The following is a 72,089-nucleotide window of genomic DNA, read 5'->3' on the forward strand; positions in this document are numbered from 1 at the left end:
GATGTGGTGATGGGCTGATGATTATCAGACACATTTTAAAATTGGAGTAGAGGTCACTGACACAGAGGAACTGTCTGGATATCTTTATTTATTTAAATACTTACCTTGTTTGCTGTGAGTTATATATCTTGTTTGCAGTGCTTACTTTATTTTGAGTGGTACTTACCTGATTTGCAGTGCTTTGCTTTATTTTGAGTAGAGTTTTATACCCAGCTGGCCTGGATGATTAATTACTTGCTTTGAGTTGTGTGCAGTGATTTCTTTTTTCAAACACCAGACATTCCTTTGCAATCAGTGGAGCGAACTGAATGACCGCAGGTGTGAGCCTTAGCCCCGCCCCCTGCGGCGCTCTTATAAAATCCTCCTCCTTCCATAGCTCCATTTGACAAAAGGCTCCGGCTAATGAGGAAGGCATTATGCTGGAGACCGCAAATGTTGTAGCTTTTACATGCCTGATGAGGCCAAACAGGCCGAAACGCGTCGCATGTTCACAAAAATAATTAAGAATTGGTTGATGTGTCTGACACCACTCTCGGCGTTGTCCGATTGGGGTCCCCTGGGGGGGTGTGCTCTGGGTGTGGGGTCACTCTGGCAGACTGTAGACGGACAGTGCATATATTCCCTTTTCCCTCCCCCAACCCTAACCCTAACCCCCCAACACCTAACTAGCCAGTGCCTCCAGTCTGCCGTTGGGGTGGCATCCTGCCCTTTGTGCGCCCCCCCCTTGGGGCTCTGTTGGGCATTGCTGGGATGTGGTGATGGGCTGATGATTATCAGACACATTTTAAAATTGGAGTAGAGGTCACTGACACAGAGGAACTGTCTGGATATCTTTATTTATTTAAATACTTACCTTGTTTGCTGTGAGTTATATATCTTGTTTGCAGTGCTTACTTTATTTTGAGTGGTACTTACCTGATTTGCAGTGCTTTGCTTTATTTTGAGTAGAGTTTTATACCCAGCTGGCCTGGATGATTAATTACTTGCTTTGAGTTGTGTGCAGTGATTTCTTTTTTCAAACACCAGACATTCCTTTGCAATCAGTGGAGCGAACTGAATGACCGCAGGTGTGAGCCTTAGCCCCGCCCCCTGCGGCGCTCTTATAAAATCCTCCTCCTTCCATAGCTCCATTTGACAAAAGGCTCCGGCTAATGAGGAAGGCATTATGCTGGAGACCGCAAATGTTGTAGCTTTTACATGCCTGATGAGGCCAAACAGGCCGAAACGCGTCGCATGTTCACAAAAATAATTAAGAATTGGTTGATGTGTCTGACACCACTCTCGGCGTTGTCCGATTGGGGTCCCCTGGGGGGGTGTGCTCTGGGTGTGGGGTCACTCTGGCAGACTGTAGACGGACAGTGCATATATTCCCTTTTCCCTCCCCCAACCCTAACCCTAACCCCCCAACACCTAACTAGCCAGTGCCTCCAGTCTGCCGTTGGGGTGGCATCCTGCCCTTTGTGCGCCCCCCCCTTGGGGCTCTGTTGGGCATTGCTGGGATGTGGTGATGGGCTGATGATTATCAGACACATTTTAAAATTGGAGTAGAGGTCACTGACACAGAGGAACTGTCTGGATATCTTTATTTATTTAAATACTTACCTTGTTTGCTGTGAGTTATATATCTTGTTTGCAGTGCTTACTTTATTTTGAGTGGTACTTACCTGATTTGCAGTGCTTTGCTTTATTTTGAGTAGAGTTTTATACCCAGCTGGCCTGGATGATTAATTACTTGCTTTGAGTTGTGTGCAGTGATTTCTTTTTTCAAACACCAGACATTCCTTTGCAATCAGTGGAGCGAACTGAATGACCGCAGGTGTGAGCCTTAGCCCCGCCCCCTGCGGCGCTCTTATAAAATCCTCCTCCTTCCATAGCTCCATTTGACAAAAGGCTCCGGCTAATGAGGAAGGCATTATGCTGGAGACCGCAAATGTTGTAGCTTTTACATGCCTGATGAGGCCAAACAGGCCGAAACGCGTCGCATGTTCACAAAAATAATTAAGAATTGGTTGATGTGTCTGACACCACTCTCGGCGTTGTCCGATTGGGGTCCCCTGGGGGGGTGTGCTCTGGGTGTGGGGTCACTCTGGCAGACTGTAGACGGACAGTGCATATATTCCCTTTTCCCTCCCCCAACCCTAACCCTAACCCCCCAACACCTAACTAGCCAGTGCCTCCAGTCTGCCGTTGGGGTGGCATCCTGCCCTTTGTGCGCCCCCCCCTTGGGGCTCTGTTGGGCATTGCTGGGATGTGGTGATGGGCTGATGATTATCAGACACATTTTAAAATTGGAGTAGAGGTCACTGACACAGAGGAACTGTCTGGATATCTTTATTTATTTAAATACTTACCTTGTTTGCTGTGAGTTATATATCTTGTTTGCAGTGCTTACTTTATTTTGAGTGGTACTTACCTGATTTGCAGTGCTTTGCTTTATTTTGAGTAGAGTTTTATACCCAGCTGGCCTGGATGATTAATTACTTGCTTTGAGTTGTGTGCAGTGATTTCTTTTTTCAAACACCAGACATTCCTTTGCAATCAGTGGAGCGAACTGAATGACCGCAGGTGTGAGCCTTAGCCCCGCCCCCTGCGGCGCTCTTATAAAATCCTCCTCCTTCCATAGCTCCATTTGACAAAAGGCTCCGGCTAATGAGGAAGGCATTATGCTGGAGACCGCAAATGTTGTAGCTTTTACATGCCTGATGAGGCCAAACAGGCCGAAACGCGTCGCATGTTCACAAAAATAATTAAGAATTGGTTGATGTGTCTGACACCACTCTCGGCGTTGTCCGATTGGGGTCCCCTGGGGGGGTGTGCTCTGGGTGTGGGGTCACTCTGGCAGACTGTAGACGGACAGTGCATATATTCCCTTTTCCCTCCCCCAACCCTAACCCTAACCCCCCAACACCTAACTAGCCAGTGCCTCCAGTCTGCCGTTGGGGTGGCATCCTGCCCTTTGTGCGCCCCCCCCTTGGGGCTCTGTTGGGCATTGCTGGGATGTGGTGATGGGCTGATGATTATCAGACACATTTTAAAATTGGAGTAGAGGTCACTGACACAGAGGAACTGTCTGGATATCTTTATTTATTTAAATACTTACCTTGTTTGCTGTGAGTTATATATCTTGTTTGCAGTGCTTACTTTATTTTGAGTGGTACTTACCTGATTTGCAGTGCTTTGCTTTATTTTGAGTAGAGTTTTATACCCAGCTGGCCTGGATGATTAATTACTTGCTTTGAGTTGTGTGCAGTGATTTCTTTTTTCAAACACCAGACATTCCTTTGCAATCAGTGGAGCGAACTGAATGACCGCAGGTGTGAGCCTTAGCCCCGCCCCCTGCGGCGCTCTTATAAAATCCTCCTCCTTCCATAGCTCCATTTGACAAAAGGCTCCGGCTAATGAGGAAGGCATTATGCTGGAGACCGCAAATGTTGTAGCTTTTACATGCCTGATGAGGCCAAACAGGCCGAAACGCGTCGCATGTTCACAAAAATAATTAAGAATTGGTTGATGTGTCTGACACCACTCTCGGCGTTGTCCGATTGGGGTCCCCTGGGGGGGTGTGCTCTGGGTGTGGGGTCACTCTGGCAGACTGTAGACGGACAGTGCATATATTCCCTTTTCCCTCCCCCAACCCTAACCCTAACCCCCCAACACCTAACTAGCCAGTGCCTCCAGTCTGCCGTTGGGGTGGCATCCTGCCCTTTGTGCGCCCCCCCCTTGGGGCTCTGTTGGGCATTGCTGGGATGTGGTGATGGGCTGATGATTATCAGACACATTTTAAAATTGGAGTAGAGGTCACTGACACAGAGGAACTGTCTGGATATCTTTATTTATTTAAATACTTACCTTGTTTGCTGTGAGTTATATATCTTGTTTGCAGTGCTTACTTTATTTTGAGTGGTACTTACCTGATTTGCAGTGCTTTGCTTTATTTTGAGTAGAGTTTTATACCCAGCTGGCCTGGATGATTAATTACTTGCTTTGAGTTGTGTGCAGTGATTTCTTTTTTCAAACACCAGACATTCCTTTGCAATCAGTGGAGCGAACTGAATGACCGCAGGTGTGAGCCTTAGCCCCGCCCCCTGCGGCGCTCTTATAAAATCCTCCTCCTTCCATAGCTCCATTTGACAAAAGGCTCCGGCTAATGAGGAAGGCATTATGCTGGAGACCGCAAATGTTGTAGCTTTTACATGCCTGATGAGGCCAAACAGGCCGAAACGCGTCGCATGTTCACAAAAATAATTAAGAATTGGTTGATGTGTCTGACACCACTCTCGGCGTTGTCCGATTGGGGTCCCCTGGGGGGGTGTGCTCTGGGTGTGGGGTCACTCTGGCAGACTGTAGACGGACAGTGCATATATTCCCTTTTCCCTCCCCCAACCCTAACCCTAACCCCCCAACACCTAACTAGCCAGTGCCTCCAGTCTGCCGTTGGGGTGGCATCCTGCCCTTTGTGCGCCCCCCCCTTGGGGCTCTGTTGGGCATTGCTGGGATGTGGTGATGGGCTGATGATTATCAGACACATTTTAAAATTGGAGTAGAGGTCACTGACACAGAGGAACTGTCTGGATATCTTTATTTATTTAAATACTTACCTTGTTTGCTGTGAGTTATATATCTTGTTTGCAGTGCTTACTTTATTTTGAGTGGTACTTACCTGATTTGCAGTGCTTTGCTTTATTTTGAGTAGAGTTTTATACCCAGCTGGCCTGGATGATTAATTACTTGCTTTGAGTTGTGTGCAGTGATTTCTTTTTTCAAACACCAGACATTCCTTTGCAATCAGTGGAGCGAACTGAATGACCGCAGGTGTGAGCCTTAGCCCCGCCCCCTGCGGCGCTCTTATAAAATCCTCCTCCTTCCATAGCTCCATTTGACAAAAGGCTCCGGCTAATGAGGAAGGCATTATGCTGGAGACCGCAAATGTTGTAGCTTTTACATGCCTGATGAGGCCAAACAGGCCGAAACGCGTCGCATGTTCACAAAAATAATTAAGAATTGGTTGATGTGTCTGACACCACTCTCGGCGTTGTCCGATTGGGGTCCCCTGGGGGGGTGTGCTCTGGGTGTGGGGTCACTCTGGCAGACTGTAGACGGACAGTGCATATATTCCCTTTTCCCTCCCCCAACCCTAACCCTAACCCCCCAACACCTAACTAGCCAGTGCCTCCAGTCTGCCGTTGGGGTGGCATCCTGCCCTTTGTGCGCCCCCCCCTTGGGGCTCTGTTGGGCATTGCTGGGATGTGGTGATGGGCTGATGATTATCAGACACATTTTAAAATTGGAGTAGAGGTCACTGACACAGAGGAACTGTCTGGATATCTTTATTTATTTAAATACTTACCTTGTTTGCTGTGAGTTATATATCTTGTTTGCAGTGCTTACTTTATTTTGAGTGGTACTTACCTGATTTGCAGTGCTTTGCTTTATTTTGAGTAGAGTTTTATACCCAGCTGGCCTGGATGATTAATTACTTGCTTTGAGTTGTGTGCAGTGATTTCTTTTTTCAAACACCAGACATTCCTTTGCAATCAGTGGAGCGAACTGAATGACCGCAGGTGTGAGCCTTAGCCCCGCCCCCTGCGGCGCTCTTATAAAATCCTCCTCCTTCCATAGCTCCATTTGACAAAAGGCTCCGGCTAATGAGGAAGGCATTATGCTGGAGACCGCAAATGTTGTAGCTTTTACATGCCTGATGAGGCCAAACAGGCCGAAACGCGTCGCATGTTCACAAAAATAATTAAGAATTGGTTGATGTGTCTGACACCACTCTCGGCGTTGTCCGATTGGGGTCCCCTGGGGGGGTGTGCTCTGGGTGTGGGGTCACTCTGGCAGACTGTAGACGGACAGTGCATATATTCCCTTTTCCCTCCCCCAACCCTAACCCTAACCCCCCAACACCTAACTAGCCAGTGCCTCCAGTCTGCCGTTGGGGTGGCATCCTGCCCTTTGTGCGCCCCCCCCTTGGGGCTCTGTTGGGCATTGCTGGGATGTGGTGATGGGCTGATGATTATCAGACACATTTTAAAATTGGAGTAGAGGTCACTGACACAGAGGAACTGTCTGGATATCTTTATTTATTTAAATACTTACCTTGTTTGCTGTGAGTTATATATCTTGTTTGCAGTGCTTACTTTATTTTGAGTGGTACTTACCTGATTTGCAGTGCTTTGCTTTATTTTGAGTAGAGTTTTATACCCAGCTGGCCTGGATGATTAATTACTTGCTTTGAGTTGTGTGCAGTGATTTCTTTTTTCAAACACCAGACATTCCTTTGCAATCAGTGGAGCGAACTGAATGACCGCAGGTGTGAGCCTTAGCCCCGCCCCCTGCGGCGCTCTTATAAAATCCTCCTCCTTCCATAGCTCCATTTGACAAAAGGCTCCGGCTAATGAGGAAGGCATTATGCTGGAGACCGCAAATGTTGTAGCTTTTACATGCCTGATGAGGCCAAACAGGCCGAAACGCGTCGCATGTTCACAAAAATAATTAAGAATTGGTTGATGTGTCTGACACCACTCTCGGCGTTGTCCGATTGGGGTCCCCTGGGGGGGTGTGCTCTGGGTGTGGGGTCACTCTGGCAGACTGTAGACGGACAGTGCATATATTCCCTTTTCCCTCCCCCAACCCTAACCCTAACCCCCCAACACCTAACTAGCCAGTGCCTCCAGTCTGCCGTTGGGGTGGCATCCTGCCCTTTGTGCGCCCCCCCCTTGGGGCTCTGTTGGGCATTGCTGGGATGTGGTGATGGGCTGATGATTATCAGACACATTTTAAAATTGGAGTAGAGGTCACTGACACAGAGGAACTGTCTGGATATCTTTATTTATTTAAATACTTACCTTGTTTGCTGTGAGTTATATATCTTGTTTGCAGTGCTTACTTTATTTTGAGTGGTACTTACCTGATTTGCAGTGCTTTGCTTTATTTTGAGTAGAGTTTTATACCCAGCTGGCCTGGATGATTAATTACTTGCTTTGAGTTGTGTGCAGTGATTTCTTTTTTCAAACACCAGACATTCCTTTGCAATCAGTGGAGCGAACTGAATGACCGCAGGTGTGAGCCTTAGCCCCGCCCCCTGCGGCGCTCTTATAAAATCCTCCTCCTTCCATAGCTCCATTTGACAAAAGGCTCCGGCTAATGAGGAAGGCATTATGCTGGAGACCGCAAATGTTGTAGCTTTTACATGCCTGATGAGGCCAAACAGGCCGAAACGCGTCGCATGTTCACAAAAATAATTAAGAATTGGTTGATGTGTCTGACACCACTCTCGGCGTTGTCCGATTGGGGTCCCCTGGGGGGGTGTGCTCTGGGTGTGGGGTCACTCTGGCAGACTGTAGACGGACAGTGCATATATTCCCTTTTCCCTCCCCCAACCCTAACCCTAACCCCCCAACACCTAACTAGCCAGTGCCTCCAGTCTGCCGTTGGGGTGGCATCCTGCCCTTTGTGCGCCCCCCCCTTGGGGCTCTGTTGGGCATTGCTGGGATGTGGTGATGGGCTGATGATTATCAGACACATTTTAAAATTGGAGTAGAGGTCACTGACACAGAGGAACTGTCTGGATATCTTTATTTATTTAAATACTTACCTTGTTTGCTGTGAGTTATATATCTTGTTTGCAGTGCTTACTTTATTTTGAGTGGTACTTACCTGATTTGCAGTGCTTTGCTTTATTTTGAGTAGAGTTTTATACCCAGCTGGCCTGGATGATTAATTACTTGCTTTGAGTTGTGTGCAGTGATTTCTTTTTTCAAACACCAGACATTCCTTTGCAATCAGTGGAGCGAACTGAATGACCGCAGGTGTGAGCCTTAGCCCCGCCCCCTGCGGCGCTCTTATAAAATCCTCCTCCTTCCATAGCTCCATTTGACAAAAGGCTCCGGCTAATGAGGAAGGCATTATGCTGGAGACCGCAAATGTTGTAGCTTTTACATGCCTGATGAGGCCAAACAGGCCGAAACGCGTCGCATGTTCACAAAAATAATTAAGAATTGGTTGATGTGTCTGACACCACTCTCGGCGTTGTCCGATTGGGGTCCCCTGGGGGGGTGTGCTCTGGGTGTGGGGTCACTCTGGCAGACTGTAGACGGACAGTGCATATATTCCCTTTTCCCTCCCCCAACCCTAACCCTAACCCCCCAACACCTAACTAGCCAGTGCCTCCAGTCTGCCGTTGGGGTGGCATCCTGCCCTTTGTGCGCCCCCCCCTTGGGGCTCTGTTGGGCATTGCTGGGATGTGGTGATGGGCTGATGATTATCAGACACATTTTAAAATTGGAGTAGAGGTCACTGACACAGAGGAACTGTCTGGATATCTTTATTTATTTAAATACTTACCTTGTTTGCTGTGAGTTATATATCTTGTTTGCAGTGCTTACTTTATTTTGAGTGGTACTTACCTGATTTGCAGTGCTTTGCTTTATTTTGAGTAGAGTTTTATACCCAGCTGGCCTGGATGATTAATTACTTGCTTTGAGTTGTGTGCAGTGATTTCTTTTTTCAAACACCAGACATTCCTTTGCAATCAGTGGAGCGAACTGAATGACCGCAGGTGTGAGCCTTAGCCCCGCCCCCTGCGGCGCTCTTATAAAATCCTCCTCCTTCCATAGCTCCATTTGACAAAAGGCTCCGGCTAATGAGGAAGGCATTATGCTGGAGACCGCAAATGTTGTAGCTTTTACATGCCTGATGAGGCCAAACAGGCCGAAACGCGTCGCATGTTCACAAAAATAATTAAGAATTGGTTGATGTGTCTGACACCACTCTCGGCGTTGTCCGATTGGGGTCCCCTGGGGGGGTGTGCTCTGGGTGTGGGGTCACTCTGGCAGACTGTAGACGGACAGTGCATATATTCCCTTTTCCCTCCCCCAACCCTAACCCTAACCCCCCAACACCTAACTAGCCAGTGCCTCCAGTCTGCCGTTGGGGTGGCATCCTGCCCTTTGTGCGCCCCCCCCTTGGGGCTCTGTTGGGCATTGCTGGGATGTGGTGATGGGCTGATGATTATCAGACACATTTTAAAATTGGAGTAGAGGTCACTGACACAGAGGAACTGTCTGGATATCTTTATTTATTTAAATACTTACCTTGTTTGCTGTGAGTTATATATCTTGTTTGCAGTGCTTACTTTATTTTGAGTGGTACTTACCTGATTTGCAGTGCTTTGCTTTATTTTGAGTAGAGTTTTATACCCAGCTGGCCTGGATGATTAATTACTTGCTTTGAGTTGTGTGCAGTGATTTCTTTTTTCAAACACCAGACATTCCTTTGCAATCAGTGGAGCGAACTGAATGACCGCAGGTGTGAGCCTTAGCCCCGCCCCCTGCGGCGCTCTTATAAAATCCTCCTCCTTCCATAGCTCCATTTGACAAAAGGCTCCGGCTAATGAGGAAGGCATTATGCTGGAGACCGCAAATGTTGTAGCTTTTACATGCCTGATGAGGCCAAACAGGCCGAAACGCGTCGCATGTTCACAAAAATAATTAAGAATTGGTTGATGTGTCTGACACCACTCTCGGCGTTGTCCGATTGGGGTCCCCTGGGGGGGTGTGCTCTGGGTGTGGGGTCACTCTGGCAGACTGTAGACGGACAGTGCATATATTCCCTTTTCCCTCCCCCAACCCTAACCCTAACCCCCCAACACCTAACTAGCCAGTGCCTCCAGTCTGCCGTTGGGGTGGCATCCTGCCCTTTGTGCGCCCCCCCCTTGGGGCTCTGTTGGGCATTGCTGGGATGTGGTGATGGGCTGATGATTATCAGACACATTTTAAAATTGGAGTAGAGGTCACTGACACAGAGGAACTGTCTGGATATCTTTATTTATTTAAATACTTACCTTGTTTGCTGTGAGTTATATATCTTGTTTGCAGTGCTTACTTTATTTTGAGTGGTACTTACCTGATTTGCAGTGCTTTGCTTTATTTTGAGTAGAGTTTTATACCCAGCTGGCCTGGATGATTAATTACTTGCTTTGAGTTGTGTGCAGTGATTTCTTTTTTCAAACACCAGACATTCCTTTGCAATCAGTGGAGCGAACTGAATGACCGCAGGTGTGAGCCTTAGCCCCGCCCCCTGCGGCGCTCTTATAAAATCCTCCTCCTTCCATAGCTCCATTTGACAAAAGGCTCCGGCTAATGAGGAAGGCATTATGCTGGAGACCGCAAATGTTGTAGCTTTTACATGCCTGATGAGGCCAAACAGGCCGAAACGCGTCGCATGTTCACAAAAATAATTAAGAATTGGTTGATGTGTCTGACACCACTCTCGGCGTTGTCCGATTGGGGTCCCCTGGGGGGGTGTGCTCTGGGTGTGGGGTCACTCTGGCAGACTGTAGACGGACAGTGCATATATTCCCTTTTCCCTCCCCCAACCCTAACCCTAACCCCCCAACACCTAACTAGCCAGTGCCTCCAGTCTGCCGTTGGGGTGGCATCCTGCCCTTTGTGCGCCCCCCCCTTGGGGCTCTGTTGGGCATTGCTGGGATGTGGTGATGGGCTGATGATTATCAGACACATTTTAAAATTGGAGTAGAGGTCACTGACACAGAGGAACTGTCTGGATATCTTTATTTATTTAAATACTTACCTTGTTTGCTGTGAGTTATATATCTTGTTTGCAGTGCTTACTTTATTTTGAGTGGTACTTACCTGATTTGCAGTGCTTTGCTTTATTTTGAGTAGAGTTTTATACCCAGCTGGCCTGGATGATTAATTACTTGCTTTGAGTTGTGTGCAGTGATTTCTTTTTTCAAACACCAGACATTCCTTTGCAATCAGTGGAGCGAACTGAATGACCGCAGGTGTGAGCCTTAGCCCCGCCCCCTGCGGCGCTCTTATAAAATCCTCCTCCTTCCATAGCTCCATTTGACAAAAGGCTCCGGCTAATGAGGAAGGCATTATGCTGGAGACCGCAAATGTTGTAGCTTTTACATGCCTGATGAGGCCAAACAGGCCGAAACGCGTCGCATGTTCACAAAAATAATTAAGAATTGGTTGATGTGTCTGACACCACTCTCGGCGTTGTCCGATTGGGGTCCCCTGGGGGGGTGTGCTCTGGGTGTGGGGTCACTCTGGCAGACTGTAGACGGACAGTGCATATATTCCCTTTTCCCTCCCCCAACCCTAACCCTAACCCCCCAACACCTAACTAGCCAGTGCCTCCAGTCTGCCGTTGGGGTGGCATCCTGCCCTTTGTGCGCCCCCCCCTTGGGGCTCTGTTGGGCATTGCTGGGATGTGGTGATGGGCTGATGATTATCAGACACATTTTAAAATTGGAGTAGAGGTCACTGACACAGAGGAACTGTCTGGATATCTTTATTTATTTAAATACTTACCTTGTTTGCTGTGAGTTATATATCTTGTTTGCAGTGCTTACTTTATTTTGAGTGGTACTTACCTGATTTGCAGTGCTTTGCTTTATTTTGAGTAGAGTTTTATACCCAGCTGGCCTGGATGATTAATTACTTGCTTTGAGTTGTGTGCAGTGATTTCTTTTTTCAAACACCAGACATTCCTTTGCAATCAGTGGAGCGAACTGAATGACCGCAGGTGTGAGCCTTAGCCCCGCCCCCTGCGGCGCTCTTATAAAATCCTCCTCCTTCCATAGCTCCATTTGACAAAAGGCTCCGGCTAATGAGGAAGGCATTATGCTGGAGACCGCAAATGTTGTAGCTTTTACATGCCTGATGAGGCCAAACAGGCCGAAACGCGTCGCATGTTCACAAAAATAATTAAGAATTGGTTGATGTGTCTGACACCACTCTCGGCGTTGTCCGATTGGGGTCCCCTGGGGGGGTGTGCTCTGGGTGTGGGGTCACTCTGGCAGACTGTAGACGGACAGTGCATATATTCCCTTTTCCCTCCCCCAACCCTAACCCTAACCCCCCAACACCTAACTAGCCAGTGCCTCCAGTCTGCCGTTGGGGTGGCATCCTGCCCTTTGTGCGCCCCCCCCTTGGGGCTCTGTTGGGCATTGCTGGGATGTGGTGATGGGCTGATGATTATCAGACACATTTTAAAATTGGAGTAGAGGTCACTGACACAGAGGAACTGTCTGGATATCTTTATTTATTTAAATACTTACCTTGTTTGCTGTGAGTTATATATCTTGTTTGCAGTGCTTACTTTATTTTGAGTGGTACTTACCTGATTTGCAGTGCTTTGCTTTATTTTGAGTAGAGTTTTATACCCAGCTGGCCTGGATGATTAATTACTTGCTTTGAGTTGTGTGCAGTGATTTCTTTTTTCAAACACCAGACATTCCTTTGCAATCAGTGGAGCGAACTGAATGACCGCAGGTGTGAGCCTTAGCCCCGCCCCCTGCGGCGCTCTTATAAAATCCTCCTCCTTCCATAGCTCCATTTGACAAAAGGCTCCGGCTAATGAGGAAGGCATTATGCTGGAGACCGCAAATGTTGTAGCTTTTACATGCCTGATGAGGCCAAACAGGCCGAAACGCGTCGCATGTTCACAAAAATAATTAAGAATTGGTTGATGTGTCTGACACCACTCTCGGCGTTGTCCGATTGGGGTCCCCTGGGGGGGTGTGCTCTGGGTGTGGGGTCACTCTGGCAGACTGTAGACGGACAGTGCATATATTCCCTTTTCCCTCCCCCAACCCTAACCCTAACCCCCCAACACCTAACTAGCCAGTGCCTCCAGTCTGCCGTTGGGGTGGCATCCTGCCCTTTGTGCGCCCCCCCCTTGGGGCTCTGTTGGGCATTGCTGGGATGTGGTGATGGGCTGATGATTATCAGACACATTTTAAAATTGGAGTAGAGGTCACTGACACAGAGGAACTGTCTGGATATCTTTATTTATTTAAATACTTACCTTGTTTGCTGTGAGTTATATATCTTGTTTGCAGTGCTTACTTTATTTTGAGTGGTACTTACCTGATTTGCAGTGCTTTGCTTTATTTTGAGTAGAGTTTTATACCCAGCTGGCCTGGATGATTAATTACTTGCTTTGAGTTGTGTGCAGTGATTTCTTTTTTCAAACACCAGACATTCCTTTGCAATCAGTGGAGCGAACTGAATGACCGCAGGTGTGAGCCTTAGCCCCGCCCCCTGCGGCGCTCTTATAAAATCCTCCTCCTTCCATAGCTCCATTTGACAAAAGGCTCCGGCTAATGAGGAAGGCATTATGCTGGAGACCGCAAATGTTGTAGCTTTTACATGCCTGATGAGGCCAAACAGGCCGAAACGCGTCGCATGTTCACAAAAATAATTAAGAATTGGTTGATGTGTCTGACACCACTCTCGGCGTTGTCCGATTGGGGTCCCCTGGGGGGGTGTGCTCTGGGTGTGGGGTCACTCTGGCAGACTGTAGACGGACAGTGCATATATTCCCTTTTCCCTCCCCCAACCCTAACCCTAACCCCCCAACACCTAACTAGCCAGTGCCTCCAGTCTGCCGTTGGGGTGGCATCCTGCCCTTTGTGCGCCCCCCCCTTGGGGCTCTGTTGGGCATTGCTGGGATGTGGTGATGGGCTGATGATTATCAGACACATTTTAAAATTGGAGTAGAGGTCACTGACACAGAGGAACTGTCTGGATATCTTTATTTATTTAAATACTTACCTTGTTTGCTGTGAGTTATATATCTTGTTTGCAGTGCTTACTTTATTTTGAGTGGTACTTACCTGATTTGCAGTGCTTTGCTTTATTTTGAGTAGAGTTTTATACCCAGCTGGCCTGGATGATTAATTACTTGCTTTGAGTTGTGTGCAGTGATTTCTTTTTTCAAACACCAGACATTCCTTTGCAATCAGTGGAGCGAACTGAATGACCGCAGGTGTGAGCCTTAGCCCCGCCCCCTGCGGCGCTCTTATAAAATCCTCCTCCTTCCATAGCTCCATTTGACAAAAGGCTCCGGCTAATGAGGAAGGCATTATGCTGGAGACCGCAAATGTTGTAGCTTTTACATGCCTGATGAGGCCAAACAGGCCGAAACGCGTCGCATGTTCACAAAAATAATTAAGAATTGGTTGATGTGTCTGACACCACTCTCGGCGTTGTCCGATTGGGGTCCCCTGGGGGGGTGTGCTCTGGGTGTGGGGTCACTCTGGCAGACTGTAGACGGACAGTGCATATATTCCCTTTTCCCTCCCCCAACCCTAACCCTAACCCCCCAACACCTAACCCTAACCCTAACCCTAACCCTAACCCTAACCCTAACCCTAACCCTAACCCTAACCCTAACCCTAACCCTAACCCTAACCCTAACCCTAACCCTAACCCTAACCCTAACCCTAACCCTAACCCTAACCCTAACCCTAACCCTAACCCTAACCCTAACCCTAACCCTAACCCTAACCCTAACCCTAACCCTAACCCTAACCCTAACCCTAACCCTAACCCTAACCCTAACCCTACCCTAACCCTAACCCTAACCCTAACCCTAACCCTAACCCTAACCCTAACCCTAACCCTAACCCTAACCCTAACCCTAACCCTAACCCTAACCCTAACCCTAACCCTAACCCTAACCCTAACCCTAACCCTAACCCTAACCCTAACCCTAACCCTAACCCTAACCCTAACCCTAACCCTAACCCTAACCCTAACCCTAACCCTAACCCTAACCCTAACCCTAACCCTAACCCTAACCCTAACCCTAACCCTAACCCTAACCCTAACCCTAACCCTAACCCTAACCCTAACCCTAACCCTAACCCTAACCCTAACCCTAACCCCTAACCCTAACCCTAACCCTAACCCTAACCCTAACCCTAACCCTAACCCTAACCCTAACCCTAACCCTAACCCTAACCCTAACCCTAACCCTAACCAACTCTTTTTCTTTATGCCTAACCCTAACCCTAACTCTAAACCTAACCCTAACCCTAACCCTAACCCCAACCCCAACCCTAACCCGCCTGTGCCTCTGGTCCACTCACGGCTCGCGCTCTGCCTTGTGGGCCCACCTGGGCCATTTGTGTGTACACACAAACAACAAAAACAACATCATATTATTCCCACTTACCCTACTTACCTGCATTGTACAGCTACTTACCTGGGTATTCGGACATTCCGGCGCTGGGGGGGCCCCGGATGTCCCAGCACTCCTACGAGGACCTGCAAAAAAATACAAAAAACATCTTAAAAAATCACAAAAAACCTCAAAAATTCACAAAAACACATTAAAAAACCTGAAAAACTTCCTAAAAACATTGTTGGACCTGTTCGGACTCCATAAAGGAGCCATACTTACCTTGGTCCACGGCTTGGTTCACTGTGCAACTAATAGTGAATTTTTCTAACCTTTTTTTATATATAGTATAGTATATATCTGTATATGTGGACATAATTGTACATATATATATATATATATATATATATAATTTTTTTTATTATATTTTATTATTGATCTTTATTTTAATTCACTATTATAAGCAATTCTATAGGGGTTAATTGTGCTTGGGGCCACACATTCCTGCAGTCACGTGGTTTATCAGTGGAGAGTTTTTGCTTTGCAAAAATAATTCCTTATTTTCTGCCAGCCATGACTCCACCCCACCTCTCGCAGCCAATGGCCTCACTTGCCATCGAACCACCAGAGGAGCAACAGCTCACGAAATTGCACGAACAAGCCGATTTTCACACTCATTCAGTTAGACAAGTCTTACGCCTGAAGAAGGTACAGAGAGTACCGAAACGTTGCGAAACAAGACTTGCATTTATCACAAATTTACACTATTTTACCTCCTTTTCTCCCATTTTCCCTCTTTCCCTTTAATTTGGTGCCGTGGCGAGCTGGTCTCCCACGAGGCGAAAAGTCCGTTGACAATTCGCTTACTTACGTTCAGTTTTACAAGCCTAAGTTTCTTAGCTAGTTAGTTTAACCCCTTTCCTTGGGGATTTTTTATCGTTCTTCGCAGAACCGCCCTTAGTTGTTTGTTAATTTGTTTTTTTGTCGAGAGTGCTTCGCATTCTCGGCCATCTTGAGACATCCGGTCCGGGCGGAAGTGCGCCACACAGCGGGCGGAAGCTCGCCGGTTTTCTCTTGTTTCACTTTATATATATATATATTATTTCCCATACAATTTTAATTTCTATTCACCCTACTTACCTTAGTCCCTAATATAATTTCAGCCTACCCACCTTATTCTACTCATCAAAATAACGCATTTTCCAAAAAATGACGGCGTGGGAGGACGAGGAATGGCACCAGGTCCGTCCGCGCGGACGGAAACAGTGCCAGCAGCGCGAGATGGTTCCGCGTTCCCGATCCCCGCATCATAACGACCGCCATTACGGCCAAAACACACAATTTTCCGGCCGTTTTCAGCACCTCACATATGCTGAAGTGACTCGAGGTTGGCCTCATGATCACGATCATTGTTGCGGCGGCCATGGCCGCCCCCAATGGGACACGCGTCGCCGTGATCATGACGCGCGGCACCGTGATCATGACGCGCGTCACCGTGATCATGACGCGCGTCACCGTGAGCATGACGCGCGTCACCGTGATCGCGACGCGCATCACCGTGATCGCGACGCGCGTGACCGTAATCATGGCGCGCGTGACCGTGATCGTGGCGCGCGTGACCGGGATCATGACGCGCGTGACCGGGATCATGACGCTCGTGAACGGGATCATGACGCGCGTGGCCGGGATCTTGACGCGCGTCGCCGGGATCATGACGCGCGTCACCGGGATCATAACGCGCGTGAGATACGAGACAGCGCCCCACAGTGGCGAAACAACGACACTGCACGCCAAAATAATAACACATTTTTCAGAGGCTTCCAACCGCAACATCCCAATTTTCCGGCAGATGACATGCCCCGCCAAAACAGGGGAAATTTCCACCCTACCCATGATAACCCTCCCTATCCCAGGGGGACTCATAGGGCAAATCATAGGGGTAACAAACAACACAAAACAGCACGGGGAAAACGCCGCAAAGAAAGAACAGCCAAGATTAACCAGGCACATCCCCCCAGGGCATCTTCTCCTGACAATCTGGACCCCGACTTTAGCTCCATAGCTAGAATTATGTACAACATCATTAAAGTGGTACATCATCTAAAAAACGTCAGCAAGGAACAACAACCACTTACCATCACTAGGATGGAACTTGCTTTGACGACGGGAATCAGACCAGCTGTTACCAACCCCGACACAGAAGACCGGATAAAGGGTAATGCAAAAAATTGGGCACATTCTACAATTATAATTCTTAGGGAACATTACCATAAAACACTGCAATCAGAAGCTGATAAACTGGGGGAATTTATTTCACACAATTGGGAAGCCCCATTCAAAGTGGCCTCGGCGTGGGCCAAGACACACCTAGGGCGCAGGCTGACGACTGAGACGCTCCAGCAGGCCCAGTCTCAGGTGGACTCGGTCTTGGTTGACACCCGGGCCGTTGAGGAGGTGTTGCCCCCAGCGCGGCGCCGACGTACCGAGCCTCGAGCGGACTCGGACTCGTTGGACAACCGCGTTGTCATGGAGGTGGTGCACCCCTCGCTGCCCCCGCCGGTCATTCTACCAACTGCCGCTGCACACGCCACGGTGTCCACCATGACCGACCCCATTACCAGGGAGTGGTCCCCTGAGGTGGAGCAGGATCGGGACCCGCGTGGACGGGTGACTCCGGTCCCTTTCCCGGTCTTGTCGCCTTCCTCTCCGGCTACCGAACCATCTGTGGCCCAGAGAGCAACGCGACCTCGCAAGCCGTGCAGCAGACCTGCCGACGACGCTATCGTCGAGGCACCTTTGGTCCGGCCGCATGGGCCGCGATCGCGGGTCGGTGCTGAGATCGGGGTCCTCCCGGTGGTCTCCGACACGCCGCCTCGCCCGGCTCCACCTGTTGAACACAGTGCGTTGATTTTGATACATGGGGATGAGAATGTGCGGGGGACTCCTGACCAGCCAGAGACGGACCAACACTTACCTGAGCAGTCGGGGTCGCCCACACGGGATCAGTCTTCCCCGGACACGCCTCCACCCTGGTACCTACTCTACCCTGAGCGGTCACAGGAACCCCTCCCGGACCCGCCCATCCCGGACGCGCCTCCTCCGGACACGCCTCCTCCGGACACGCCTCTTCCGGACACGCCTCTTCCGGACACGCCCCTCCCGGACACGCCCCTCTTGGATCTACCCGTCCCGGATCCACTCCTCCCGGGCGTGCCCCTCCCGGAGACGTCCGTCCCAGACAGGCCTGTCCTGGGTCTGAGAACCCCAAGTTGGGCCCAACTGTTTTCTGGAAGCCAGAAAAAAACAAAAACAGTCACTTCGACTTCACAGCCGACAGAAGACAATAGTACGGCGCAGGTTACCACGCCTACGAGTCCGAGCACTGCCAGAAAGCCCACTGTGCACATCAACTCGGATCGAAAAATGATGGATTGGCACCTGTCTGTCAGCAGGAAGGTCGTGGTGATCGGGGACTCTAACCTCAAGCACCTCCCAGCCTTTCGTCACCAGGACATCCAGATCGACAGCTACCCGGGGGCCAGATTTCTCCATGCAGAGGCCATCCTGAAAAAAACAGCAGTTAGTCCTGAGGTTGAGAAGGTGGTCTTAGCATTCGGCATCAATAATAGGGAACAAAAACCCAAGGTTACCACCTTCAAACAGCTCCGGAGGGCCCTTAAAGCGGCCAAAACGACCTTCCCTAATGCCGAAGTCTTCATCCCCCTCCTCAATTTCTCGGAATCCCTGCCCGAGGAACACAAGGACAACCTCCGGCTGATTAACAATTACATCCAAACCCGCCTCCAATTCTTCCCGGCACTCGCCGACGACGATTTTGAAACGGGGAGGGACAAGATCCATTGGACAAAGGACACAGCCAAGAACATGATGAGGCACTGGTATCACTGTTTAAACTTGACCTCCCCAAAAGCCCGACCTTTCGGGGGGGAAACATAAACACAAACAAAAACATCGTAAATTTATCAAAAAATTTCCTACTTACCTCATCGCAGCATTCCCTCCTCGACAAGGGCCTCAGTTTCGTCCCGTCCACCAGCCTCAGTCCAGAGTGGCACCATCAAGTAAAATTCGACCTGCAGGAATATCATAGAAGTGTCAAAACTGCGGTTTTCTATGAAAAGCAAGAGTCTCTTGGGCCGCGACCTTTCACCCCGAGGTCCGATTGGGAGCCCTCACCGGGACTGCTTCCTCCAGAGGTCCAAACGCTGGTCCTGGCGGACGAACACCCGTCGCTCCTATCGGGCTGCGCCCTCGCGGTCGCGCCCAACCTGACGCGGGACGAAACAGAGGCCCTGCATAGCCTGAAAAACAACAGGAACATAATTATTAAGCCGGCAGACAAGGGTAGCGCAGTGGTCATCATGGATAGGTCTCAATATGTCTGGGAGGGCACCAGACAATTGAGTGACACCACCTACTACCAACCATTGGCCACGCCCATTTACCCACAAACGATCCCTATGGTCGAAAACATAGTCAAAAATTTAATGAAAAAACGATTCATTAACCACAAACAAAAGACTTACCTCTTGGGCGAATCGGAGCCCCGCCCCCGTAGGTTCTACTTGCTCCCCAAGATCCACAAGGAACGACACAAGTGGAGCCGACCGTACGAGATACCCCCGGGCAGGCCCATTGTGTCCGACTGCGGCAGTGAAACCTACAGGACGGCGGCGTTTATAGATTACTTTTTGACCCCACTCTCCATTAAACACGAGAGTTATCTTAAGGACACATATGACTTTATTGACAAAATTAAAAATTTGATCATTCCCCAAGAGGCAGTCTTGTTTACCATTGATATTGATAGTTTGTACACGAATATTGACATTGACCAGGGCATCCAAGCCGTCAAAAACATTTTTTATAAATACCGAGATGTTAGCAGGCCCGAGAAGGAACTCCTCCAGCTTCTCGACATCAACCTCAGGAGGAACGACTTTGAGTTCAATGGCCGGTTCTTTCTACAGATCAAGGGCACGGCCATGGGCAAAAAGTTTGCTCCGGCCTATGCTAACATCTTCATGGCAGAATGGGAGACCTCTGCCCTTGCTGCCTGCGCAATCAGGCCCCTCCATTATTTCAGGTATTTGGATGATATCTGGGGGGTGTGGACTCATTCCATGGAGGAATTTGAGGGGTTCCGCCACACCCTGAATACCCACAACCCCAGTATCACCATTAAGTCCACCACCAGCCCCACGTCAGTGGACTTCCTGGACACTACCACCTTCAAGGGTCCGGATTTCACCTCCACTCACCATTTGGACATTAAGGTGTTTTTTAAAGAGACGGATACCCATGCCCTCCTCCACAAAACCAGCTTCCACCCCCGACACACCTACGCGGGATTGGTGAAGTCCCAGCTGCTGAGGTTCCACCGGATCTGCACCAGGCGGGAGGACTTTGTAACGGCCATGGGAGCCCTGTTCACGGCCCTGAGGAAGAGAGGGTATTCCAGATCCTTCCTCAGGAGACAGTTCAGGTGCTTCCTGGACCAGAAGAAGCCTCCCCCTGGTAAACACATGATCCCCCTCATTACAACCTTCTCGCCTGCGGCGGTACAGGTTTCCAGAAGGGTCAAGGGTAACTTCTGTACCTTTGTGGAGAAAAGCGGCAAACTGAAGGACTATTATCTGGTCTCGGCCTACCGCAAAAATCCCAGCCTGGGTGATCTGCTTGTCAGGGCTCGGATCAGTTCCACCGGAGATCCGCCCTCGGCCCGGAGCAGCGCTCCCTTGCGGAACATCCCTTGGCTGGTCAATCGCCACAGCGGTAAGGTCTTCCGGCCGCTGTGCAGAGGAGACGGGCAGGTCAAAAATTGCGTGTATGTTATCCTCTGCCAGCGTTGCCGTGCTATGTATGTTGGTGAAACGGGTAACACCATCGCCACCCGTTTCCACCAACATAAATATAACATTGTCCGGCAGAAGAACACCACCACCTACCTTGTCCAACACTTTATCCGGCACGGGTGGGCTTCTGTCCGGGCGTGTGTGGTCCAAGCCAACTCCAGATGGAGTGCCGCCCAACGGAGGCGGGCGGAAGGCCTCTGGATCCACAGACTGGGTACTAGACACCCGGGGGGGCTCAATGAGACATGAGTGCGAGCCCGCTGGGCCATAGACGGACCGTGCACACCCTTCTTATTCCTTTTTTTTCGCTCTTTTCTATCGCCCCACCCCCACCCTTAGCCCTAACCCTAACCAACTCTCTTTCTCTATGCCTAACCCTAACCAACTCTTTTTCTTTATGCCTAACCCTAACCCTAACTCTAAACCTAACCCTAACCCTAACCCTAACCCCAACCCCAACCCTAACCCGCCTGTGCCTCTGGTCCACTCACGGCTCGCGCTCTGCCTTGTGGGCCCACCTGGGCCATTTGTGTGTACACACAAACAACAAAAACAACATCATATTATTCCCACTTACCCTACTTACCTGCATTGTACAGCTACTTACCTGGGTATTCGGACATTCCGGCGCTGGGGGGGCCCCGGATGTCCCAGCACTCCTACGAGGACCTGCAAAAAAATACAAAAAACATCTTAAAAAATCACAAAAAACCTCAAAAATTCACAAAAACACATTAAAAAACCTGAAAAACTTCCTAAAAACATTGTTGGACCTGTTCGGACTCCATAAAGGAGCCATACTTACCTTGGTCCACGGCTTGGTTCACTGTGCAACTAATAGTGAATTTTTCTAACCTTTTTTTATATATAGTATAGTATATATCTGTATATGTGGACATAATTGTACATATATATATATATATATATATATATAATTTTTTTTATTATATTTTATTATTGATCTTTATTTTAATTCACTATTATAAGCAATTCTATAGGGGTTAATTGTGCTTGGGGCCACACATTCCTGCAGTCACGTGGTTTATCAGTGGAGAGTTTTTGCTTTGCAAAAATAATTCCTTATTTTCTGCCAGCCATGACTCCACCCCACCTCTCGCAGCCAATGGCCTCACTTGCCATCGAACCACCAGAGGAGCAACAGCTCACGAAATTGCACGAACAAGCCGATTTTCACACTCATTCAGTTAGACAAGTCTTACGCCTGAAGAAGGTACAGAGAGTACCGAAACGTTGCGAAACAAGACTTGCATTTATCACAAATTTACACTATTTTACCTCCTTTTCTCCCATTTTCCCTCTTTCCCTTTAATTTGGTGCCGTGGCGAGCTGGTCTCCCACGAGGCGAAAAGTCCGTTGACAATTCGCTTACTTACGTTCAGTTTTACAAGCCTAAGTTTCTTAGCTAGTTAGTTTAACCCCTTTCCTTGGGGATTTTTTATCGTTCTTCGCAGAACCGCCCTTAGTTGTTTGTTAATTTGTTTTTTTGTCGAGAGTGCTTCGCATTCTCGGCCATCTTGAGACATCCGGTCCGGGCGGAAGTGCGCCACACAGCGGGCGGAAGCTCGCCGGTTTTCTCTTGTTTCACTTTATATATATATATATTATTTCCCATACAATTTTAATTTCTATTCACCCTACTTACCTTAGTCCCTAATATAATTTCAGCCTACCCACCTTATTCTACTCATCAAAATAACGCATTTTCCAAAAAATGACGGCGTGGGAGGACGAGGAATGGCACCAGGTCCGTCCGCGCGGACGGAAACAGTGCCAGCAGCGCGAGATGGTTCCGCGTTCCCGATCCCCGCATCATAACGACCGCCATTACGGCCAAAACACACAATTTTCCGGCCGTTTTCAGCACCTCACATATGCTGAAGTGACTCGAGGTTGGCCTCATGATCACGATCATTGTTGCGGCGGCCATGGCCGCCCCCAATGGGACACGCGTCGCCGTGATCATGACGCGCGGCACCGTGATCATGACGCGCGTCACCGTGATCATGACGCGCGTCACCGTGAGCATGACGCGCGTCACCGTGATCGCGACGCGCATCACCGTGATCGCGACGCGCGTGACCGTAATCATGGCGCGCGTGACCGTGATCGTGGCGCGCGTGACCGGGATCATGACGCGCGTGACCGGGATCATGACGCTCGTGAACGGGATCATGACGCGCGTGGCCGGGATCTTGACGCGCGTCGCCGGGATCATGACGCGCGTCACCGGGATCATAACGCGCGTGAGATACGAGACAGCGCCCCACAGTGGCGAAACAACGACACTGCACGCCAAAATAATAACACATTTTTCAGAGGCTTCCAACCGCAACATCCCAATTTTCCGGCAGATGACATGCCCCGCCAAAACAGGGGAAATTTCCACCCTACCCATGATAACCCTCCCTATCCCAGGGGGACTCATAGGGCAAATCATAGGGGTAACAAACAACACAAAACAGCACGGGGAAAACGCCGCAAAGAAAGAACAGCCAAGATTAACCAGGCACATCCCCCCAGGGCATCTTCTCCTGACAATCTGGACCCCGACTTTAGCTCCATAGCTAGAATTATGTACAACATCATTAAAGTGGTACATCATCTAAAAAACGTCAGCAAGGAACAACAACCACTTACCATCACTAGGATGGAACTTGCTTTGACGACGGGAATCAGACCAGCTGTTACCAACCCCGACACAGAAGACCGGATAAAGGGTAATGCAAAAAATTGGGCACATTCTACAATTATAATTCTTAGGGAACATTACCATAAAACACTGCAATCAGAAGCTGATAAACTGGGGGAATTTATTTCACACAATTGGGAAGCCCCATTCAAAGTGGCCTCGGCGTGGGCCAAGACACACCTAGGGCGCAGGCTGACGACTGAGACGCTCCAGCAGGCCCAGTCTCAGGTGGACTCGGTCTTGGTTGACACCCGGGCCGTTGAGGAGGTGTTGCCCCCAGCGCGGCGCCGACGTACCGAGCCTCGAGCGGACTCGGACTCGTTGGACAACCGCGTTGTCATGGAGGTGGTGCACCCCTCGCTGCCCCCGCCGGTCATTCTACCAACTGCCGCTGCACACGCCACGGTGTCCACCATGACCGACCCCATTACCAGGGAGTGGTCCCCTGAGGTGGAGCAGGATCGGGACCCGCGTGGACGGGTGACTCCGGTCCCTTTCCCGGTCTTGTCGCCTTCCTCTCCGGCTACCGAACCATCTGTGGCCCAGAGAGCAACGCGACCTCGCAAGCCGTGCAGCAGACCTGCCGACGACGCTATCGTCGAGGCACCTTTGGTCCGGCCGCATGGGCCGCGATCGCGGGTCGGTGCTGAGATCGGGGTCCTCCCGGTGGTCTCCGACACGCCGCCTCGCCCGGCTCCACCTGTTGAACACAGTGCGTTGATTTTGATACATGGGGATGAGAATGTGCGGGGGACTCCTGACCAGCCAGAGACGGACCAACACTTACCTGAGCAGTCGGGGTCGCCCACACGGGATCAGTCTTCCCCGGACACGCCTCCACCCTGGTACCTACTCTACCCTGAGCGGTCACAGGAACCCCTCCCGGACCCGCCCATCCCGGACGCGCCTCCTCCGGACACGCCTCCTCCGGACACGCCTCTTCCGGACACGCCTCTTCCGGACACGCCCCTCCCGGACACGCCCCTCTTGGATCTACCCGTCCCGGATCCACTCCTCCCGGGCGTGCCCCTCCCGGAGACGTCCGTCCCAGACAGGCCTGTCCTGGGTCTGAGAACCCCAAGTTGGGCCCAACTGTTTTCTGGAAGCCAGAAAAAAACAAAAACAGTCACTTCGACTTCACAGCCGACAGAAGACAATAGTACGGCGCAGGTTACCACGCCTACGAGTCCGAGCACTGCCAGAAAGCCCACTGTGCACATCAACTCGGATCGAAAAATGATGGATTGGCACCTGTCTGTCAGCAGGAAGGTCGTGGTGATCGGGGACTCTAACCTCAAGCACCTCCCAGCCTTTCGTCACCAGGACATCCAGATCGACAGCTACCCGGGGGCCAGATTTCTCCATGCAGAGGCCATCCTGAAAAAAACAGCAGTTAGTCCTGAGGTTGAGAAGGTGGTCTTAGCATTCGGCATCAATAATAGGGAACAAAAACCCAAGGTTACCACCTTCAAACAGCTCCGGAGGGCCCTTAAAGCGGCCAAAACGACCTTCCCTAATGCCGAAGTCTTCATCCCCCTCCTCAATTTCTCGGAATCCCTGCCCGAGGAACACAAGGACAACCTCCGGCTGATTAACAATTACATCCAAACCCGCCTCCAATTCTTCCCGGCACTCGCCGACGACGATTTTGAAACGGGGAGGGACAAGATCCATTGGACAAAGGACACAGCCAAGAACATGATGAGGCACTGGTATCACTGTTTAAACTTGACCTCCCCAAAAGCCCGACCTTTCGGGGGGGAAACATAAACACAAACAAAAACATCGTAAATTTATCAAAAAATTTCCTACTTACCTCATCGCAGCATTCCCTCCTCGACAAGGGCCTCAGTTTCGTCCCGTCCACCAGCCTCAGTCCAGAGTGGCACCATCAAGTAAAATTCGACCTGCAGGAATATCATAGAAGTGTCAAAACTGCGGTTTTCTATGAAAAGCAAGAGTCTCTTGGGCCGCGACCTTTCACCCCGAGGTCCGATTGGGAGCCCTCACCGGGACTGCTTCCTCCAGAGGTCCAAACGCTGGTCCTGGCGGACGAACACCCGTCGCTCCTATCGGGCTGCGCCCTCGCGGTCGCGCCCAACCTGACGCGGGACGAAACAGAGGCCCTGCATAGCCTGAAAAACAACAGGAACATAATTATTAAGCCGGCAGACAAGGGTAGCGCAGTGGTCATCATGGATAGGTCTCAATATGTCTGGGAGGGCACCAGACAATTGAGTGACACCACCTACTACCAACCATTGGCCACGCCCATTTACCCACAAACGATCCCTATGGTCGAAAACATAGTCAAAAATTTAATGAAAAAACGATTCATTAACCACAAACAAAAGACTTACCTCTTGGGCGAATCGGAGCCCCGCCCCCGTAGGTTCTACTTGCTCCCCAAGATCCACAAGGAACGACACAAGTGGAGCCGACCGTACGAGATACCCCCGGGCAGGCCCATTGTGTCCGACTGCGGCAGTGAAACCTACAGGACGGCGGCGTTTATAGATTACTTTTTGACCCCACTCTCCATTAAACACGAGAGTTATCTTAAGGACACATATGACTTTATTGACAAAATTAAAAATTTGATCATTCCCCAAGAGGCAGTCTTGTTTACCATTGATATTGATAGTTTGTACACGAATATTGACATTGACCAGGGCATCCAAGCCGTCAAAAACATTTTTTATAAATACCGAGATGTTAGCAGGCCCGAGAAGGAACTCCTCCAGCTTCTCGACATCAACCTCAGGAGGAACGACTTTGAGTTCAATGGCCGGTTCTTTCTACAGATCAAGGGCACGGCCATGGGCAAAAAGTTTGCTCCGGCCTATGCTAACATCTTCATGGCAGAATGGGAGACCTCTGCCCTTGCTGCCTGCGCAATCAGGCCCCTCCATTATTTCAGGTATTTGGATGATATCTGGGGGGTGTGGACTCATTCCATGGAGGAATTTGAGGGGTTCCGCCACACCCTGAATACCCACAACCCCAGTATCACCATTAAGTCCACCACCAGCCCCACGTCAGTGGACTTCCTGGACACTACCACCTTCAAGGGTCCGGATTTCACCTCCACTCACCATTTGGACATTAAGGTGTTTTTTAAAGAGACGGATACCCATGCCCTCCTCCACAAAACCAGCTTCCACCCCCGACACACCTACGCGGGATTGGTGAAGTCCCAGCTGCTGAGGTTCCACCGGATCTGCACCAGGCGGGAGGACTTTGTAACGGCCATGGGAGCCCTGTTCACGGCCCTGAGGAAGAGAGGGTATTCCAGATCCTTCCTCAGGAGACAGTTCAGGTGCTTCCTGGACCAGAAGAAGCCTCCCCCTGGTAAACACATGATCCCCCTCATTACAACCTTCTCGCCTGCGGCGGTACAGGTTTCCAGAAGGGTCAAGGGTAACTTCTGTACCTTTGTGGAGAAAAGCGGCAAACTGAAGGACTATTATCTGGTCTCGGCCTACCGCAAAAATCCCAGCCTGGGTGATCTGCTTGTCAGGGCTCGGATCAGTTCCACCGGAGATCCGCCCTCGGCCCGGAGCAGCGCTCCCTTGCGGAACATCCCTTGGCTGGTCAATCGCCACAGCGGTAAGGTCTTCCGGCCGCTGTGCAGAGGAGACGGGCAGGTCAAAAATTGCGTGTATGTTATCCTCTGCCAGCGTTGCCGTGCTATGTATGTTGGTGAAACGGGTAACACCATCGCCACCCGTTTCCACCAACATAAATATAACATTGTCCGGCAGAAGAACACCACCACCTACCTTGTCCAACACTTTATCCGGCACGGGTGGGCTTCTGTCCGGGCGTGTGTGGTCCAAGCCAACTCCAGATGGAGTGCCGCCCAACGGAGGCGGGCGGAAGGCCTCTGGATCCACAGACTGGGTACTAGACACCCGGGGGGGCTCAATGAGACATGAGTGCGAGCCCGCTGGGCCATAGACGGACCGTGCACACCCTTCTTATTCCTTTTTTTTCGCTCTTTTCTATCGCCCCACCCCCACCCTTAGCCCTAACCCTAACCAACTCTCTTTCTCTATGCCTAACCCTAACCAACTCTTTTTCTTTATGCCTAACCCTAACCCTAACTCTAAACCTAACCCTAACCCTAACCCTAACCCCAACCCCAACCCTAACCCGCCTGTGCCTCTGGTCCACTCACGGCTCGCGCTCTGCCTTGTGGGCCCACCTGGGCCATTTGTGTGTACACACAAACAACAAAAACAACATCATATTATTCCCACTTACCCTACTTACCTGCATTGTACAGCTACTTACCTGGGTATTCGGACATTCCGGCGCTGGGGGGGCCCCGGATGTCCCAGCACTCCTACGAGGACCTGCAAAAAAATACAAAAAACATCTTAAAAAATCACAAAAAACCTCAAAAATTCACAAAAACACATTAAAAAACCTGAAAAACTTCCTAAAAACATTGTTGGACCTGTTCGGACTCCATAAAGGAGCCATACTTACCTTGGTCCACGGCTTGGTTCACTGTGCAACTAATAGTGAATTTTTCTAACCTTTTTTTATATATAGTATAGTATATATCTGTATATGTGGACATAATTGTACATATATATATATATATATATATATATAATTTTTTTTATTATATTTTATTATTGATCTTTATTTTAATTCACTATTATAAGCAATTCTATAGGGGTTAATTGTGCTTGGGGCCACACATTCCTGCAGTCACGTGGTTTATCAGTGGAGAGTTTTTGCTTTGCAAAAATAATTCCTTATTTTCTGCCAGCCATGACTCCACCCCACCTCTCGCAGCCAATGGCCTCACTTGCCATCGAACCACCAGAGGAGCAACAGCTCACGAAATTGCACGAACAAGCCGATTTTCACACTCATTCAGTTAGACAAGTCTTACGCCTGAAGAAGGTACAGAGAGTACCGAAACGTTGCGAAACAAGACTTGCATTTATCACAAATTTACACTATTTTACCTCCTTTTCTCCCATTTTCCCTCTTTCCCTTTAATTTGGTGCCGTGGCGAGCTGGTCTCCCACGAGGCGAAAAGTCCGTTGACAATTCGCTTACTTACGTTCAGTTTTACAAGCCTAAGTTTCTTAGCTAGTTAGTTTAACCCCTTTCCTTGGGGATTTTTTATCGTTCTTCGCAGAACCGCCCTTAGTTGTTTGTTAATTTGTTTTTTTGTCGAGAGTGCTTCGCATTCTCGGCCATCTTGAGACATCCGGTCCGGGCGGAAGTGCGCCACACAGCGGGCGGAAGCTCGCCGGTTTTCTCTTGTTTCACTTTATATATATATATATTATTTCCCATACAATTTTAATTTCTATTCACCCTACTTACCTTAGTCCCTAATATAATTTCAGCCTACCCACCTTATTCTACTCATCAAAATAACGCATTTTCCAAAAAATGACGGCGTGGGAGGACGAGGAATGGCACCAGGTCCGTCCGCGCGGACGGAAACAGTGCCAGCAGCGCGAGATGGTTCCGCGTTCCCGATCCCCGCATCATAACGACCGCCATTACGGCCAAAACACACAATTTTCCGGCCGTTTTCAGCACCTCACATATGCTGAAGTGACTCGAGGTTGGCCTCATGATCACGATCATTGTTGCGGCGGCCATGGCCGCCCCCAATGGGACACGCGTCGCCGTGATCATGACGCGCGGCACCGTGATCATGACGCGCGTCACCGTGATCATGACGCGCGTCACCGTGAGCATGACGCGCGTCACCGTGATCGCGACGCGCATCACCGTGATCGCGACGCGCGTGACCGTAATCATGGCGCGCGTGACCGTGATCGTGGCGCGCGTGACCGGGATCATGACGCGCGTGACCGGGATCATGACGCTCGTGAACGGGATCATGACGCGCGTGGCCGGGATCTTGACGCGCGTCGCCGGGATCATGACGCGCGTCACCGGGATCATAACGCGCGTGAGATACGAGACAGCGCCCCACAGTGGCGAAACAACGACACTGCACGCCAAAATAATAACACATTTTTCAGAGGCTTCCAACCGCAACATCCCAATTTTCCGGCAGATGACATGCCCCGCCAAAACAGGGGAAATTTCCACCCTACCCATGATAACCCTCCCTATCCCAGGGGGACTCATAGGGCAAATCATAGGGGTAACAAACAACACAAAACAGCACGGGGAAAACGCCGCAAAGAAAGAACAGCCAAGATTAACCAGGCACATCCCCCCAGGGCATCTTCTCCTGACAATCTGGACCCCGACTTTAGCTCCATAGCTAGAATTATGTACAACATCATTAAAGTGGTACATCATCTAAAAAACGTCAGCAAGGAACAACAACCACTTACCATCACTAGGATGGAACTTGCTTTGACGACGGGAATCAGACCAGCTGTTACCAACCCCGACACAGAAGACCGGATAAAGGGTAATGCAAAAAATTGGGCACATTCTACAATTATAATTCTTAGGGAACATTACCATAAAACACTGCAATCAGAAGCTGATAAACTGGGGGAATTTATTTCACACAATTGGGAAGCCCCATTCAAAGTGGCCTCGGCGTGGGCCAAGACACACCTAGGGCGCAGGCTGACGACTGAGACGCTCCAGCAGGCCCAGTCTCAGGTGGACTCGGTCTTGGTTGACACCCGGGCCGTTGAGGAGGTGTTGCCCCCAGCGCGGCGCCGACGTACCGAGCCTCGAGCGGACTCGGACTCGTTGGACAACCGCGTTGTCATGGAGGTGGTGCACCCCTCGCTGCCCCCGCCGGTCATTCTACCAACTGCCGCTGCACACGCCACGGTGTCCACCATGACCGACCCCATTACCAGGGAGTGGTCCCCTGAGGTGGAGCAGGATCGGGACCCGCGTGGACGGGTGACTCCGGTCCCTTTCCCGGTCTTGTCGCCTTCCTCTCCGGCTACCGAACCATCTGTGGCCCAGAGAGCAACGCGACCTCGCAAGCCGTGCAGCAGACCTGCCGACGACGCTATCGTCGAGGCACCTTTGGTCCGGCCGCATGGGCCGCGATCGCGGGTCGGTGCTGAGATCGGGGTCCTCCCGGTGGTCTCCGACACGCCGCCTCGCCCGGCTCCACCTGTTGAACACAGTGCGTTGATTTTGATACATGGGGATGAGAATGTGCGGGGGACTCCTGACCAGCCAGAGACGGACCAACACTTACCTGAGCAGTCGGGGTCGCCCACACGGGATCAGTCTTCCCCGGACACGCCTCCACCCTGGTACCTACTCTACCCTGAGCGGTCACAGGAACCCCTCCCGGACCCGCCCATCCCGGACGCGCCTCCTCCGGACACGCCTCCTCCGGACACGCCTCTTCCGGACACGCCTCTTCCGGACACGCCCCTCCCGGACACGCCCCTCTTGGATCTACCCGTCCCGGATCCACTCCTCCCGGGCGTGCCCCTCCCGGAGACGTCCGTCCCAGACAGGCCTGTCCTGGGTCTGAGAACCCCAAGTTGGGCCCAACTGTTTTCTGGAAGCCAGAAAAAAACAAAAACAGTCACTTCGACTTCACAGCCGACAGAAGACAATAGTACGGCGCAGGTTACCACGCCTACGAGTCCGAGCACTGCCAGAAAGCCCACTGTGCACATCAACTCGGATCGAAAAATGATGGATTGGCACCTGTCTGTCAGCAGGAAGGTCGTGGTGATCGGGGACTCTAACCTCAAGCACCTCCCAGCCTTTCGTCACCAGGACATCCAGATCGACAGCTACCCGGGGGCCAGATTTCTCCATGCAGAGGCCATCCTGAAAAAAACAGCAGTTAGTCCTGAGGTTGAGAAGGTGGTCTTAGCATTCGGCATCAATAATAGGGAACAAAAACCCAAGGTTACCACCTTCAAACAGCTCCGGAGGGCCCTTAAAGCGGCCAAAACGACCTTCCCTAATGCCGAAGTCTTCATCCCCCTCCTCAATTTCTCGGAATCCCTGCCCGAGGAACACAAGGACAACCTCCGGCTGATTAACAATTACATCCAAACCCGCCTCCAATTCTTCCCGGCACTCGCCGACGACGATTTTGAAACGGGGAGGGACAAGATCCATTGGACAAAGGACACAGCCAAGAACATGATGAGGCACTGGTATCACTGTTTAAACTTGACCTCCCCAAAAGCCCGACCTTTCGGGGGGGAAACATAAACACAAACAAAAACATCGTAAATTTATCAAAAAATTTCCTACTTACCTCATCGCAGCATTCCCTCCTCGACAAGGGCCTCAGTTTCGTCCCGTCCACCAGCCTCAGTCCAGAGTGGCACCATCAAGTAAAATTCGACCTGCAGGAATATCATAGAAGTGTCAAAACTGCGGTTTTCTATGAAAAGCAAGAGTCTCTTGGGCCGCGACCTTTCACCCCGAGGTCCGATTGGGAGCCCTCACCGGGACTGCTTCCTCCAGAGGTCCAAACGCTGGTCCTGGCGGACGAACACCCGTCGCTCCTATCGGGCTGCGCCCTCGCGGTCGCGCCCAACCTGACGCGGGACGAAACAGAGGCCCTGCATAGCCTGAAAAACAACAGGAACATAATTATTAAGCCGGCAGACAAGGGTAGCGCAGTGGTCATCATGGATAGGTCTCAATATGTCTGGGAGGGCACCAGACAATTGAGTGACACCACCTACTACCAACCATTGGCCACGCCCATTTACCCACAAACGATCCCTATGGTCGAAAACATAGTCAAAAATTTAATGAAAAAACGATTCATTAACCACAAACAAAAGACTTACCTCTTGGGCGAATCGGAGCCCCGCCCCCGTAGGTTCTACTTGCTCCCCAAGATCCACAAGGAACGACACAAGTGGAGCCGACCGTACGAGATACCCCCGGGCAGGCCCATTGTGTCCGACTGCGGCAGTGAAACCTACAGGACGGCGGCGTTTATAGATTACTTTTTGACCCCACTCTCCATTAAACACGAGAGTTATCTTAAGGACACATATGACTTTATTGACAAAATTAAAAATTTGATCATTCCCCAAGAGGCAGTCTTGTTTACCATTGATATTGATAGTTTGTACACGAATATTGACATTGACCAGGGCATCCAAGCCGTCAAAAACATTTTTTATAAATACCGAGATGTTAGCAGGCCCGAGAAGGAACTCCTCCAGCTTCTCGACATCAACCTCAGGAGGAACGACTTTGAGTTCAATGGCCGGTTCTTTCTACAGATCAAGGGCACGGCCATGGGCAAAAAGTTTGCTCCGGCCTATGCTAACATCTTCATGGCAGAATGGGAGACCTCTGCCCTTGCTGCCTGCGCAATCAGGCCCCTCCATTATTTCAGGTATTTGGATGATATCTGGGGGGTGTGGACTCATTCCATGGAGGAATTTGAGGGGTTCCGCCACACCCTGAATACCCACAACCCCAGTATCACCATTAAGTCCACCACCAGCCCCACGTCAGTGGACTTCCTGGACACTACCACCTTCAAGGGTCCGGATTTCACCTCCACTCACCATTTGGACATTAAGGTGTTTTTTAAAGAGACGGATACCCATGCCCTCCTCCACAAAACCAGCTTCCACCCCCGACACACCTACGCGGGATTGGTGAAGTCCCAGCTGCTGAGGTTCCACCGGATCTGCACCAGGCGGGAGGACTTTGTAACGGCCATGGGAGCCCTGTTCACGGCCCTGAGGAAGAGAGGGTATTCCAGATCCTTCCTCAGGAGACAGTTCAGGTGCTTCCTGGACCAGAAGAAGCCTCCCCCTGGTAAACACATGATCCCCCTCATTACAACCTTCTCGCCTGCGGCGGTACAGGTTTCCAGAAGGGTCAAGGGTAACTTCTGTACCTTTGTGGAGAAAAGCGGCAAACTGAAGGACTATTATCTGGTCTCGGCCTACCGCAAAAATCCCAGCCTGGGTGATCTGCTTGTCAGGGCTCGGATCAGTTCCACCGGAGATCCGCCCTCGGCCCGGAGCAGCGCTCCCTTGCGGAACATCCCTTGGCTGGTCAATCGCCACAGCGGTAAGGTCTTCCGGCCGCTGTGCAGAGGAGACGGGCAGGTCAAAAATTGCGTGTATGTTATCCTCTGCCAGCGTTGCCGTGCTATGTATGTTGGTGAAACGGGTAACACCATCGCCACCCGTTTCCACCAACATAAATATAACATTGTCCGGCAGAAGAACACCACCACCTACCTTGTCCAACACTTTATCCGGCACGGGTGGGCTTCTGTCCGGGCGTGTGTGGTCCAAGCCAACTCCAGATGGAGTGCCGCCCAACGGAGGCGGGCGGAAGGCCTCTGGATCCACAGACTGGGTACTAGACACCCGGGGGGGCTCAATGAGACATGAGTGCGAGCCCGCTGGGCCATAGACGGACCGTGCACACCCTTCTTATTCCTTTTTTTTCGCTCTTTTCTATCGCCCCACCCCCACCCTTAGCCCTAACCCTAACCAACTCTCTTTCTCTATGCCTAACCCTAACCAACTCTTTTTCTTTATGCCTAACCCTAACCCTAACTCTAAACCTAACCCTAACCCTAACCCTAACCCCAACCCCAACCCTAACCCGCCTGTGCCTCTGGTCCACTCACGGCTCGCGCTCTGCCTTGTGGGCCCACCTGGGCCATTTGTGTGTACACACAAACAACAAAAACAACATCATATTATTCCCACTTACCCTACTTACCTGCATTGTACAGCTACTTACCTGGGTATTCGGACATTCCGGCGCTGGGGGGGCCCCGGATGTCCCAGCACTCCTACGAGGACCTGCAAAAAAATACAAAAAACATCTTAAAAAATCACAAAAAACCTCAAAAATTCACAAAAACACATTAAAAAACCTGAAAAACTTCCTAAAAACATTGTTGGACCTGTTCGGACTCCATAAAGGAGCCATACTTACCTTGGTCCACGGCTTGGTTCACTGTGCAACTAATAGTGAATTTTTCTAACCTTTTTTTATATATAGTATAGTATATATCTGTATATGTGGACATAATTGTACATATATATATATATATATATATATATAATTTTTTTTATTATATTTTATTATTGATCTTTATTTTAATTCACTATTATAAGCAATTCTATAGGGGTTAATTGTGCTTGGGGCCACACATTCCTGCAGTCACGTGGTTTATCAGTGGAGAGTTTTTGCTTTGCAAAAATAATTCCTTATTTTCTGCCAGCCATGACTCCACCCCACCTCTCGCAGCCAATGGCCTCACTTGCCATCGAACCACCAGAGGAGCAACAGCTCACGAAATTGCACGAACAAGCCGATTTTCACACTCATTCAGTTAGACAAGTCTTACGCCTGAAGAAGGTACAGAGAGTACCGAAACGTTGCGAAACAAGACTTGCATTTATCACAAATTTACACTATTTTACCTCCTTTTCTCCCATTTTCCCTCTTTCCCTTTAATTTGGTGCCGTGGCGAGCTGGTCTCCCACGAGGCGAAAAGTCCGTTGACAATTCGCTTACTTACGTTCAGTTTTACAAGCCTAAGTTTCTTAGCTAGTTAGTTTAACCCCTTTCCTTGGGGATTTTTTATCGTTCTTCGCAGAACCGCCCTTAGTTGTTTGTTAATTTGTTTTTTTGTCGAGAGTGCTTCGCATTCTCGGCCATCTTGAGACATCCGGTCCGGGCGGAAGTGCGCCACACAGCGGGCGGAAGCTCGCCGGTTTTCTCTTGTTTCACTTTATATATATATATATTATTTCCCATACAATTTTAATTTCTATTCACCCTACTTACCTTAGTCCCTAATATAATTTCAGCCTACCCACCTTATTCTACTCATCAAAATAACGCATTTTCCAAAAAATGACGGCGTGGGAGGACGAGGAATGGCACCAGGTCCGTCCGCGCGGACGGAAACAGTGCCAGCAGCGCGAGATGGTTCCGCGTTCCCGATCCCCGCATCATAACGACCGCCATTACGGCCAAAACACACAATTTTCCGGCCGTTTTCAGCACCTCACATATGCTGAAGTGACTCGAGGTTGGCCTCATGATCACGATCATTGTTGCGGCGGCCATGGCCGCCCCCAATGGGACACGCGTCGCCGTGATCATGACGCGCGGCACCGTGATCATGACGCGCGTCACCGTGATCATGACGCGCGTCACCGTGAGCATGACGCGCGTCACCGTGATCGCGACGCGCATCACCGTGATCGCGACGCGCGTGACCGTAATCATGGCGCGCGTGACCGTGATCGTGGCGCGCGTGACCGGGATCATGACGCGCGTGACCGGGATCATGACGCTCGTGAACGGGATCATGACGCGCGTGGCCGGGATCTTGACGCGCGTCGCCGGGATCATGACGCGCGTCACCGGGATCATAACGCGCGTGAGATACGAGACAGCGCCCCACAGTGGCGAAACAACGACACTGCACGCCAAAATAATAACACATTTTTCAGAGGCTTCCAACCGCAACATCCCAATTTTCCGGCAGATGACATGCCCCGCCAAAACAGGGGAAATTTCCACCCTACCCATGATAACCCTCCCTATCCCAGGGGGACTCATAGGGCAAATCATAGGGGTAACAAACAACACAAAACAGCACGGGGAAAACGCCGCAAAGAAAGAACAGCCAAGATTAACCAGGCACATCCCCCCAGGGCATCTTCTCCTGACAATCTGGACCCCGACTTTAGCTCCATAGCTAGAATTATGTACAACATCATTAAAGTGGTACATCATCTAAAAAACGTCAGCAAGGAACAACAACCACTTACCATCACTAGGATGGAACTTGCTTTGACGACGGGAATCAGACCAGCTGTTACCAACCCCGACACAGAAGACCGGATAAAGGGTAATGCAAAAAATTGGGCACATTCTACAATTATAATTCTTAGGGAACATTACCATAAAACACTGCAATCAGAAGCTGATAAACTGGGGGAATTTATTTCACACAATTGGGAAGCCCCATTCAAAGTGGCCTCGGCGTGGGCCAAGACACACCTAGGGCGCAGGCTGACGACTGAGACGCTCCAGCAGGCCCAGTCTCAGGTGGACTCGGTCTTGGTTGACACCCGGGCCGTTGAGGAGGTGTTGCCCCCAGCGCGGCGCCGACGTACCGAGCCTCGAGCGGACTCGGACTCGTTGGACAACCGCGTTGTCATGGAGGTGGTGCACCCCTCGCTGCCCCCGCCGGTCATTCTACCAACTGCCGCTGCACACGCCACGGTGTCCACCATGACCGACCCCATTACCAGGGAGTGGTCCCCTGAGGTGGAGCAGGATCGGGACCCGCGTGGACGGGTGACTCCGGTCCCTTTCCCGGTCTTGTCGCCTTCCTCTCCGGCTACCGAACCATCTGTGGCCCAGAGAGCAACGCGACCTCGCAAGCCGTGCAGCAGACCTGCCGACGACGCTATCGTCGAGGCACCTTTGGTCCGGCCGCATGGGCCGCGATCGCGGGTCGGTGCTGAGATCGGGGTCCTCCCGGTGGTCTCCGACACGCCGCCTCGCCCGGCTCCACCTGTTGAACACAGTGCGTTGATTTTGATACATGGGGATGAGAATGTGCGGGGGACTCCTGACCAGCCAGAGACGGACCAACACTTACCTGAGCAGTCGGGGTCGCCCACACGGGATCAGTCTTCCCCGGACACGCCTCCACCCTGGTACCTACTCTACCCTGAGCGGTCACAGGAACCCCTCCCGGACCCGCCCATCCCGGACGCGCCTCCTCCGGACACGCCTCCTCCGGACACGCCTCTTCCGGACACGCCTCTTCCGGACACGCCCCTCCCGGACACGCCCCTCTTGGATCTACCCGTCCCGGATCCACTCCTCCCGGGCGTGCCCCTCCCGGAGACGTCCGTCCCAGACAGGCCTGTCCTGGGTCTGAGAACCCCAAGTTGGGCCCAACTGTTTTCTGGAAGCCAGAAAAAAACAAAAACAGTCACTTCGACTTCACAGCCGACAGAAGACAATAGTACGGCGCAGGTTACCACGCCTACGAGTCCGAGCACTGCCAGAAAGCCCACTGTGCACATCAACTCGGATCGAAAAATGATGGATTGGCACCTGTCTGTCAGCAGGAAGGTCGTGGTGATCGGGGACTCTAACCTCAAGCACCTCCCAGCCTTTCGTCACCAGGACATCCAGATCGACAGCTACCCGGGGGCCAGATTTCTCCATGCAGAGGCCATCCTGAAAAAAACAGCAGTTAGTCCTGAGGTTGAGAAGGTGGTCTTAGCATTCGGCATCAATAATAGGGAACAAAAACCCAAGGTTACCACCTTCAAACAGCTCCGGAGGGCCCTTAAAGCGGCCAAAACGACCTTCCCTAATGCCGAAGTCTTCATCCCCCTCCTCAATTTCTCGGAATCCCTGCCCGAGGAACACAAGGACAACCTCCGGCTGATTAACAATTACATCCAAACCCGCCTCCAATTCTTCCCGGCACTCGCCGACGACGATTTTGAAACGGGGAGGGACAAGATCCATTGGACAAAGGACACAGCCAAGAACATGATGAGGCACTGGTATCACTGTTTAAACTTGACCTCCCCAAAAGCCCGACCTTTCGGGGGGGAAACATAAACACAAACAAAAACATCGTAAATTTATCAAAAAATTTCCTACTTACCTCATCGCAGCATTCCCTCCTCGACAAGGGCCTCAGTTTCGTCCCGTCCACCAGCCTCAGTCCAGAGTGGCACCATCAAGTAAAATTCGACCTGCAGGAATATCATAGAAGTGTCAAAACTGCGGTTTTCTATGAAAAGCAAGAGTCTCTTGGGCCGCGACCTTTCACCCCGAGGTCCGATTGGGAGCCCTCACCGGGACTGCTTCCTCCAGAGGTCCAAACGCTGGTCCTGGCGGACGAACACCCGTCGCTCCTATCGGGCTGCGCCCTCGCGGTCGCGCCCAACCTGACGCGGGACGAAACAGAGGCCCTGCATAGCCTGAAAAACAACAGGAACATAATTATTAAGCCGGCAGACAAGGGTAGCGCAGTGGTCATCATGGATAGGTCTCAATATGTCTGGGAGGGCACCAGACAATTGAGTGACACCACCTACTACCAACCATTGGCCACGCCCATTTACCCACAAACGATCCCTATGGTCGAAAACATAGTCAAAAATTTAATGAAAAAACGATTCATTAACCACAAACAAAAGACTTACCTCTTGGGCGAATCGGAGCCCCGCCCCCGTAGGTTCTACTTGCTCCCCAAGATCCACAAGGAACGACACAAGTGGAGCCGACCGTACGAGATACCCCCGGGCAGGCCCATTGTGTCCGACTGCGGCAGTGAAACCTACAGGACGGCGGCGTTTATAGATTACTTTTTGACCCCACTCTCCATTAAACACGAGAGTTATCTTAAGGACACATATGACTTTATTGACAAAATTAAAAATTTGATCATTCCCCAAGAGGCAGTCTTGTTTACCATTGATATTGATAGTTTGTACACGAATATTGACATTGACCAGGGCATCCAAGCCGTCAAAAACATTTTTTATAAATACCGAGATGTTAGCAGGCCCGAGAAGGAACTCCTCCAGCTTCTCGACATCAACCTCAGGAGGAACGACTTTGAGTTCAATGGCCGGTTCTTTCTACAGATCAAGGGCACGGCCATGGGCAAAAAGTTTGCTCCGGCCTATGCTAACATCTTCATGGCAGAATGGGAGACCTCTGCCCTTGCTGCCTGCGCAATCAGGCCCCTCCATTATTTCAGGTATTTGGATGATATCTGGGGGGTGTGGACTCATTCCATGGAGGAATTTGAGGGGTTCCGCCACACCCTGAATACCCACAACCCCAGTATCACCATTAAGTCCACCACCAGCCCCACGTCAGTGGACTTCCTGGACACTACCACCTTCAAGGGTCCGGATTTCACCTCCACTCACCATTTGGACATTAAGGTGTTTTTTAAAGAGACGGATACCCATGCCCTCCTCCACAAAACCAGCTTCCACCCCCGACACACCTACGCGGGATTGGTGAAGTCCCAGCTGCTGAGGTTCCACCGGATCTGCACCAGGCGGGAGGACTTTGTAACGGCCATGGGAGCCCTGTTCACGGCCCTGAGGAAGAGAGGGTATTCCAGATCCTTCCTCAGGAGACAGTTCAGGTGCTTCCTGGACCAGAAGAAGCCTCCCCCTGGTAAACACATGATCCCCCTCATTACAACCTTCTCGCCTGCGGCGGTACAGGTTTCCAGAAGGGTCAAGGGTAACTTCTGTACCTTTGTGGAGAAAAGCGGCAAACTGAAGGACTATTATCTGGTCTCGGCCTACCGCAAAAATCCCAGCCTGGGTGATCTGCTTGTCAGGGCTCGGATCAGTTCCACCGGAGATCCGCCCTCGGCCCGGAGCAGCGCTCCCTTGCGGAACATCCCTTGGCTGGTCAATCGCCACAGCGGTAAGGTCTTCCGGCCGCTGTGCAGAGGAGACGGGCAGGTCAAAAATTGCGTGTATGTTATCCTCTGCCAGCGTTGCCGTGCTATGTATGTTGGTGAAACGGGTAACACCATCGCCACCCGTTTCCACCAACATAAATATAACATTGTCCGGCAGAAGAACACCACCACCTACCTTGTCCAACACTTTATCCGGCACGGGTGGGCTTCTGTCCGGGCGTGTGTGGTCCAAGCCAACTCCAGATGGAGTGCCGCCCAACGGAGGCGGGCGGAAGGCCTCTGGATCCACAGACTGGGTACTAGACACCCGGGGGGGCTCAATGAGACATGAGTGCGAGCCCGCTGGGCCATAGACGGACCGTGCACACCCTTCTTATTCCTTTTTTTTCGCTCTTTTCTATCGCCCCACCCCCACCCTTAGCCCTAACCCTAACCAACTCTCTTTCTCTATGCCTAACCCTAACCAACTCTTTTTCTTTATGCCTAACCCTAACCCTAACTCTAAACCTAACCCTAACCCTAACCCTAACCCCAACCCCAACCCTAACCCGCCTGTGCCTCTGGTCCACTCACGGCTCGCGCTCTGCCTTGTGGGCCCACCTGGGCCATTTGTGTGTACACACAAACAACAAAAACAACATCATATTATTCCCACTTACCCTACTTACCTGCATTGTACAGCTACTTACCTGGGTATTCGGACATTCCGGCGCTGGGGGGGCCCCGGATGTCCCAGCACTCCTACGAGGACCTGCAAAAAAATACAAAAAACATCTTAAAAAATCACAAAAAACCTCAAAAATTCACAAAAACACATTAAAAAACCTGAAAAACTTCCTAAAAACATTGTTGGACCTGTTCGGACTCCATAAAGGAGCCATACTTACCTTGGTCCACGGCTTGGTTCACTGTGCAACTAATAGTGAATTTTTCTAACCTTTTTTTATATATAGTATAGTATATATCTGTATATGTGGACATAATTGTACATATATATATATATATATATATATATAATTTTTTTTATTATATTTTATTATTGATCTTTATTTTAATTCACTATTATAAGCAATTCTATAGGGGTTAATTGTGCTTGGGGCCACACATTCCTGCAGTCACGTGGTTTATCAGTGGAGAGTTTTTGCTTTGCAAAAATAATTCCTTATTTTCTGCCAGCCATGACTCCACCCCACCTCTCGCAGCCAATGGCCTCACTTGCCATCGAACCACCAGAGGAGCAACAGCTCACGAAATTGCACGAACAAGCCGATTTTCACACTCATTCAGTTAGACAAGTCTTACGCCTGAAGAAGGTACAGAGAGTACCGAAACGTTGCGAAACAAGACTTGCATTTATCACAAATTTACACTATTTTACCTCCTTTTCTCCCATTTTCCCTCTTTCCCTTTAATTTGGTGCCGTGGCGAGCTGGTCTCCCACGAGGCGAAAAGTCCGTTGACAATTCGCTTACTTACGTTCAGTTTTACAAGCCTAAGTTTCTTAGCTAGTTAGTTTAACCCCTTTCCTTGGGGATTTTTTATCGTTCTTCGCAGAACCGCCCTTAGTTGTTTGTTAATTTGTTTTTTTGTCGAGAGTGCTTCGCATTCTCGGCCATCTTGAGACATCCGGTCCGGGCGGAAGTGCGCCACACAGCGGGCGGAAGCTCGCCGGTTTTCTCTTGTTTCACTTTATATATATATATATTATTTCCCATACAATTTTAATTTCTATTCACCCTACTTACCTTAGTCCCTAATATAATTTCAGCCTACCCACCTTATTCTACTCATCAAAATAACGCATTTTCCAAAAAATGACGGCGTGGGAGGACGAGGAATGGCACCAGGTCCGTCCGCGCGGACGGAAACAGTGCCAGCAGCGCGAGATGGTTCCGCGTTCCCGATCCCCGCATCATAACGACCGCCATTACGGCCAAAACACACAATTTTCCGGCCGTTTTCAGCACCTCACATATGCTGAAGTGACTCGAGGTTGGCCTCATGATCACGATCATTGTTGCGGCGGCCATGGCCGCCCCCAATGGGACACGCGTCGCCGTGATCATGACGCGCGGCACCGTGATCATGACGCGCGTCACCGTGATCATGACGCGCGTCACCGTGAGCATGACGCGCGTCACCGTGATCGCGACGCGCATCACCGTGATCGCGACGCGCGTGACCGTAATCATGGCGCGCGTGACCGTGATCGTGGCGCGCGTGACCGGGATCATGACGCGCGTGACCGGGATCATGACGCTCGTGAACGGGATCATGACGCGCGTGGCCGGGATCTTGACGCGCGTCGCCGGGATCATGACGCGCGTCACCGGGATCATAACGCGCGTGAGATACGAGACAGCGCCCCACAGTGGCGAAACAACGACACTGCACGCCAAAATAATAACACATTTTTCAGAGGCTTCCAACCGCAACATCCCAATTTTCCGGCAGATGACATGCCCCGCCAAAACAGGGGAAATTTCCACCCTACCCATGATAACCCTCCCTATCCCAGGGGGACTCATAGGGCAAATCATAGGGGTAACAAACAACACAAAACAGCACGGGGAAAACGCCGCAAAGAAAGAACAGCCAAGATTAACCAGGCACATCCCCCCAGGGCATCTTCTCCTGACAATCTGGACCCCGACTTTAGCTCCATAGCTAGAATTATGTACAACATCATTAAAGTGGTACATCATCTAAAAAACGTCAGCAAGGAACAACAACCACTTACCATCACTAGGATGGAACTTGCTTTGACGACGGGAATCAGACCAGCTGTTACCAACCCCGACACAGAAGACCGGATAAAGGGTAATGCAAAAAATTGGGCACATTCTACAATTATAATTCTTAGGGAACATTACCATAAAACACTGCAATCAGAAGCTGATAAACTGGGGGAATTTATTTCACACAATTGGGAAGCCCCATTCAAAGTGGCCTCGGCGTGGGCCAAGACACACCTAGGGCGCAGGCTGACGACTGAGACGCTCCAGCAGGCCCAGTCTCAGGTGGACTCGGTCTTGGTTGACACCCGGGCCGTTGAGGAGGTGTTGCCCCCAGCGCGGCGCCGACGTACCGAGCCTCGAGCGGACTCGGACTCGTTGGACAACCGCGTTGTCATGGAGGTGGTGCACCCCTCGCTGCCCCCGCCGGTCATTCTACCAACTGCCGCTGCACACGCCACGGTGTCCACCATGACCGACCCCATTACCAGGGAGTGGTCCCCTGAGGTGGAGCAGGATCGGGACCCGCGTGGACGGGTGACTCCGGTCCCTTTCCCGGTCTTGTCGCCTTCCTCTCCGGCTACCGAACCATCTGTGGCCCAGAGAGCAACGCGACCTCGCAAGCCGTGCAGCAGACCTGCCGACGACGCTATCGTCGAGGCACCTTTGGTCCGGCCGCATGGGCCGCGATCGCGGGTCGGTGCTGAGATCGGGGTCCTCCCGGTGGTCTCCGACACGCCGCCTCGCCCGGCTCCACCTGTTGAACACAGTGCGTTGATTTTGATACATGGGGATGAGAATGTGCGGGGGACTCCTGACCAGCCAGAGACGGACCAACACTTACCTGAGCAGTCGGGGTCGCCCACACGGGATCAGTCTTCCCCGGACACGCCTCCACCCTGGTACCTACTCTACCCTGAGCGGTCACAGGAACCCCTCCCGGACCCGCCCATCCCGGACGCGCCTCCTCCGGACACGCCTCCTCCGGACACGCCTCTTCCGGACACGCCTCTTCCGGACACGCCCCTCCCGGACACGCCCCTCTTGGATCTACCCGTCCCGGATCCACTCCTCCCGGGCGTGCCCCTCCCGGAGACGTCCGTCCCAGACAGGCCTGTCCTGGGTCTGAGAACCCCAAGTTGGGCCCAACTGTTTTCTGGAAGCCAGAAAAAAACAAAAACAGTCACTTCGACTTCACAGCCGACAGAAGACAATAGTACGGCGCAGGTTACCACGCCTACGAGTCCGAGCACTGCCAGAAAGCCCACTGTGCACATCAACTCGGATCGAAAAATGATGGATTGGCACCTGTCTGTCAGCAGGAAGGTCGTGGTGATCGGGGACTCTAACCTCAAGCACCTCCCAGCCTTTCGTCACCAGGACATCCAGATCGACAGCTACCCGGGGGCCAGATTTCTCCATGCAGAGGCCATCCTGAAAAAAACAGCAGTTAGTCCTGAGGTTGAGAAGGTGGTCTTAGCATTCGGCATCAATAATAGGGAACAAAAACCCAAGGTTACCACCTTCAAACAGCTCCGGAGGGCCCTTAAAGCGGCCAAAACGACCTTCCCTAATGCCGAAGTCTTCATCCCCCTCCTCAATTTCTCGGAATCCCTGCCCGAGGAACACAAGGACAACCTCCGGCTGATTAACAATTACATCCAAACCCGCCTCCAATTCTTCCCGGCACTCGCCGACGACGATTTTGAAACGGGGAGGGACAAGATCCATTGGACAAAGGACACAGCCAAGAACATGATGAGGCACTGGTATCACTGTTTAAACTTGACCTCCCCAAAAGCCCGACCTTTCGGGGGGGAAACATAAACACAAACAAAAACATCGTAAATTTATCAAAAAATTTCCTACTTACCTCATCGCAGCATTCCCTCCTCGACAAGGGCCTCAGTTTCGTCCCGTCCACCAGCCTCAGTCCAGAGTGGCACCATCAAGTAAAATTCGACCTGCAGGAATATCATAGAAGTGTCAAAACTGCGGTTTTCTATGAAAAGCAAGAGTCTCTTGGGCCGCGACCTTTCACCCCGAGGTCCGATTGGGAGCCCTCACCGGGACTGCTTCCTCCAGAGGTCCAAACGCTGGTCCTGGCGGACGAACACCCGTCGCTCCTATCGGGCTGCGCCCTCGCGGTCGCGCCCAACCTGACGCGGGACGAAACAGAGGCCCTGCATAGCCTGAAAAACAACAGGAACATAATTATTAAGCCGGCAGACAAGGGTAGCGCAGTGGTCATCATGGATAGGTCTCAATATGTCTGGGAGGGCACCAGACAATTGAGTGACACCACCTACTACCAACCATTGGCCACGCCCATTTACCCACAAACGATCCCTATGGTCGAAAACATAGTCAAAAATTTAATGAAAAAACGATTCATTAACCACAAACAAAAGACTTACCTCTTGGGCGAATCGGAGCCCCGCCCCCGTAGGTTCTACTTGCTCCCCAAGATCCACAAGGAACGACACAAGTGGAGCCGACCGTACGAGATACCCCCGGGCAGGCCCATTGTGTCCGACTGCGGCAGTGAAACCTACAGGACGGCGGCGTTTATAGATTACTTTTTGACCCCACTCTCCATTAAACACGAGAGTTATCTTAAGGACACATATGACTTTATTGACAAAATTAAAAATTTGATCATTCCCCAAGAGGCAGTCTTGTTTACCATTGATATTGATAGTTTGTACACGAATATTGACATTGACCAGGGCATCCAAGCCGTCAAAAACATTTTTTATAAATACCGAGATGTTAGCAGGCCCGAGAAGGAACTCCTCCAGCTTCTCGACATCAACCTCAGGAGGAACGACTTTGAGTTCAATGGCCGGTTCTTTCTACAGATCAAGGGCACGGCCATGGGCAAAAAGTTTGCTCCGGCCTATGCTAACATCTTCATGGCAGAATGGGAGACCTCTGCCCTTGCTGCCTGCGCAATCAGGCCCCTCCATTATTTCAGGTATTTGGATGATATCTGGGGGGTGTGGACTCATTCCATGGAGGAATTTGAGGGGTTCCGCCACACCCTGAATACCCACAACCCCAGTATCACCATTAAGTCCACCACCAGCCCCACGTCAGTGGACTTCCTGGACACTACCACCTTCAAGGGTCCGGATTTCACCTCCACTCACCATTTGGACATTAAGGTGTTTTTTAAAGAGACGGATACCCATGCCCTCCTCCACAAAACCAGCTTCCACCCCCGACACACCTACGCGGGATTGGTGAAGTCCCAGCTGCTGAGGTTCCACCGGATCTGCACCAGGCGGGAGGACTTTGTAACGGCCATGGGAGCCCTGTTCACGGCCCTGAGGAAGAGAGGGTATTCCAGATCCTTCCTCAGGAGACAGTTCAGGTGCTTCCTGGACCAGAAGAAGCCTCCCCCTGGTAAACACATGATCCCCCTCATTACAACCTTCTCGCCTGCGGCGGTACAGGTTTCCAGAAGGGTCAAGGGTAACTTCTGTACCTTTGTGGAGAAAAGCGGCAAACTGAAGGACTATTATCTGGTCTCGGCCTACCGCAAAAATCCCAGCCTGGGTGATCTGCTTGTCAGGGCTCGGATCAGTTCCACCGGAGATCCGCCCTCGGCCCGGAGCAGCGCTCCCTTGCGGAACATCCCTTGGCTGGTCAATCGCCACAGCGGTAAGGTCTTCCGGCCGCTGTGCAGAGGAGACGGGCAGGTCAAAAATTGCGTGTATGTTATCCTCTGCCAGCGTTGCCGTGCTATGTATGTTGGTGAAACGGGTAACACCATCGCCACCCGTTTCCACCAACATAAATATAACATTGTCCGGCAGAAGAACACCACCACCTACCTTGTCCAACACTTTATCCGGCACGGGTGGGCTTCTGTCCGGGCGTGTGTGGTCCAAGCCAACTCCAGATGGAGTGCCGCCCAACGGAGGCGGGCGGAAGGCCTCTGGATCCACAGACTGGGTACTAGACACCCGGGGGGGCTCAATGAGACATGAGTGCGAGCCCGCTGGGCCATAGACGGACCGTGCACACCCTTCTTATTCCTTTTTTTTCGCTCTTTTCTATCGCCCCACCCCCACCCTTAGCCCTAACCCTAACCAACTCTCTTTCTCTATGCCTAACCCTAACCAACTCTTTTTCTTTATGCCTAACCCTAACCCTAACTCTAAACCTAACCCTAACCCTAACCCTAACCCCAACCCCAACCCTAACCCTAACCCTAACCCTAACCCTAACCCTAACCCTAACCCTAACCCTAACCCTAACCCTAACCCTAACCCTAACCCTAACCCTAACCCTAACCCCCCAACACCTAACCCTAACCCTAACCCTAACCCTAACCCTAACCCTAACCCTAACCCTAACCCTAACCCTAACCCTAACCCTAACCCTAACCCCTAACCCTAACCCTAACCCTAACCCTTACCTCCAGCAGTTGAGGGGACAACTGGTCTAGGAGAAGTAATGAAGCCTAAGTTTTTAAAGTTTCACACCTGATGAGGCCATATAGGCCGAAACGTACGTAGTGTGATTTTTAAAGACTTGACGGTGTTGACGCCACACTCGGCGCTTGCCGTTCGGGGTCCTTGGGGGGTGTGCGTCTGGTGGGGGCGTCACTCTGGCGGGTTGTTGATTGGACCGTGCCATCCTAATTCCTGTCCCATTCCCCTAACCCTAATCCTAACCCTAACCATAACCCTCTACAAACCTAACTTGCCTGTGCCTCCAATCCGCCTGTTGAGTGGCGTCCATGCCTTTCGTGCGCCCCCCCGGGGGCTCTGTTTGGCGACGTTGGTGTGTGGTGTTTGACAAAGTGCAGACCCACCAAGCATTATTAGGGTCAGAGGTCACAGACATGGACAGATCGTATCTTGATTTCGTTTGAAGTGATTTATACTTCATTTGTGTGCTGTGATTTATTTACTTACCTGTGTGCAGTGCTTTTGAGTCCAGCTGGCCTGGACCACTTTTATCTTTACTTACCTTTTGAGTGAATATATTTTTTGGTGTTATTTTGCACCAAAGACTTGTCCATGTCTGTGGAGTGTGATTATTGCAGCTGTGAGCAATCGCCACCTGCAAACACTCTGAGCAATTCATTGCAGTTGAGGGCATAAGCCACGCCCCCTGCTAGCTCCTTTAAAACCTCTTTATGCATTCGCGGCTCATTTTACCTCCAGCAGTTGAGGGGACAACTGGTCTAGGAGAAGTAATGAAGCCTAAGTTTTTAAAGTTTCACACCTGATGAGGCCATATAGGCCGAAACGTACGTAGTGTGATTTTTAAAGACTTGACGGTGTTGACGCCACACTCGGCGCTTGCCGTTCGGGGTCCTTGGGGGGTGTGCGTCTGGTGGGGGCGTCACTCTGGCGGGTTGTTGATTGGACCGTGCCATCCTAATTCCTGTCCCATTCCCCTAACCCTAATCCTAACCCTAACCATAACCCTCTACAAACCTAACTTGCCTGTGCCTCCAATCCGCCTGTTGAGTGGCGTCCATGCCTTTCGTGCGCCCCCCCGGGGGCTCTGTTTGGCGACGTTGGTGTGTGGTGTTTGACAAAGTGCAGACCCACCAAGCATTATTAGGGTCAGAGGTCACAGACATGGACAGATCGTATCTTGATTTCGTTTGAAGTGATTTATACTTCATTTGTGTGCTGTGATTTATTTACTTACCTGTGTGCAGTGCTTTTGAGTCCAGCTGGCCTGGACCACTTTTATCTTTACTTACCTTTTGAGTGAATATATTTTTTGGTGTTATTTTGCACCAAAGACTTGTCCATGTCTGTGGAGTGTGATTATTGCAGCTGTGAGCAATCGCCACCTGCAAACACTCTGAGCAATTCATTGCAGTTGAGGGCATAAGCCACGCCCCCTGCTAGCTCCTTTAAAACCTCTTTATGCATTCGCGGCTCATTTTACCTCCAGCAGTTGAGGGGACAACTGGTCTAGGAGAAGTAATGAAGCCTAAGTTTTTAAAGTTTCACACCTGATGAGGCCATATAGGCCGAAACGTACGTAGTGTGATTTTTAAAGACTTGACGGTGTTGACGCCACACTCGGCGCTTGCCGTTCGGGGTCCTTGGGGGGTGTGCGTCTGGTGGGGGCGTCACTCTGGCGGGTTGTTGATTGGACCGTGCCATCCTAATTCCTGTCCCATTCCCCTAACCCTAATCCTAACCCTAACCATAACCCTCTACAAACCTAACTTGCCTGTGCCTCCAATCCGCCTGTTGAGTGGCGTCCATGCCTTTCGTGCGCCCCCCCGGGGGCTCTGTTTGGCGACGTTGGTGTGTGGTGTTTGACAAAGTGCAGACCCACCAAGCATTATTAGGGTCAGAGGTCACAGACATGGACAGATCGTATCTTGATTTCGTTTGAAGTGATTTATACTTCATTTGTGTGCTGTGATTTATTTACTTACCTGTGTGCAGTGCTTTTTAGTCCAGCTGGCCTGGACCACTTTTATCTTTACTTACCTTTTGAGTGAATATATTTTTTGGTGTTATTTTGCACCAAAGACTTGTCCATGTCTGTGGAGTGTGATTATTGCAGCTGTGAGCAATCGCCACCTGCAAACACTCTGAGCAATTCATTGCAGTTGAGGGCATAAGCCACGCCCCCTGCTAGCTCCTTTAAAACCTCTTTATGCATTCGCGGCTCATTTTACCTCCAGCAGTTGAGGGGACAACTGGTCTAGGAGAAGTAATGAAGCCTAAGTTTTTAAAGTTTCACACCTGATGAGGCCATATAGGCCGAAACGTACGTAGTGTGATTTTTAAAGACTTGACGGTGTTGACGCCACACTCGGCGCTTGCCGTTCGGGGTCCTTGGGGGGTGTGCGTCTGGTGGGGGCGTCACTCTGGCGGGTTGTTGATTGGACCGTGCCATCCTAATTCCTGTCCCATTCCCCTAACCCTAATCCTAACCCTAACCATAACCCTCTACAAACCTAACTTGCCTGTGCCTCCAATCCGCCTGTTGAGTGGCGTCCATGCCTTTCGTGCGCCCCCCCGGGGGCTCTGTTTGGCGACGTTGGTGTGTGGTGTTTGACAAAGTGCAGACCCACCAAGCATTATTAGGGTCAGAGGTCACAGACATGGACAGATCGTATCTTGATTTCGTTTGAAGTGATTTATACTTCATTTGTGTGCTGTGATTTATTTACTTACCTGTGTGCAGTGCTTTTTAGTCCAGCTGGCCTGGACCACTTTTATCTTTACTTACCTTTTGAGTGAATATATTTTTTGGTGTTATTTTGCACCAAAGACTTGTCCATGTCTGTGGAGTGTGATTATTGCAGCTGTGAGCAATCGCCACCTGCAAACACTCTGAGCAATTCATTGCAGTTGAGGGCATAAGCCACGCCCCCTGCTAGCTCCTTTAAAACCTCTTTATGCATTCGCGGCTCATTTTACCTCCAGCAGTTGAGGGGACAACTGGTCTAGGAGAAGTAATGAAGCCTAAGTTTTTAAAGTTTCACACCTGATGAGGCCATATAGGCCGAAACGTACGTAGTGTGATTTTTAAAGACTTGACGGTGTTGACGCCACACTCGGCGCTTGCCGTTCGGGGTCCTTGGGGGGTGTGCGTCTGGTGGGGGCGTCACTCTGGCGGGTTGTTGATTGGACCGTGCCATCCTAATTCCTGTCCCATTCCCCTAACCCTAATCCTAACCCTAACCATAACCCTCTACAAACCTAACTTGCCTGTGCCTCCAATCCGCCTGTTGAGTGGCGTCCATGCCTTTCGTGCGCCCCCCCGGTGGCTCTGTTTGGCGACGTTGGTGTGTGGTGTTTGACAAAGTGCAGACCCACCAAGCATTATTAGGGTCAGAGGTCACAGACATGGACAGATCGTATCTTGATTTCGTTTGAAGTGATTTATACTTCATTTGTGTGCTGTGATTTATTTACTTACCTGTGTGCAGTGCTTTTTAGTCCAGCTGGCCTGGACCACTTTTATCTTTACTTACCTTTTGAGTGAATATATTTTTTGGTGTTATTTTGCACCAAAGACTTGTCCATGTCTGTGGAGTGTGATTATTGCAGCTGTGAGCAATCGCCACCTGCAAACACTCTGAGCAATTCATTGCAGTTGAGGGCATAAGCCACGCCCCCTGCTAGCTCCTTTAAAACCTCTTTATGCATTCGCGGCTCATTTTACCTCCAGCAGTTGAGGGGACAACTGGTCTAGGAGAAGTAATGAAGCCTAAGTTTTTAAAGTTTCACACCTGATGAGGCCATATAGGCCGAAACGTACGTAGTGTGATTTTTAAAGACTTGACGGTGTTGACGCCACACTCGGCGCTTGCCGTTCGGGGTCCTTGGGGGGTGTGCGTCTGGTGGGGGCGTCACTCTGGCGGGTTGTTGATTGGACCGTGCCATCCTAATTCCTGTCCCATTCCCCTAACCCTAATCCTAACCCTAACCATAACCCTCTACAAACCTAACTTGCCTGTGCCTCCAATCCGCCTGTTGAGTGGCGTCCATGCCTTTCGTGCGCCCCCCCGGGGGCTCTGTTTGGCGACGTTGGTGTGTGGTGTTTGACAAAGTGCAGACCCACCAAGCATTATTAGGGTCAGAGGTCACAGACATGGACAGATCGTATCTTGATTTCGTTTGAAGTGATTTATACTTCATTTGTGTGCTGTGATTTATTTACTTACCTGTGTGCAGTGCTTTTTAGTCCAGCTGGCCTGGACCACTTTTATCTTTACTTACCTTTTGAGTGAATATATTTTTTGGTGTTATTTTGCACCAAAGACTTGTCCATGTCTGTGGAGTGTGATTATTGCAGCTGTGAGCAATCGCCACCTGCAAACACTCTGAGCAATTCATTGCAGTTGAGGGCATAAGCCACGCCCCCTGCTAGCTCCTTTAAAACCTCTTTATGCATTCGCGGCTCATTTTACCTCCAGCAGTTGAGGGGACAACTGGTCTAGGAGAAGTAATGAAGCCTAAGTTTTTAAAGTTTCACACCTGATGAGGCCATATAGGCCGAAACGTACGTAGTGTGATTTTTAAAGACTTGACGGTGTTGACGCCACACTCGGCGCTTGCCGTTCGGGGTCCTTGGGGGGTGTGCGTCTGGTGGGGGCGTCACTCTGGCGGGTTGTTGATTGGACCGTGCCATCCTAATTCCTGTCCCATTCCCCTAACCCTAATCCTAACCCTAACCATAACCCTCTACAAACCTAACTTGCCTGTGCCTCCAATCCGCCTGTTGAGTGGCGTCCATGCCTTTCGTGCGCCCCCCCGGGGGCTCTGTTTGGCGACGTTGGTGTGTGGTGTTTGACAAAGTGCAGACCCACCAAGCATTATTAGGGTCAGAGGTCACAGACATGGACAGATCGTATCTTGATTTCGTTTGAAGTGATTTATACTTCATTTGTGTGCTGTGATTTATTTACTTACCTGTGTGCAGTGCTTTTGAGTCCAGCTGGCCTGGACCACTTTTATCTTTACTTACCTTTTGAGTGAATATATTTTTTGGTGTTATTTTGCACCAAAGACTTGTCCATGTCTGTGGAGTGTGATTATTGCAGCTGTGAGCAATCGCCACCTGCAAACACTCTGAGCAATTCATTGCAGTTGAGGGCATAAGCCACGCCCCCTGCTAGCTCCTTTAAAACCTCTTTATGCATTCGCGGCTCATTTTACCTCCAGCAGTTGAGGGGACAACTGGTCTAGGAGAAGTAATGAAGCCTAAGTTTTTAAAGTTTCACACCTGATGAGGCCATATAGGCCGAAACGTACGTAGTGTGATTTTTAAAGACTTGACGGTGTTGACGCCACACTCGGCGCTTGCCGTTCGGGGTCCTTGGGGGGTGTGCGTCTGGTGGGGGCGTCACTCTGGCGGGTTGTTGATTGGACCGTGCCATCCTAATTCCTGTCCCATTCCCCTAACCCTAATCCTAACCCTAACCATAACCCTCTACAAACCTAACTTGCCTGTGCCTCCAATCCGCCTGTTGAGTGGCGTCCATGCCTTTCGTGCGCCCCCCCGGGGGCTCTGTTTGGCGACGTTGGTGTGTGGTGTTTGACAAAGTGCAGACCCACCAAGCATTATTAGGGTCAGAGGTCACAGACATGGACAGATCGTATCTTGATTTCGTTTGAAGTGATTTATACTTCATTTGTGTGCTGTGATTTATTTACTTACCTGTGTGCAGTGCTTTTGAGTCCAGCTGGCCTGGACCACTTTTATCTTTACTTACCTTTTGAGTGAATATATTTTTTGGTGTTATTTTGCACCAAAGACTTGTCCATGTCTGTGGAGTGTGATTATTGCAGCTGTGAGCAATCGCCACCTGCAAACACTCTGAGCAATTCATTGCAGTTGAGGGCATAAGCCACGCCCCCTGCTAGCTCCTTTAAAACCTCTTTATGCATTCGCGGCTCATTTTACCTCCAGCAGTTGAGGGGACAACTGGTCTAGGAGAAGTAATGAAGCCTAAGTTTTTAAAGTTTCACACCTGATGAGGCCATATAGGCCGAAACGTACGTAGTGTGATTTTTAAAGACTTGACGGTGTTGACGCCACACTCGGCGCTTGCCGTTCGGGGTCCTTGGGGGGTGTGCGTCTGGTGGGGGCGTCACTCTGGCGGGTTGTTGATTGGACCGTGCCATCCTAATTCCTGTCCCATTCCCCTAACCCTAATCCTAACCCTAACCATAACCCTCTACAAACCTAACTTGCCTGTGCCTCCAATCCGCCTGTTGAGTGGCGTCCATGCCTTTCGTGCGCCCCCCCGGGGGCTCTGTTTGGCGACGTTGGTGTGTGGTGTTTGACAAAGTGCAGACCCACCAAGCATTATTAGGGTCAGAGGTCACAGACATGGACAGATCGTATCTTGATTTCGTTTGAAGTGATTTATACTTCATTTGTGTGCTGTGATTTATTTACTTACCTGTGTGCAGTGCTTTTTAGTCCAGCTGGCCTGGACCACTTTTATCTTTACTTACCTTTTGAGTGAATATATTTTTTGGTGTTATTTTGCACCAAAGACTTGTCCATGTCTGTGGAGTGTGATTATTGCAGCTGTGAGCAATCGCCACCTGCAAACACTCTGAGCAATTCATTGCAGTTGAGGGCATAAGCCACGCCCCCTGCTAGCTCCTTTAAAACCTCTTTATGCATTCGCGGCTCATTTTACCTCCAGCAGTTGAGGGGACAACTGGTCTAGGAGAAGTAATGAAGCCTAAGTTTTTAAAGTTTCACACCTGATGAGGCCATATAGGCCGAAACGTACGTAGTGTGATTTTTAAAGACTTGACGGTGTTGACGCCACACTCGGCGCTTGCCGTTCGGGGTCCTTGGGGGGTGTGCGTCTGGTGGGGGCGTCACTCTGGCGGGTTGTTGATTGGACCGTGCCATCCTAATTCCTGTCCCATTCCCCTAACCCTAATCCTAACCCTAACCATAACCCTCTACAAACCTAACTTGCCTGTGCCTCCAATCCGCCTGTTGAGTGGCGTCCATGCCTTTCGTGCGCCCCCCCGGGGGCTCTGTTTGGCGACGTTGGTGTGTGGTGTTTGACAAAGTGCAGACCCACCAAGCATTATTAGGGTCAGAGGTCACAGACATGGACAGATCGTATCTTGATTTCGTTTGAAGTGATTTATACTTCATTTGTGTGCTGTGATTTATTTACTTACCTGTGTGCAGTGCTTTTGAGTCCAGCTGGCCTGGACCACTTTTATCTTTACTTACCTTTTGAGTGAATATATTTTTTGGTGTTATTTTGCACCAAAGACTTGTCCATGTCTGTGGAGTGTGATTATTGCAGCTGTGAGCAATCGCCACCTGCAAACACTCTGAGCAATTCATTGCAGTTGAGGGCATAAGCCACGCCCCCTGCTAGCTCCTTTAAAACCTCTTTATGCATTCGCGGCTCATTTTACCTCCAGCAGTTGAGGGGACAACTGGTCTAGGAGAAGTAATGAAGCCTAAGTTTTTAAAGTTTCACACCTGATGAGGCCATATAGGCCGAAACGTACGTAGTGTGATTTTTAAAGACTTGACGGTGTTGACGCCACACTCGGCGCTTGCCGTTCGGGGTCCTTGGGGGGTGTGCGTCTGGTGGGGGCGTCACTCTGGCGGGTTGTTGATTGGACCGTGCCATCCTAATTCCTGTCCCATTCCCCTAACCCTAATCCTAACCCTAACCATAACCCTCTACAAACCTAACTTGCCTGTGCCTCCAATCCGCCTGTTGAGTGGCGTCCATGCCTTTCGTGCGCCCCCCCGGGGGCTCTGTTTGGCGACGTTGGTGTGTGGTGTTTGACAAAGTGCAGACCCACCAAGCATTATTAGGGTCAGAGGTCACAGACATGGACAGATCGTATCTTGATTTCGTTTGAAGTGATTTATACTTCATTTGTGTGCTGTGATTTATTTACTTACCTGTGTGCAGTGCTTTTTAGTCCAGCTGGCCTGGACCACTTTTATCTTTACTTACCTTTTGAGTGAATATATTTTTTGGTGTTATTTTGCACCAAAGACTTGTCCATGTCTGTGGAGTGTGATTATTGCAGCTGTGAGCAATCGCCACCTGCAAACACTCTGAGCAATTCATTGCAGTTGAGGGCATAAGCCACGCCCCCTGCTAGCTCCTTTAAAACCTCTTTATGCATTCGCGGCTCATTTTACCTCCAGCAGTTGAGGGGACAACTGGTCTAGGAGAAGTAATGAAGCCTAAGTTTTTAAAGTTTCACACCTGATGAGGCCATATAGGCCGAAACGTACGTAGTGTGATTTTTAAAGACTTGACGGTGTTGACGCCACACTCGGCGCTTGCCGTTCGGGGTCCTTGGGGGGTGTGCGTCTGGTGGGGGCGTCACTCTGGCGGGTTGTTGATTGGACCGTGCCATCCTAATTCCTGTCCCATTCCCCTAACCCTAATCCTAACCCTAACCATAACCCTCTACAAACCTAACTTGCCTGTGCCTCCAATCCGCCTGTTGAGTGGCGTCCATGCCTTTCGTGCGCCCCCCCGGGGGCTCTGTTTGGCGACGTTGGTGTGTGGTGTTTGACAAAGTGCAGACCCACCAAGCATTATTAGGGTCAGAGGTCACAGACATGGACAGATCGTATCTTGATTTCGTTTGAAGTGATTTATACTTCATTTGTGTGCTGTGATTTATTTACTTACCTGTGTGCAGTGCTTTTGAGTCCAGCTGGCCTGGACCACTTTTATCTTTACTTACCTTTTGAGTGAATATATTTTTTGGTGTTATTTTGCACCAAAGACTTGTCCATGTCTGTGGAGTGTGATTATTGCAGCTGTGAGCAATCGCCACCTGCAAACACTCTGAGCAATTCATTGCAGTTGAGGGCATAAGCCACGCCCCCTGCTAGCTCCTTTAAAACCTCTTTATGCATTCGCGGCTCATTTTACCTCCAGCAGTTGAGGGGACAACTGGTCTAGGAGAAGTAATGAAGCCTAAGTTTTTAAAGTTTCACACCTGATGAGGCCATATAGGCCGAAACGTACGTAGTGTGATTTTTAAAGACTTGACGGTGTTGACGCCACACTCGGCGCTTGCCGTTCGGGGTCCTTGGGGGGTGTGCGTCTGGTGGGGGCGTCACTCTGGCGGGTTGTTGATTGGACCGTGCCATCCTAATTCCTGTCCCATTCCCCTAACCCTAATCCTAACCCTAACCATAACCCTCTACAAACCTAACTTGCCTGTGCCTCCAATCCGCCTGTTGAGTGGCGTCCATGCCTTTCGTGCGCCCCCCCGGGGGCTCTGTTTGGCGACGTTGGTGTGTGGTGTTTGACAAAGTGCAGACCCACCAAGCATTATTAGGGTCAGAGGTCACAGACATGGACAGATCGTATCTTGATTTCGTTTGAAGTGATTTATACTTCATTTGTGTGCTGTGATTTATTTACTTACCTGTGTGCAGTGCTTTTTAGTCCAGCTGGCCTGGACCACTTTTATCTTTACTTACCTTTTGAGTGAATATATTTTTTGGTGTTATTTTGCACCAAAGACTTGTCCATGTCTGTGGAGTGTGATTATTGCAGCTGTGAGCAATCGCCACCTGCAAACACTCTGAGCAATTCATTGCAGTTGAGGGCATAAGCCACGCCCCCTGCTAGCTCCTTTAAAACCTCTTTATGCATTCGCGGCTCATTTTACCTCCAGCAGTTGAGGGGACAACTGGTCTAGGAGAAGTAATGAAGCCTAAGTTTTTAAAGTTTCACACCTGATGAGGCCATATAGGCCGAAACGTACGTAGTGTGATTTTTAAAGACTTGACGGTGTTGACGCCACACTCGGCGCTTGCCGTTCGGGGTCCTTGGGGGGTGTGCGTCTGGTGGGGGCGTCACTCTGGCGGGTTGTTGATTGGACCGTGCCATCCTAATTCCTGTCCCATTCCCCTAACCCTAATCCTAACCCTAACCATAACCCTCTACAAACCTAACTTGCCTGTGCCTCCAATCCGCCTGTTGAGTGGCGTCCATGCCTTTCGTGCGCCCCCCCGGGGGCTCTGTTTGGCGACGTTGGTGTGTGGTGTTTGACAAAGTGCAGACCCACCAAGCATTATTAGGGTCAGAGGTCACAGACATGGACAGATCGTATCTTGATTTCGTTTGAAGTGATTTATACTTCATTTGTGTGCTGTGATTTATTTACTTACCTGTGTGCAGTGCTTTTTAGTCCAGCTGGCCTGGACCACTTTTATCTTTACTTACCTTTTGAGTGAATATATTTTTTGGTGTTATTTTGCACCAAAGACTTGTCCATGTCTGTGGAGTGTGATTATTGCAGCTGTGAGCAATCGCCACCTGCAAACACTCTGAGCAATTCATTGCAGTTGAGGGCATAAGCCACGCCCCCTGCTAGCTCCTTTAAAACCTCTTTATGCATTCGCGGCTCATTTTACCTCCAGCAGTTGAGGGGACAACTGGTCTAGGAGAAGTAATGAAGCCTAAGTTTTTAAAGTTTCACACCTGATGAGGCCATATAGGCCGAAACGTACGTAGTGTGATTTTTAAAGACTTGACGGTGTTGACGCCACACTCGGCGCTTGCCGTTCGGGGTCCTTGGGGGGTGTGCGTCTGGTGGGGGCGTCACTCTGGCGGGTTGTTGATTGGACCGTGCCATCCTAATTCCTGTCCCATTCCCCTAACCCTAATCCTAACCCTAACCATAACCCTCTACAAACCTAACTTGCCTGTGCCTCCAATCCGCCTGTTGAGTGGCGTCCATGCCTTTCGTGCGCCCCCCCGGGGGCTCTGTTTGGCGACGTTGGTGTGTGGTGTTTGACAAAGTGCAGACCCACCAAGCATTATTAGGGTCAGAGGTCACAGACATGGACAGATCGTATCTTGATTTCGTTTGAAGTGATTTATACTTCATTTGTGTGCTGTGATTTATTTACTTACCTGTGTGCAGTGCTTTTGAGTCCAGCTGGCCTGGACCACTTTTATCTTTACTTACCTTTTGAGTGAATATATTTTTTGGTGTTATTTTGCACCAAAGACTTGTCCATGTCTGTGGAGTGTGATTATTGCAGCTGTGAGCAATCGCCACCTGCAAACACTCTGAGCAATTCATTGCAGTTGAGGGCATAAGCCACGCCCCCTGCTAGCTCCTTTAAAACCTCTTTATGCATTCGCGGCTCATTTTACCTCCAGCAGTTGAGGGGACAACTGGTCTAGGAGAAGTAATGAAGCCTAAGTTTTTAAAGTTTCACACCTGATGAGGCCATATAGGCCGAAACGTACGTAGTGTGATTTTTAAAGACTTGACGGTGTTGACGCCACACTCGGCGCTTGCCGTTCGGGGTCCTTGGGGGGTGTGCGTCTGGTGGGGGCGTCACTCTGGCGGGTTGTTGATTGGACCGTGCCATCCTAATTCCTGTCCCATTCCCCTAACCCTAATCCTAACCCTAACCATAACCCTCTACAAACCTAACTTGCCTGTGCCTCCAATCCGCCTGTTGAGTGGCGTCCATGCCTTTCGTGCGCCCCCCCGGGGGCTCTGTTTGGCGACGTTGGTGTGTGGTGTTTGACAAAGTGCAGACCCACCAAGCATTATTAGGGTCAGAGGTCACAGACATGGACAGATCGTATCTTGATTTCGTTTGAAGTGATTTATACTTCATTTGTGTGCTGTGATTTATTTACTTACCTGTGTGCAGTGCTTTTGAGTCCAGCTGGCCTGGACCACTTTTATCTTTACTTACCTTTTGAGTGAATATATTTTTTGGTGTTATTTTGCACCAAAGACTTGTCCATGTCTGTGGAGTGTGATTATTGCAGCTGTGAGCAATCGCCACCTGCAAACACTCTGAGCAATTCATTGCAGTTGAGGGCATAAGCCACGCCCCCTGCTAGCTCCTTTAAAACCTCTTTATGCATTCGCGGCTCATTTTACCTCCAGCAGTTGAGGGGACAACTGGTCTAGGAGAAGTAATGAAGCCTAAGTTTTTAAAGTTTCACACCTGATGAGGCCATATAGGCCGAAACGTACGTAGTGTGATTTTTAAAGACTTGACGGTGTTGACGCCACACTCGGCGCTTGCCGTTCGGGGTCCTTGGGGGGTGTGCGTCTGGTGGGGGCGTCACTCTGGCGGGTTGTTGATTGGACCGTGCCATCCTAATTCCTGTCCCATTCCCCTAACCCTAATCCTAACCCTAACCATAACCCTCTACAAACCTAACTTGCCTGTGCCTCCAATCCGCCTGTTGAGTGGCGTCCATGCCTTTCGTGCGCCCCCCCGGGGGCTCTGTTTGGCGACGTTGGTGTGTGGTGTTTGACAAAGTGCAGACCCACCAAGCATTATTAGGGTCAGAGGTCACAGACATGGACAGATCGTATCTTGATTTCGTTTGAAGTGATTTATACTTCATTTGTGTGCTGTGATTTATTTACTTACCTGTGTGCAGTGCTTTTTAGTCCAGCTGGCCTGGACCACTTTTATCTTTACTTACCTTTTGAGTGAATATATTTTTTGGTGTTATTTTGCACCAAAGACTTGTCCATGTCTGTGGAGTGTGATTATTGCAGCTGTGAGCAATCGCCACCTGCAAACACTCTGAGCAATTCATTGCAGTTGAGGGCATAAGCCACGCCCCCTGCTAGCTCCTTTAAAACCTCTTTATGCATTCGCGGCTCATTTTACCTCCAGCAGTTGAGGGGACAACTGGTCTAGGAGAAGTAATGAAGCCTAAGTTTTTAAAGTTTCACACCTGATGAGGCCATATAGGCCGAAACGTACGTAGTGTGATTTTTAAAGACTTGACGGTGTTGACGCCACACTCGGCGCTTGCCGTTCGGGGTCCTTGGGGGGTGTGCGTCTGGTGGGGGCGTCACTCTGGCGGGTTGTTGATTGGACCGTGCCATCCTAATTCCTGTCCCATTCCCCTAACCCTAATCCTAACCCTAACCATAACCCTCTACAAACCTAACTTGCCTGTGCCTCCAATCCGCCTGTTGAGTGGCGTCCATGCCTTTCGTGCGCCCCCCCGGGGGCTCTGTTTGGCGACGTTGGTGTGTGGTGTTTGACAAAGTGCAGACCCACCAAGCATTATTAGGGTCAGAGGTCACAGACATGGACAGATCGTATCTTGATTTCGTTTGAAGTGATTTATACTTCATTTGTGTGCTGTGATTTATTTACTTACCTGTGTGCAGTGCTTTTGAGTCCAGCTGGCCTGGACCACTTTTATCTTTACTTACCTTTTGAGTGAATATATTTTTTGGTGTTATTTTGCACCAAAGACTTGTCCATGTCTGTGGAGTGTGATTATTGCAGCTGTGAGCAATCGCCACCTGCAAACACTCTGAGCAATTCATTGCAGTTGAGGGCATAAGCCACGCCCCCTGCTAGCTCCTTTAAAACCTCTTTATGCATTCGCGGCTCATTTTACCTCCAGCAGTTGAGGGGACAACTGGTCTAGGAGAAGTAATGAAGCCTAAGTTTTTAAAGTTTCACACCTGATGAGGCCATATAGGCCGAAACGTACGTAGTGTGATTTTTAAAGACTTGACGGTGTTGACGCCACACTCGGCGCTTGCCGTTCGGGGTCCTTGGGGGGTGTGCGTCTGGTGGGGGCGTCACTCTGGCGGGTTGTTGATTGGACCGTGCCATCCTAATTCCTGTCCCATTCCCCTAACCCTAATCCTAACCCTAACCATAACCCTCTACAAACCTAACTTGCCTGTGCCTCCAATCCGCCTGTTGAGTGGCGTCCATGCCTTTCGTGCGCCCCCCCGGGGGCTCTGTTTGGCGACGTTGGTGTGTGGTGTTTGACAAAGTGCAGACCCACCAAGCATTATTAGGGTCAGAGGTCACAGACATGGACAGATCGTATCTTGATTTCGTTTGAAGTGATTTATACTTCATTTGTGTGCTGTGATTTATTTACTTACCTGTGTGCAGTGCTTTTTAGTCCAGCTGGCCTGGACCACTTTTATCTTTACTTACCTTTTGAGTGAATATATTTTTTGGTGTTATTTTGCACCAAAGACTTGTCCATGTCTGTGGAGTGTGATTATTGCAGCTGTGAGCAATCGCCACCTGCAAACACTCTGAGCAATTCATTGCAGTTGAGGGCATAAGCCACGCCCCCTGCTAGCTCCTTTAAAACCTCTTTATGCATTCGCGGCTCATTTTACCTCCAGCAGTTGAGGGGACAACTGGTCTAGGAGAAGTAATGAAGCCTAAGTTTTTAAAGTTTCACACCTGATGAGGCCATATAGGCCGAAACGTACGTAGTGTGATTTTTAAAGACTTGACGGTGTTGACGCCACACTCGGCGCTTGCCGTTCGGGGTCCTTGGGGGGTGTGCGTCTGGTGGGGGCGTCACTCTGGCGGGTTGTTGATTGGACCGTGCCATCCTAATTCCTGTCCCATTCCCCTAACCCTAATCCTAACCCTAACCATAACCCTCTACAAACCTAACTTGCCTGTGCCTCCAATCCGCCTGTTGAGTGGCGTCCATGCCTTTCGTGCGCCCCCCCGGGGGCTCTGTTTGGCGACGTTGGTGTGTGGTGTTTGACAAAGTGCAGACCCACCAAGCATTATTAGGGTCAGAGGTCACAGACATGGACAGATCGTATCTTGATTTCGTTTGAAGTGATTTATACTTCATTTGTGTGCTGTGATTTATTTACTTACCTGTGTGCAGTGCTTTTGAGTCCAGCTGGCCTGGACCACTTTTATCTTTACTTACCTTTTGAGTGAATATATTTTTTGGTGTTATTTTGCACCAAAGACTTGTCCATGTCTGTGGAGTGTGATTATTGCAGCTGTGAGCAATCGCCACCTGCAAACACTCTGAGCAATTCATTGCAGTTGAGGGCATAAGCCACGCCCCCTGCTAGCTCCTTTAAAACCTCTTTATGCATTCGCGGCTCATTTTACCTCCAGCAGTTGAGGGGACAACTGGTCTAGGAGAAGTAATGAAGCCTAAGTTTTTAAAGTTTCACACCTGATGAGGCCATATAGGCCGAAACGTACGTAGTGTGATTTTTAAAGACTTGACGGTGTTGACGCCACACTCGGCGCTTGCCGTTCGGGGTCCTTGGGGGGTGTGCGTCTGGTGGGGGCGTCACTCTGGCGGGTTGTTGATTGGACCGTGCCATCCTAATTCCTGTCCCATTCCCCTAACCCTAATCCTAACCCTAACCATAACCCTCTACAAACCTAACTTGCCTGTGCCTCCAATCCGCCTGTTGAGTGGCGTCCATGCCTTTCGTGCGCCCCCCCGGGGGCTCTGTTTGGCGACGTTGGTGTGTGGTGTTTGACAAAGTGCAGACCCACCAAGCATTATTAGGGTCAGAGGTCACAGACATGGACAGATCGTATCTTGATTTCGTTTGAAGTGATTTATACTTCATTTGTGTGCTGTGATTTATTTACTTACCTGTGTGCAGTGCTTTTTAGTCCAGCTGGCCTGGACCACTTTTATCTTTACTTACCTTTTGAGTGAATATATTTTTTGGTGTTATTTTGCACCAAAGACTTGTCCATGTCTGTGGAGTGTGATTATTGCAGCTGTGAGCAATCGCCACCTGCAAACACTCTGAGCAATTCATTGCAGTTGAGGGCATAAGCCACGCCCCCTGCTAGCTCCTTTAAAACCTCTTTATGCATTCGCGGCTCATTTTACCTCCAGCAGTTGAGGGGACAACTGGTCTAGGAGAAGTAATGAAGCCTAAGTTTTTAAAGTTTCACACCTGATGAGGCCATATAGGCCGAAACGTACGTAGTGTGATTTTTAAAGACTTGACGGTGTTGACGCCACACTCGGCGCTTGCCGTTCGGGGTCCTTGGGGGGTGTGCGTCTGGTGGGGGCGTCACTCTGGCGGGTTGTTGATTGGACCGTGCCATCCTAATTCCTGTCCCATTCCCCTAACCCTAATCCTAACCCTAACCATAACCCTCTACAAACCTAACTTGCCTGTGCCTCCAATCCGCCTGTTGAGTGGCGTCCATGCCTTTCGTGCGCCCCCCCGGGGGCTCTGTTTGGCGACGTTGGTGTGTGGTGTTTGACAAAGTGCAGACCCACCAAGCATTATTAGGGTCAGAGGTCACAGACATGGACAGATCGTATCTTGATTTCGTTTGAAGTGATTTATACTTCATTTGTGTGCTGTGATTTATTTACTTACCTGTGTGCAGTGCTTTTGAGTCCAGCTGGCCTGGACCACTTTTATCTTTACTTACCTTTTGAGTGAATATATTTTTTGGTGTTATTTTGCACCAAAGACTTGTCCATGTCTGTGGAGTGTGATTATTGCAGCTGTGAGCAATCGCCACCTGCAAACACTCTGAGCAATTCATTGCAGTTGAGGGCATAAGCCACGCCCCCTGCTAGCTCCTTTAAAACCTCTTTATGCATTCGCGGCTCATTTTACCTCCAGCAGTTGAGGGGACAACTGGTCTAGGAGAAGTAATGAAGCCTAAGTTTTTAAAGTTTCACACCTGATGAGGCCATATAGGCCGAAACGTACGTAGTGTGATTTTTAAAGACTTGACGGTGTTGACGCCACACTCGGCGCTTGCCGTTCGGGGTCCTTGGGGGGTGTGCGTCTGGTGGGGGCGTCACTCTGGCGGGTTGTTGATTGGACCGTGCCATCCTAATTCCTGTCCCATTCCCCTAACCCTAATCCTAACCCTAACCATAACCCTCTACAAACCTAACTTGCCTGTGCCTCCAATCCGCCTGTTGAGTGGCGTCCATGCCTTTCGTGCGCCCCCCCGGGGGCTCTGTTTGGCGACGTTGGTGTGTGGTGTTTGACAAAGTGCAGACCCACCAAGCATTATTAGGGTCAGAGGTCACAGACATGGACAGATCGTATCTTGATTTCGTTTGAAGTGATTTATACTTCATTTGTGTGCTGTGATTTATTTACTTACCTGTGTGCAGTGCTTTTTAGTCCAGCTGGCCTGGACCACTTTTATCTTTACTTACCTTTTGAGTGAATATATTTTTTGGTGTTATTTTGCACCAAAGACTTGTCCATGTCTGTGGAGTGTGATTATTGCAGCTGTGAGCAATCGCCACCTGCAAACACTCTGAGCAATTCATTGCAGTTGAGGGCATAAGCCACGCCCCCTGCTAGCTCCTTTAAAACCTCTTTATGCATTCGCGGCTCATTTTACCTCCAGCAGTTGAGGGGACAACTGGTCTAGGAGAAGTAATGAAGCCTAAGTTTTTAAAGTTTCACACCTGATGAGGCCATATAGGCCGAAACGTACGTAGTGTGATTTTTAAAGACTTGACGGTGTTGACGCCACACTCGGCGCTTGCCGTTCGGGGTCCTTGGGGGGTGTGCGTCTGGTGGGGGCGTCACTCTGGCGGGTTGTTGATTGGACCGTGCCATCCTAATTCCTGTCCCATTCCCCTAACCCTAATCCTAACCCTAACCATAACCCTCTACAAACCTAACTTGCCTGTGCCTCCAATCCGCCTGTTGAGTGGCGTCCATGCCTTTCGTGCGCCCCCCCGGGGGCTCTGTTTGGCGACGTTGGTGTGTGGTGTTTGACAAAGTGCAGACCCACCAAGCATTATTAGGGTCAGAGGTCACAGACATGGACAGATCGTATCTTGATTTCGTTTGAAGTGATTTATACTTCATTTGTGTGCTGTGATTTATTTACTTACCTGTGTGCAGTGCTTTTTAGTCCAGCTGGCCTGGACCACTTTTATCTTTACTTACCTTTTGAGTGAATATATTTTTTGGTGTTATTTTGCACCAAAGACTTGTCCATGTCTGTGGAGTGTGATTATTGCAGCTGTGAGCAATCGCCACCTGCAAACACTCTGAGCAATTCATTGCAGTTGAGGGCATAAGCCACGCCCCCTGCTAGCTCCTTTAAAACCTCTTTATGCATTCGCGGCTCATTTTACCTCCAGCAGTTGAGGGGACAACTGGTCTAGGAGAAGTAATGAAGCCTAAGTTTTTAAAGTTTCACACCTGATGAGGCCATATAGGCCGAAACGTACGTAGTGTGATTTTTAAAGACTTGACGGTGTTGACGCCACACTCGGCGCTTGCCGTTCGGGGTCCTTGGGGGGTGTGCGTCTGGTGGGGGCGTCACTCTGGCGGGTTGTTGATTGGACCGTGCCATCCTAATTCCTGTCCCATTCCCCTAACCCTAATCCTAACCCTAACCATAACCCTCTACAAACCTAACTTGCCTGTGCCTCCAATCCGCCTGTTGAGTGGCGTCCATGCCTTTCGTGCGCCCCCCCGGGGGCTCTGTTTGGCGACGTTGGTGTGTGGTGTTTGACAAAGTGCAGACCCACCAAGCATTATTAGGGTCAGAGGTCACAGACATGGACAGATCGTATCTTGATTTCGTTTGAAGTGATTTATACTTCATTTGTGTGCTGTGATTTATTTACTTACCTGTGTGCAGTGCTTTTTAGTCCAGCTGGCCTGGACCACTTTTATCTTTACTTACCTTTTGAGTGAATATATTTTTTGGTGTTATTTTGCACCAAAGACTTGTCCATGTCTGTGGAGTGTGATTATTGCAGCTGTGAGCAATCGCCACCTGCAAACACTCTGAGCAATTCATTGCAGTTGAGGGCATAAGCCACGCCCCCTGCTAGCTCCTTTAAAACCTCTTTATGCATTCGCGGCTCATTTTACCTCCAGCAGTTGAGGGGACAACTGGTCTAGGAGAAGTAATGAAGCCTAAGTTTTTAAAGTTTCACACCTGATGAGGCCATATAGGCCGAAACGTACGTAGTGTGATTTTTAAAGACTTGACGGTGTTGACGCCACACTCGGCGCTTGCCGTTCGGGGTCCTTGGGGGGTGTGCGTCTGGTGGGGGCGTCACTCTGGCGGGTTGTTGATTGGACCGTGCCATCCTAATTCCTGTCCCATTCCCCTAACCCTAATCCTAACCCTAACCATAACCCTCTACAAACCTAACTTGCCTGTGCCTCCAATCCGCCTGTTGAGTGGCGTCCATGCCTTTCGTGCGCCCCCCCGGGGGCTCTGTTTGGCGACGTTGGTGTGTGGTGTTTGACAAAGTGCAGACCCACCAAGCATTATTAGGGTCAGAGGTCACAGACATGGACAGATCGTATCTTGATTTCGTTTGAAGTGATTTATACTTCATTTGTGTGCTGTGATTTATTTACTTACCTGTGTGCAGTGCTTTTTAGTCCAGCTGGCCTGGACCACTTTTATCTTTACTTACCTTTTGAGTGAATATATTTTTTGGTGTTATTTTGCACCAAAGACTTGTCCATGTCTGTGGAGTGTGATTATTGCAGCTGTGAGCAATCGCCACCTGCAAACACTCTGAGCAATTCATTGCAGTTGAGGGCATAAGCCACGCCCCCTGCTAGCTCCTTTAAAACCTCTTTATGCATTCGCGGCTCATTTTACCTCCAGCAGTTGAGGGGACAACTGGTCTAGGAGAAGTAATGAAGCCTAAGTTTTTAAAGTTTCACACCTGATGAGGCCATATAGGCCGAAACGTACGTAGTGTGATTTTTAAAGACTTGACGGTGTTGACGCCACACTCGGCGCTTGCCGTTCGGGGTCCTTGGGGGGTGTGCGTCTGGTGGGGGCGTCACTCTGGCGGGTTGTTGATTGGACCGTGCCATCCTAATTCCTGTCCCATTCCCCTAACCCTAATCCTAACCCTAACCATAACCCTCTACAAACCTAACTTGCCTGTGCCTCCAATCCGCCTGTTGAGTGGCGTCCATGCCTTTCGTGCGCCCCCCCGGGGGCTCTGTTTGGCGACGTTGGTGTGTGGTGTTTGACAAAGTGCAGACCCACCAAGCATTATTAGGGTCAGAGGTCACAGACATGGACAGATCGTATCTTGATTTCGTTTGAAGTGATTTATACTTCATTTGTGTGCTGTGATTTATTTACTTACCTGTGTGCAGTGCTTTTGAGTCCAGCTGGCCTGGACCACTTTTATCTTTACTTACCTTTTGAGTGAATATATTTTTTGGTGTTATTTTGCACCAAAGACTTGTCCATGTCTGTGGAGTGTGATTATTGCAGCTGTGAGCAATCGCCACCTGCAAACACTCTGAGCAATTCATTGCAGTTGAGGGCATAAGCCACGCCCCCTGCTAGCTCCTTTAAAACCTCTTTATGCATTCGCGGCTCATTTTACCTCCAGCAGTTGAGGGGACAACTGGTCTAGGAGAAGTAATGAAGCCTAAGTTTTTAAAGTTTCACACCTGATGAGGCCATATAGGCCGAAACGTACGTAGTGTGATTTTTAAAGACTTGACGGTGTTGACGCCACACTCGGCGCTTGCCGTTCGGGGTCCTTGGGGGGTGTGCGTCTGGTGGGGGCGTCACTCTGGCGGGTTGTTGATTGGACCGTGCCATCCTAATTCCTGTCCCATTCCCCTAACCCTAATCCTAACCCTAACCATAACCCTCTACAAACCTAACTTGCCTGTGCCTCCAATCCGCCTGTTGAGTGGCGTCCATGCCTTTCGTGCGCCCCCCCGGGGGCTCTGTTTGGCGACGTTGGTGTGTGGTGTTTGACAAAGTGCAGACCCACCAAGCATTATTAGGGTCAGAGGTCACAGACATGGACAGATCGTATCTTGATTTCGTTTGAAGTGATTTATACTTCATTTGTGTGCTGTGATTTATTTACTTACCTGTGTGCAGTGCTTTTTAGTCCAGCTGGCCTGGACCACTTTTATCTTTACTTACCTTTTGAGTGAATATATTTTTTGGTGTTATTTTGCACCAAAGACTTGTCCATGTCTGTGGAGTGTGATTATTGCAGCTGTGAGCAATCGCCACCTGCAAACACTCTGAGCAATTCATTGCAGTTGAGGGCATAAGCCACGCCCCCTGCTAGCTCCTTTAAAACCTCTTTATGCATTCGCGGCTCATTTTACCTCCAGCAGTTGAGGGGACAACTGGTCTAGGAGAAGTAATGAAGCCTAAGTTTTTAAAGTTTCACACCTGATGAGGCCATATAGGCCGAAACGTACGTAGTGTGATTTTTAAAGACTTGACGGTGTTGACGCCACACTCGGCGCTTGCCGTTCGGGGTCCTTGGGGGGTGTGCGTCTGGTGGGGGCGTCACTCTGGCGGGTTGTTGATTGGACCGTGCCATCCTAATTCCTGTCCCATTCCCCTAACCCTAATCCTAACCCTAACCATAACCCTCTACAAACCTAACTTGCCTGTGCCTCCAATCCGCCTGTTGAGTGGCGTCCATGCCTTTCGTGCGCCCCCCCGGGGGCTCTGTTTGGCGACGTTGGTGTGTGGTGTTTGACAAAGTGCAGACCCACCAAGCATTATTAGGGTCAGAGGTCACAGACATGGACAGATCGTATCTTGATTTCGTTTGAAGTGATTTATACTTCATTTGTGTGCTGTGATTTATTTACTTACCTGTGTGCAGTGCTTTTGAGTCCAGCTGGCCTGGACCACTTTTATCTTTACTTACCTTTTGAGTGAATATATTTTTTGGTGTTATTTTGCACCAAAGACTTGTCCATGTCTGTGGAGTGTGATTATTGCAGCTGTGAGCAATCGCCACCTGCAAACACTCTGAGCAATTCATTGCAGTTGAGGGCATAAGCCACGCCCCCTGCTAGCTCCTTTAAAACCTCTTTATGCATTCGCGGCTCATTTTACCTCCAGCAGTTGAGGGGACAACTGGTCTAGGAGAAGTAATGAAGCCTAAGTTTTTAAAGTTTCACACCTGATGAGGCCATATAGGCCGAAACGTACGTAGTGTGATTTTTAAAGACTTGACGGTGTTGACGCCACACTCGGCGCTTGCCGTTCGGGGTCCTTGGGGGGTGTGCGTCTGGTGGGGGCGTCACTCTGGCGGGTTGTTGATTGGACCGTGCCATCCTAATTCCTGTCCCATTCCCCTAACCCTAATCCTAACCCTAACCATAACCCTCTACAAACCTAACTTGCCTGTGCCTCCAATCCGCCTGTTGAGTGGCGTCCATGCCTTTCGTGCGCCCCCCCGGGGGCTCTGTTTGGCGACGTTGGTGTGTGGTGTTTGACAAAGTGCAGACCCACCAAGCATTATTAGGGTCAGAGGTCACAGACATGGACAGATCGTATCTTGATTTCGTTTGAAGTGATTTATACTTCATTTGTGTGCTGTGATTTATTTACTTACCTGTGTGCAGTGCTTTTTAGTCCAGCTGGCCTGGACCACTTTTATCTTTACTTACCTTTTGAGTGAATATATTTTTTGGTGTTATTTTGCACCAAAGACTTGTCCATGTCTGTGGAGTGTGATTATTGCAGCTGTGAGCAATCGCCACCTGCAAACACTCTGAGCAATTCATTGCAGTTGAGGGCATAAGCCACGCCCCCTGCTAGCTCCTTTAAAACCTCTTTATGCATTCGCGGCTCATTTTACCTCCAGCAGTTGAGGGGACAACTGGTCTAGGAGAAGTAATGAAGCCTAAGTTTTTAAAGTTTCACACCTGATGAGGCCATATAGGCCGAAACGTACGTAGTGTGATTTTTAAAGACTTGACGGTGTTGACGCCACACTCGGCGCTTGCCGTTCGGGGTCCTTGGGGGGTGTGCGTCTGGTGGGGGCGTCACTCTGGCGGGTTGTTGATTGGACCGTGCCATCCTAATTCCTGTCCCATTCCCCTAACCCTAATCCTAACCCTAACCATAACCCTCTACAAACCTAACTTGCCTGTGCCTCCAATCCGCCTGTTGAGTGGCGTCCATGCCTTTCGTGCGCCCCCCCGGGGGCTCTGTTTGGCGACGTTGGTGTGTGGTGTTTGACAAAGTGCAGACCCACCAAGCATTATTAGGGTCAGAGGTCACAGACATGGACAGATCGTATCTTGATTTCGTTTGAAGTGATTTATACTTCATTTGTGTGCTGTGATTTATTTACTTACCTGTGTGCAGTGCTTTTTAGTCCAGCTGGCCTGGACCACTTTTATCTTTACTTACCTTTTGAGTGAATATATTTTTTGGTGTTATTTTGCACCAAAGACTTGTCCATGTCTGTGGAGTGTGATTATTGCAGCTGTGAGCAATCGCCACCTGCAAACACTCTGAGCAATTCATTGCAGTTGAGGGCATAAGCCACGCCCCCTGCTAGCTCCTTTAAAACCTCTTTATGCATTCGCGGCTCATTTTACCTCCAGCAGTTGAGGGGACAACTGGTCTAGGAGAAGTAATGAAGCCTAAGTTTTTAAAGTTTCACACCTGATGAGGCCATATAGGCCGAAACGTACGTAGTGTGATTTTTAAAGACTTGACGGTGTTGACGCCACACTCGGCGCTTGCCGTTCGGGGTCCTTGGGGGGTGTGCGTCTGGTGGGGGCGTCACTCTGGCGGGTTGTTGATTGGACCGTGCCATCCTAATTCCTGTCCCATTCCCCTAACCCTAATCCTAACCCTAACCATAACCCTCTACAAACCTAACTTGCCTGTGCCTCCAATCCGCCTGTTGAGTGGCGTCCATGCCTTTCGTGCGCCCCCCCGGGGGCTCTGTTTGGCGACGTTGGTGTGTGGTGTTTGACAAAGTGCAGACCCACCAAGCATTATTAGGGTCAGAGGTCACAGACATGGACAGATCGTATCTTGATTTCGTTTGAAGTGATTTATACTTCATTTGTGTGCTGTGATTTATTTACTTACCTGTGTGCAGTGCTTTTTAGTCCAGCTGGCCTGGACCACTTTTATCTTTACTTACCTTTTGAGTGAATATATTTTTTGGTGTTATTTTGCACCAAAGACTTGTCCATGTCTGTGGAGTGTGATTATTGCAGCTGTGAGCAATCGCCACCTGCAAACACTCTGAGCAATTCATTGCAGTTGAGGGCATAAGCCACGCCCCCTGCTAGCTCCTTTAAAACCTCTTTATGCATTCGCGGCTCATTTTACCTCCAGCAGTTGAGGGGACAACTGGTCTAGGAGAAGTAATGAAGCCTAAGTTTTTAAAGTTTCACACCTGATGAGGCCATATAGGCCGAAACGTACGTAGTGTGATTTTTAAAGACTTGACGGTGTTGACGCCACACTCGGCGCTTGCCGTTCGGGGTCCTTGGGGGGTGTGCGTCTGGTGGGGGCGTCACTCTGGCGGGTTGTTGATTGGACCGTGCCATCCTAATTCCTGTCCCATTCCCCTAACCCTAATCCTAACCCTAACCATAACCCTCTACAAACCTAACTTGCCTGTGCCTCCAATCCGCCTGTTGAGTGGCGTCCATGCCTTTCGTGCGCCCCCCCGGGGGCTCTGTTTGGCGACGTTGGTGTGTGGTGTTTGACAAAGTGCAGACCCACCAAGCATTATTAGGGTCAGAGGTCACAGACATGGACAGATCGTATCTTGATTTCGTTTGAAGTGATTTATACTTCATTTGTGTGCTGTGATTTATTTACTTACCTGTGTGCAGTGCTTTTTAGTCCAGCTGGCCTGGACCACTTTTATCTTTACTTACCTTTTGAGTGAATATATTTTTTGGTGTTATTTTGCACCAAAGACTTGTCCATGTCTGTGGAGTGTGATTATTGCAGCTGTGAGCAATCGCCACCTGCAAACACTCTGAGCAATTCATTGCAGTTGAGGGCATAAGCCACGCCCCCTGCTAGCTCCTTTAAAACCTCTTTATGCATTCGCGGCTCATTTTACCTCCAGCAGTTGAGGGGACAACTGGTCTAGGAGAAGTAATGAAGCCTAAGTTTTTAAAGTTTCACACCTGATGAGGCCATATAGGCCGAAACGTACGTAGTGTGATTTTTAAAGACTTGACGGTGTTGACGCCACACTCGGCGCTTGCCGTTCGGGGTCCTTGGGGGGTGTGCGTCTGGTGGGGGCGTCACTCTGGCGGGTTGTTGATTGGACCGTGCCATCCTAATTCCTGTCCCATTCCCCTAACCCTAATCCTAACCCTAACCATAACCCTCTACAAACCTAACTTGCCTGTGCCTCCAATCCGCCTGTTGAG

At 50.2% G+C, this 72,089-nt stretch overlaps 1 protein-coding gene across 6 annotated transcripts; it reads right to left on the reverse strand.

Annotated features, from left to right (window-relative positions):
* Positions 1 to 16,416: 16,416 nt before the first annotated feature.
* Positions 16,417 to 46,816, reverse strand: LOC133645420 (uncharacterized). 6 transcript variants are annotated; one of them, XM_062040252.1, is made up of 12 exons: positions 46,503 to 46,816; positions 46,154 to 46,346; positions 44,698 to 46,068; positions 40,104 to 44,627; positions 39,755 to 39,947; positions 33,705 to 39,669; positions 33,356 to 33,548; positions 27,306 to 33,270; positions 26,957 to 27,149; positions 20,907 to 26,871; positions 20,558 to 20,750; positions 16,417 to 20,472 (listed from the first exon to the last, which is right to left on the reverse strand). In XM_062040252.1, the coding sequence occupies exon 4, from the start codon at positions 42,631 to 42,633 to the stop codon at positions 41,719 to 41,721; it is 915 nt and encodes a 304-aa protein (XP_061896236.1). In that variant the 5' UTR covers positions 42,634 to 44,627; positions 44,698 to 46,068; positions 46,154 to 46,346; positions 46,503 to 46,816; the 3' UTR covers positions 16,417 to 20,472; positions 20,558 to 20,750; positions 20,907 to 26,871; positions 26,957 to 27,149; positions 27,306 to 33,270; positions 33,356 to 33,548; positions 33,705 to 39,669; positions 39,755 to 39,947; positions 40,104 to 41,718. The 6 variants fall into 6 exon arrangements, with proteins under 6 accessions (XP_061896236.1, XP_061896235.1, XP_061896234.1 ...); XM_062040251.1 differs by having other exon boundaries at positions 33,705 to 38,228; positions 38,299 to 39,669; positions 40,104 to 46,068; XM_062040250.1 differs by having other exon boundaries at positions 27,306 to 31,829; positions 31,900 to 33,270; positions 40,104 to 46,068.
* Positions 46,817 to 72,089: the final 25,273 nt, after the last annotated feature.

This window comes from Entelurus aequoreus, unplaced genomic scaffold (assembly GCF_033978785.1).
Source record: "Entelurus aequoreus isolate RoL-2023_Sb unplaced genomic scaffold, RoL_Eaeq_v1.1 HiC_scaffold_53, whole genome shotgun sequence".
Taxonomy (NCBI): domain Eukaryota; kingdom Metazoa; phylum Chordata; class Actinopteri; order Syngnathiformes; family Syngnathidae; genus Entelurus; species Entelurus aequoreus.

Bases quoted from the DNA above. Each gene is read 5' to 3' on its own strand.
- LOC133645420 (XM_062040252.1), bottom strand. From the start codon at position 42,633: ATGATGTACCACTTTAATGATGTTGTACATAATTCTAGCTATGGAGCT.